The 72,089-nt window shown below is 42.1% G+C and overlaps 1 protein-coding gene and 2 long non-coding RNA genes across 5 annotated transcripts; 1 reads left to right on the top strand and 2 right to left on the bottom strand.

Moving 5' to 3' along the window:
* Positions 1–27,030: 27,030 nt before the first annotated feature.
* Positions 27,031–28,767, bottom strand: LOC110676094. Of its 2 annotated transcripts, XR_002500066.1 has the most exons (4): positions 27,998–28,767; positions 27,826–27,927; positions 27,579–27,758; positions 27,031–27,521 (listed from the first exon to the last, which is right to left on the bottom strand). It is a non-coding gene; the product is annotated as an uncharacterized LOC110676094 (long non-coding RNA). The 2 variants fall into 2 exon arrangements; XR_002500065.1 differs by having other exon boundaries at positions 27,031–27,758.
* A 7,610-nt stretch (positions 28,768–36,377) lies between these two features.
* On the bottom strand, positions 36,378–38,033 carry LOC110676093. 2 transcript variants are annotated; one of them, XR_002500064.1, is made up of 4 exons: positions 37,345–38,033; positions 37,173–37,274; positions 36,926–37,105; positions 36,378–36,868 (listed from the first exon to the last, which is right to left on the bottom strand). It is a non-coding gene; the product is annotated as an uncharacterized LOC110676093 (long non-coding RNA). The 2 variants fall into 2 exon arrangements; XR_002500063.1 differs by having other exon boundaries at positions 36,378–37,105.
* Positions 38,034–56,261: 18,228 nt separating this feature from the next.
* LOC5564263 (T-box transcription factor TBX6) lies at positions 56,262–62,593 on the top strand. The gene is made up of 5 exons (XM_001648547.2): positions 56,262–57,086; positions 58,236–58,395; positions 59,980–60,247; positions 60,381–60,518; positions 61,023–62,593. Exons 1-5 carry the CDS (start codon positions 56,999–57,001, stop codon positions 61,578–61,580), a joined length of 1,212 nt encoding a protein of 403 aa, XP_001648597.1. The 5' UTR covers positions 56,262–56,998; the 3' UTR covers positions 61,581–62,593.
* The last annotated feature ends 9,496 nt before the right edge of the window (positions 62,594–72,089 follow it).

The raw sequence follows: 72,089 nt of genomic DNA, 5'->3' as shown, positions 1-72,089 counted from the left end.
GTTACGTTATATATTGTAACACCACCGACTACCAACACCACATGGTAATGATGAGGGGTAGGGAAAACGAAAACCAACAACCTTCAGGGAAAACAACTAACACGACTGACTGCAGAGCTGGGAAAGTATATACAAAAGAGGGAAAGATCCATACAAGAGAAGAAAAAAACACCGATCCAGGGGAGAAATAATGAAGTAATTAAATTTGTTACTTCCACCCGGACCCCGTAGCACTCGGAAGGTCCGGGCGCGGAATAATGGCGCTTTGCGTTGAGCCCTTCCTGGTAGTTAGCTTGATTGAGGATGAGTGCGGGAAAAAAGGTGGGATCACAGCTTTTGGGTGCGCCATCATCATCTCCGGTTCCCGGTTCAGGGTCCGAGGCATCGTTGTGTTGGCGTCATCAGCGGGTGCTTAGAATTTTGGGAGGTCTCTTTATCGCTTCTCGCAGCAAGATATCTACACGCCACTCACAATGGTTGATTCTGCAGCAGGTTTTTCGTTGTTTGTTTTCTTTTTTTATATTGAAATAATGTTGATCATCTTTTCTATCGCTCCGTCGTTTGGGCGGTTTTTATGAAGATCACACGCAGTTCCATGTCAGATTGTCAGATGTGCTGTGAGGAAGAAAGGGTTCTATGGGATAGTATAATTGGATCAGGATCTTCTGTTCGTTGTTACGAAATATCTCGTTTCAAATTCTACTCTTCCAATGCTTGGGGGAGTTTACGTATTTTCAGCAGTGTAAGCTGATGCCGTTACTATAACGTGAGTAAATCACTTTTCCATGGTGCGTTACGGGGTAAGATCTACCAATTTGAAATCTTGAAGTCTTATTTTAAGTAGATGAAAACCGCTTTTGGTACTATATCATTTAATTCCATTAGAGTTACTTTAATGAATTGATTTACCAAAACATGAGCAGTAGACTGATGCAAATTTTGAAGTTTCTGCTCCCCTATGCTTATCACTTCAGTCGTCGCGCTGTTGTATTTTGTACAACACTGATGAAAAAACCTCGCTTTTCATTCACAACAGCAGCGTGGTGGTTCTGACGGTAACAAACCGCGCGACGACTGGAAGGTTAAACGATGTCAATTATGATAAAAATCATTCTCCCAAAATTTAAAGCGATTTGGAAAAGATTTGGTTGTGCACACGCCATTTGAAGTTTATATGGAAATTACCATGGAAAAAGCAAACCTTTTGTGTTCAGTCCTCTATCTGCTCGTAATAATAATCTATGGAAAAGTGAACATACTCTGCTCATATTAAATCGTCCCAGTTACAACTTTGCCGAAGACCACATCTTGATTGGACGTAAGGATAATTTGTTATCATTTAAAACAAAGTGTAAATCATGCTGAGATGATCATTCAATTACTTTCAGAGCAACACTGTTTTTTTGCTGTAGAACATAGTAGCCTGGATTACTTTGATCTATTCTACCCGCCAGGAGCACCACTGTTGCCTGCCGAGCAGTTGGTTAAGCATGCCAAATGCAAATGCACTTTATGATTATGAATAGCAATTTATCCTGACGTCCAATCGAAATGTGGTTTTCGGCAAAGTTGTAGCGGCAAGGATTTCACATGAGGAGAGTTTGTTCACTTTTCCATAAAATATTATGGCGACGAGATATAGGGCTGAACACAAAAGGTGAGCGCTTTCCATAGTAATCTCCATATAAGCTTCAAATGGCGTGTGCGCAGTCAAATTTCTTCCGAATCACTTCAAATTTTAGGAGGATGCTATTTACCATAATAAAAATCGTTTAAGCATAGGGGAGCCAAAATTTCAAAATTTGCATCACTCTAATGAACAGTTTGTCACTGTAAGAGTAGGCATAAACTCTAGTGCATTAACATTTAAGCCTCATACCTTTACTGCCCATAACTGCATATTTGTAACATTCGACAAAAGTAGGCATTGAGTAAATGGACTACCAAGTGTACATTTTATGGCAGTATGGGAGGGAACTAAAATTTCAAAAAATTACTAAGAACTCAAAAGTGCTTATTTTAGGCTGAAATTTTGTACAACTAGTTTCACATACTGGGTGAATAGTCAGAAGCTAATTCCAAAAGAAATTTCATTGCTACTACATTACGAGACTCATGTATAACCTCAATGTGACTGTTATGCGGTTACAATTATCAATGTGACAAAACAACTTGGTATATTTTTACAAATTTTCTAGAACAATCTCACAACTTTCAGTAAGTCAATCGAAAGTATTTATCATTTTATGACTCTCCCCGGTATTAACTCGAAATTGTCAAAAATTTCGAATGTGACAAATATGCACTTATGGGCAGTGTTGCCGAGGAACTCTTGGGGTTCTATAGACACCGGGTTGTCAGTAGCATTTAAACGTACGATTGGTTTCGTGGTTTATTGCGGCTGTAAACTACAAATATATGTATTATTAGTAAATTACCATTTCAACTTAATTACAAATCTTACAGTTTCGGTGTTTCTACACAATTACAATACATATTGTTGTACCCGACGCAACAGTAATCCATTTAACCTCACAATTTAAGTTACTTGGTAGCCACTGTAACTATTGATGTTTAAATTACTTTACAATATAATTTAATTTCACAATTCATTGTTAATAGTTTACGTTTAATTAGAAAAGGCATTAAGTAGATACACTGAAAACATCTCTTCGTATTTTATCCAAAATCCATTTCGTAAAACAAGTTTTCGTACATATAACGCTATTTTCATTCATTGTACGAATTATTTGTACTTGACAGAATTTCGCGATTCAGTGACTTTACGAAATAATCGTAAGATGTACGATATACAATTCGTAGATGTGCGTTATCGTGTTGTTCGTATTACGAATTGTTTAGTATTACGAAACTGATCGTTTAATCTACGAAATCATTCGTTGTTTTCTGCAACGAAACGTTTCGTAGACACATTTCGTAAAATACAACATGACACGACCGCAGCCGAGGGAGGTAAGAAGAAACGCGTATAAATGTTCGTTCTGAATACGAAACAAACGAATTTCGACTACGAAATGTTTAGTACATTATAACAATCATTGTTTGTTTTGATTTCGAGCTTGAATCATATTACGAAGCTTGTTGCATACATTTTACGAAACTTTTTCGTTGCAGAAAACAACGAATAATTTCGTAGTTCAAACGAACGATTTCGTAATATAAAACAATATATATTTTCAGTGTAGAGTAGAAATACCTTGGTATGGGATAACAATTAAGATAAGCTAATTTAATTCACTTTAGTTGTGAGTTCTACTGAATTCATTTCTACCTCACATTCAAAGTCTTTTTTTATTCTTCTACTCTTAATTCTCACGCTGTCAATAGTTGACAGCTGTCATTGGACGGTAGCGGTTACAGTATGCACGGAGAAATAAGACTACCCAAAAAATTAGTTCTTTTTACTCAAATTTGGGTAAACTGCATTTAGTTTGGTTGGGTTGTTTTGCCTCTCTCGCAACAGCAATGTTGTCAAAAACAGAGAGAGACGTACCGACCCAGCGTTGAAGTTCAATGGAATAAGCCAAATTTGGGTTCTTTCGAGTTTACCTAACGTTAAGTTGTTTTAACCCATCCCGAAGACTTCGAAAGCTAACGCTGGGTAGATTTTTTAGCACTGAGTTGTTTGTTTTGCCGTTGTCAAATGGAAACAGCCTAATGATAGGTATTTATCAGTTAACCCAAATTTGGGTTATCCCACGGAAGAGCCGAATTGCGTCAAAAGAAGTCAAAGTTGGGTTGATTTGCGGCTCCGTGCACTGAAACAAGCGTTGAAGTAATGAGAACCATGAACAAGTTCTTAAATTTACTATTCCAATCACGATTGAGCTATCAAGAACGCTTTTTATTTGCGTTTTGGTCCCTCTCAATCCAACCGCATCTATAGCCGAGCGGTAAGCGTTCGCGCTTGACAATCGCAAGATCCTCGGTTCGATTCTGGCTTGCTGCAAGTCTTTAACCATGATACAGTAATTTTTACTGTCGAAAGGGTACCATGGTAAAATTGAGTGCACAAGATATTTGAAATAAATGAAAATTTAGTCTGCACAAATCAAGTGGCGTTGTGTATTTAATTTAACCCTCTAATATAGTAATTTCAACTGCAACGCTGTTCTCAGTGTGTGGAGCTATGGCAGTGCCTCCAGCGGCAACAGGCAGTTTACTTATACCGTAATCCGAGGTAACATTGATCAGTTTTTGGGATATTTCTTAAATTTTTCATTTGAAATTGTAAATGTTGCAAGCTTTGTATTTTTAAAACAAGTACTGGCACCCATCGCTCGTGACTATATACTGTGCCTTTGTTTTCAAAAGATTTAAGTTTGTTTGAAAAAATGTTTGCGATGGTTTTTTGATACAGCTGATATGGGGTAACATTGATGACCCATATAAACAATTTTCGGTAATATTGAAAATGTCTTTGTTACTTAAACCATGGCCCTGATGCCGAATACGAAGACTAAACTCTTACAAATCATTTACTCTTTTAGTTATTTCAAAAATAAGAACACTTTGAACCGCGAATTACGCCTAAAGGGAGGCAATTTGTTAAAGAAATTCTACATTCTTAATAGAAGTTCGTTAAGGCGCAAGTAAAAATGAAGCAAATGTTAAAAATGAGAAAGCAGTTTTCGCCCTTGAAATCAAGTATTTGGAAAAAAGTAAAAATATACAGCCTTTTTATTTTGCAAATAAAGCAGCTGTGTGTTTTTTTTTTTCGATTTGTCGATTTTAACGAAAACTGCTTTTTTACTTTCGACATTTGCCACATTTCATATATCATATAAATATCTCATTGTGTTATAATTTGAAACATGTTAATAACATTTTTTGTTATTCATCCAATTTCCATCATTGATAACTGATTATGACATCAATTAGTTATGAACTGAGAGAGACTCGCGAAGAGGAAAAATATCAACGTCATATGCAGCCCAGATTCCGCTGTCACGAAACGTCAAATGCAGCCCATCGTTTCTATGGCTGAAAAAGTGAAAAGTATTGTATTCAAAATAAATTATTATTAAAAAACCTTAGTCAGGGGAGCAATTTTTACAAAGATGCTGATAAATCTAAACGCAAGACTAGTTATTTTTAATGTCTGCTAAGTTTGCTGACATGAAAATTCACTCAAAATGCCGTTTATGCTTTGGTGTGATGCAAACGCAATAGTTTTTTGAAGAGATGGCCATGTTAGAGCTTGAACGGTTTGCGCAAAATTGATGTACACACTGAGTGGAATAAGAAAAAACTCAGCAATCGCAGCAAAAGAAGACCATCTCCACGAGTCTCGTCTCAGGTTATGAAGACCGAATATGATAACAAACATTTGACGTCATTCACCCGTCAATAGCATCCTAGATCTGACTGCTCAAAATTCGTTGATAACTAGAGTCTTCAACATAACAAAATTAATTCATGATGTATGTCTTGTAATCACTGCTGCATTAGAAGCTTGACATTATTATGGATTTGTTGTTTGTTTTTTTTATTTACGACACTTTACACGTAAACCGTGCATTCGTGTCGGATATTTAAACAAATTCATTAATTAATTATTCTAAGCACCTAATTCACGAATCATATACATATCAAATTCATTCATTTATTTTCCTACACTTTCTCGATCTAGTGACTCTCCAGCCTAAATCAGGAGACTGTTTTCTGCCCATTTCATTGCCAGATTCTTCGTCCGCACCGAGTGTTTGCGTCCCTTCTTTCTCTTCGCTCGATGTTCTAGCCGACAGCCGCCGTTTCGTGGATGTTTCCAGTTCGCTGTCTCGTTCGCTATCGTTGTTCTCGTCGTCGTCGTCATGCGGTGTTGGTGAGTGATCGTCGTCGTTGTTCGTATGGTTAGTTCCATCTGCAACAGTAGAGCTGGACGTTTGTTCTTGATGCGTTGTTGTACTGTCCCCTTTCTCGTGACGGACTGGTTTCGATTTGTCGTCTTTCGAATAGGTGACGAGTGTATGCTGTTTGTCAATTGTTATTCGCGATGGCACCGGCTTCTCCATCCTCATGCGTACGACTCGCACACCGTTCGGAATTCCCGCAAAATACTTTCTCCGTAACTCGTTGTGGATAGAGATGACTTTACCATACTGCTGCATGTAGTCGGATATGGTGCTGTTAGACATCTGCGGTGGTAAATCGTGGATTCTAACAGTGGTGGTGGGACCATCCACGTACATTGGGATGTAGTAGAGTATCCCTTGATACTCAAGATAGTGTCGCAAATGATGCTTTTTTGCCAGGCGTGGGGGTACGCCAGCGTCACGCATTTCGATGTACAGGCAGTTGTCAAGGTTGTGCAGCTGGATGTTCCTTACATCGGTCATGTCGAGCTTGACGACATCCTTGAGGAACTCCTCCACCTGATCTGTTAAAATACGATGCGGCAGAACACTGAAATCTACAACAAGAGTGTTTTTTCGATGCGAAGACATCTTGTGTTTCGTAGCAGTGATCGTGGGGTACTAGTACAACGAGAGCTATAGAGAGCTCTATGAAAACACGTCTATCGCGCACGAAAAGCGGCTGTCAACTGGACATTATTATGGAGCTTAGATATCAGTTGCGGTAAATTTACTCGACTTTAAAAAAGGTTCATGAAGCTCTCAGTTAATAATTGTGGAAGTGCTCATTAACACACTTAGCTGGTAAGCAGGCTTTGTCCAAGTTGGGACTTAAGGCGTAACGCCAGATTGGAAAAATCTAATTATGTAGCATATTGGTACGATGCAGTGGCGATACATACCTCAGTTTCAGACGCCGCCTACATGCTAATATAGTGCTATTATACAGATAACATGCCCTATATTAGCCGTGAAATAGCACTATGAGCCCGAAAAGGCAGCCTTAAAATTCAACAAGTTCAGCTACTTGAAATTACGATGGCATTAAAATCCAAGATGGCTGCCAGATTCTTTCACTTAAATTACTACTCTTTTGCTTCACTCGATTCGAAGAAAACACCAACGATTGAAAACTTGTTTCTTGGTTGTACAAAAAATGAAGATTTCATAGATTGCACTCGCCATATACGTCAAAATCGTAGAACATGATTTAGAAAATCGATAATTTCATAGGGTAAATACCAGTGCTGGGAATGGTAATAGTAGTAGGCTTGAATTTCGCGAAAATCACGTGGCTCTTCCCAGTACAGTAGTTCAAAAACGTGAATCACATGAAGTAGCCTATGTTGGGTGAATGTATTTTCTAAATCGTTAGTGTCATTGAAGGCTCTGAATGCGGGAAATAGAACATTTTTCTACTGTAATTTTAGTTTGCCCTCAGCAACGGGTGTTTTGCAATTTTCAAGGCTTTTTGCCTATGGACCGATGCACGAGTTCATTAATTTGACGTTTGAGCGGTGCCGAATTCACTGGTTTCCATGGCCACATAAATAACACGGCACCGCTAAAACGTCAAATAGTGAACTCGTGCATTGGTCCATAGCTGAGACGAGACTCGCGGAGGCGGTCTTCTTTTACTGCGATTGCTGAGTTTTTTTCTTATTCCACTCAGTGTGTACATCAATCTTGCGCAATCCGTTCAAGCTGTCACATGACCATCTTAGCAAAAAACTATTGCGTTTGCATCACACCGAATCATAAACGGCATTTTGAGTCAAATTTCATGCCAGCAAACGTAGCAGACATTATAAATAACTAGTCTTGTGTTTAGATTTATCGGCATCTTTGGAAAAACTGCTCCACTGACTGAGGGTTTTTAAGAATAGTTTATTTTAAATACAATACTTTACTTGTTCAACCATAAAGTCGATGGGCTGCATTTGACGTTTCGTGACAGCGGAATCTGGGCTGCATATGACGTTGATATTTTTCCTCGCGAGTCTCTCTCAGGTCCATAGCAGCGATGGGCGTGAGTTTCATTGGCTTCGCTGACTGTGATTGGCTTTGTTTGGCTACTGTAGAGTGAGTTTCAGATTCAACCCTGGTGAATACCATTGCTCAATTAGTTTTTGTAGCCTACCTTACTCAGTGTTTTCCCAGCTTTTCGATGATAACGTCAGAATTCTTAACGAGCGGTGCGCTAATGGTGAAATAAACTGAGCTTCTAACAAGATTCAAAATGGCCGCCAAATTTTTTTAAGTCTCAGTTGAAAGCTCCTCTATATTCCTCTAGCCTCTAAGTTGGCTATGTGTTCAAGGGAAATATGAGACATATCACGGTGAAGAAATAGTTCAGATTTAAAAAAAAGATGGGTTTTTTCGCAAATTATTTTGTTAGCTGGCGTACGAAGGGTCCACCAATTTGAAAAAAAAACCGAAAAGACCACCCTTTAGTTTTAGCATATACTAGCGATCAGTGACGTAAAACTTGGAATTCATACATTGGGTGCCGATGGCGGCTGGGTTTCAGCGAGAATTGCTCAATAATCTCCTTCTTTCGATTGCTTATCGTTCATCATAGTTCACCACTCAGATACTGAAAACTTTTATTTAATCCTTATGAACTGCAGCACTTTTCAGGGAACTGGCGTTGTGGTAAAGTTGCGAAAATGCAGCACAACCCGCACGCCGCAACCATAGTGGAGAGTACAATGTTTACATAACAAATCAGCATGGAATGAAAATGACATTTTTCATGGATCAAGGATCAAATTATGTGTTTGTAGTAGATTGGGGTTGCTAAATCTGATGCCGTTCTCTTCTCAGAAATGTTCCAGCACGTCACAATTTCGAGCTGCAGCTTTTTAAAGTTGTGTAAAACACTGGTTTCATTCATGTTTACATGAAATTCAAAGTATGATTTATCAAACTTTTTAATGATCTAATCCTCATGCATGCAAAATAGAACATTAACTACCATTAAAGATATACAGTACTGACCCGATTTTGTCTGCCCCCGATCTTGTCTACCCCCGATTTTGTCAGCTTTTTGGCCCGATTTTGTCAGCCTATTTCAAATTTGTCAAAAATGTTATCGTCATGTTTTGCCACGTTTACATTAAAATTGATGATGATTTTTGATGTTATGCATGCATGGGCGTAGCCAGAAGGGGCAATGGTAATGTCTTTTATTAAGTGTTAAAAATCGATATTACCAATATAAGGGGGGAGGGCGTTTTAAAGAAAAATGACTACGCCCATGTCCATCGCTCTCTTAAAGTCCATCTAACCATATAACACGTCAAAATTTGAAAAACAGGAACGAAATAAAATGACCCGATTTTGTCAGGTTCCCCATTTTGTCAGCCTAAAATTCATCGTGGGGGACAAAATCGGGTCCTTACTGTATTATGGTTTAAATTTTACGATTAAATTTAGATGAAATCGAAGTTTTCAACATGCTCCTTACAACATTATTCATTCATCAAAAATACAATACTTTTGTTAACCATCAAAAACAACTTTTGAGGATCGAAAGTATAGTAAACTCTGTTGATGAGTATTGCTTAACATATGTAGTTTAAATTCTGTGACAAATCAAGCAAAATTAATTGTCATATAAGCAGGTAAATTTCCATGCAATTTGGCTGAAATCGTCTGCGGCCTGTCAATTATGCATTCTGCATTAACAGCAAATATCTAAAAAAAAGATTTGCTATGATTTTTCAAAAAAACGGCTATGGATTCAGTAACTCTAACTTAAGTAAGTAGTGAAATTTTTGTGCTGGAAACAAGCTACATTCAATCACTCGTTTCAATTGCCGTAAAGCGGGACAACTTAGATAGATTTTTCTATGAAAACTTTAATATTTATGCATGCTGTTTCAAAGAACAAGTAATGGCATTCTAGCTATCGATTGTAGTTGAAAGATTGCCAAATGATTTGTTTTGAATGGATATGTAATTTTTCATATAATCGAAAGTCGGTTTTCTGTTTTGGGGTTAGTAGCCATTATCAATAGCGTATAAATCGAACAGAATTGAATGAATTACGTAACATTTATAGGGCATTGCATACTTCTAGGCGTTCAATGTTATAAGAAAATTTTTGAAATAGATTACAAAAATGCTCCCAGTTCGTGCAAATGTTTTTCGCTAAGAGATTTGAGACCATTTTTAAAGTTCTATGGTAACTAAGCATTCAAAGATAAGTGAAAAACTATTCAAAACCACATAAAATAGTGACCGTAGAACAGATTTTTAATATTCGTATGTAAAGCCTCAAATGTTTTCTATTCAAATGAAAACAGCTTATACATGAAGTGTCATACTAATATTATTTAGTTTTGCATTCGTTTTTCTTAACCGATTAACATAAATTATGATATTTCGTTTGGTCGCACTATCGAAGTTAACCGCATCATCAAAAATACCCCGTTTTACGGTACTTCAAACAATACGAAAAATTATTCATTTTCCCTATAATTTCCACTCCTACACACCTATTCTGACCAGAGTATTCTTAAACTAGCCATTCTCATAAGAAGTCAATCTAACTGGTCATTTTAGGAATCTATATTAAACATCTGGCTGCAACTGATCCTAGTGGCCTATATTGGGCATCGAGATTTATAATGCGAAGACAAGTTCCTGCTCAGTTCTGATATTTTTCATACACCATATGGATTGAGAGCTGTTGCCGCGCCGCTTCAGAATATAGTGCAACCGGGAACTCCCTCGGTAAAATCTACTGATAGACAGAAGAATATGTCAATTTCTGACAAGGGTTCACGACGTCAAATGAGTTGGCGAAATTGAACAACATTGGTTGAAGCAATTCGATACGCAAAATTATTGAAAGCATTTGTGAAAAGTAAATTATAGTGAATTCGAAACTAGATTATCGTGTTGAGCTTAATTGAACTCCTCTAGTTCTTCACCTCTTAGGTAATAGTATGTGAATTATATAATAGAACTGATCAGAAACTTAATTGTATATTATAACCTAACAGCCACCCCATATACGCTCTCATTGAGTGCACAGCAAATTGTAACTTTAGCATATTTCCTATTGAGGCACTGAAATGTAAGTCCAGCTGAATTGTCATTTAAATAATTGAACTAATTCAATAAAATTTGCAGCTTTGAAGCTGTAGAAAGCAGCTATCAAAAATCGGTGTTTATATGTTGCCCTAGTCAGCCGCAACATTCTTCAAAGATTTCATCTGTTTGCACCGGATTGAAGGCAGTAGTTTCATCCGGAGAGAATGGATCAGTCGAATCCACACCAAAATGAGACCGCGCGGCACTGTAATTTGTGTGACAGACCGGATTCCGCAGACAATCTGGTCCAGTGCGATCGATGTGATCAGTATGCTCATTTCTCGTGCGCCGGGGTGAATGATTCCATATCTGATCCGGACCGTAGTTTTGTGTGTCAGAGCTGTACGACAAACGATGACCTTGCATCAGTACTTTCCAAGCGATCGAGTAGGAGTTCTCATAGTAGCCGTAGATCAGCGCGACTCGCTTTAAACTTGCAGCTACTGGAAGAGGAAAACCGAATCCGCATGAAACAATTGGAAGAAGCGGAAAAGTTTCGCCAGTTGAAGATCGAGGCAGAGCAAGAGATGCTTCGAAAGAAATTTGAGCTGCTACAGATGGAATTGGAAAGCGAAGACGACGACGGAGCAAGTAGGAAGAGCAGAATGAGCAAACGAATAGTTCAGAAGAATACTGAGAAGTGGGTCCAGAAAGAAGGTCAGACAGATGGAGCGAACAAAACAGCTACCACGTCGTCCAACAGTAACTCACAACAGCGTTCTGTGAGCGACAATGATCGTGCGCAAAATGCCGCTGCCGCTCCTGAACTTGTTAGCCTTGATCAAGTTCCGCCTACAACCTCAGCAAGTAGTACTCCAAAGAGTGACCTTACTACCGGTGTACCATCCGGAAGTCCAGCCGGCGTCGTGATCGGTCCTTCAGAAAGAACAACAGTGGGCAATGTGAGTGTGATTAATACGACGAGTGCTGCTACACGTAAGGCTCCTCTTTCGGAAGTCATCGTCAGCCCGCAGTTGTTCTCGAATACAACGATGATTTCGAAAGCTCCGTTCGTGGTACCGTTTTGTCTCAAATTCCGAACAGACTCATATTCCGAACACTCGGTTTTTGTATGGCGACAAGGTTGAAATGTTTCGCTGAAATATGTCATCAAATAATCAGGAAATGGTAGTCAATTGCAATTCAATTTTAACGTCTTCCAATATAATTTATACCTCTGGAGTAGTGATGATTCTCTAGTTCGAGACTAGTAGAACTAGCTCAGATGATTTTTTTTATGTAATTATTCAATTGAATACGATTTATTCGTGCTGTTCGGAATTTGAGTCAAGGTGTTCGGAATATGAGACAGAATGAACGCAGTGTTCGGCATTTGAGTCAAAATGTTGTTCCATTCTTTTACGTAAAAACAATACTAAACAAGTTTAAATAAACATTTTTATCAGTACACCAAACAGCTAACGGTTAGACTTTGCGAAGAAATTAAAATTTCCACAAATATCAGCCAATTTATGCCCTTCAGATGCTTCTGAAGTCACTGGTGGCCTTAAGTGTTCGGAATATGAGTCAAAACGGTACCAATATGTAGTACGATGATTGAATTACCACCAACATCACTTCAGCGTGGCATATATCCAAATACGACGTTACCACCTCTTTCGTCTTTAGTGCCGCCTCCGGATTTCCTTTCGATTGCAAAACATGCTCCCGCACCAACAACAAGCTTGCTACCGCCGCCAGGGCCTGATTTACCAGTCATGCCTAGTGGCCGGGACAACATGATGTCAAATAGGATGATCCAGACACGTTATGGAGAACCAATGAATTCGCTGCCAACATCAGCCCCTCACGGGTCGGGGCAGAACTATAGCGATGCGGTGTATACGACTCAAGTCCCCCAACAATCGATTCCGTCGCTAAGACAACCTACGGGCTCAGTATCGCACCATCAAGCAGTCACCATTAGTAATCCGATTCCGAACAATGCAACTGTGACTTCCAGCTTGCCACAACCATCAGTATCCGATGGATTAGCGCCGAATTATCCAGTCGTCACATTTGGACCGAATTCGATTCAACTTGCCGCGCGGCAAGTGATTCCAAGAGAGCTACCAGTATTTTCTGGTGATCCGCAAGACTGGCCTCTCTTTTTCAGCGCCTTTCGGAATTCAACTGCAGTCTGCGGATACGGCGATGCCGAAAATTTAGCTCGTTTACAACGATGCTTAAGAGGGCACGCATTAGAAGCTGTACGCAGTAGGTTGCTGATTCCAGAATCCGTACCCCATGTGATTGCCACCTTACAACGTTTATACGGTAGGCCAGAAGTAATTATCAATGCCTTGCTGAAACATCTTCGGAGCGTCCCTTCCCCCAGAACAGATGATTTGAAAACATTGATTAAATTTGGGATGGCGGTGCAAAATCTTGTCGAGCATATGATCGTAGCTGAGCAACAGCATCATCTTTCCAACCCTATGTTGCTATTCGAACTGGTGGAGCGTTTACCCTCTCACTTCAAGCTGGAATGGGCAAGCTATAAGTACGGATTGGTAGATGTGAATCTAGCAACCTTCAGTGAATTTATGTGTGTGTGTGTGTGTGTATACAATCCACCTCCCACTGACCGGCAGTGCTTTTATGGAAGAAAATTGTATGCATGTATTTATTGATACCCTTCGATATCTTTATATCTGCAGACAATTTTAGCCCAGGAGATGAAAGGTGATAGCTCTACTGAAATTCCAACGACCCATTTCAAGAATGGCAGTAAATACACACACATTCTGAGGTCATTTTCATATACAGTAAGCCCCGCATAAAAACACCCAAATATCAAATGGATATCTGAAATGTTTTTACACTTCCCGAATCGAAAATAAATTTTCGACCCTGGCACGTATTTAGTTTCATAGGGTAATAGTTGAGTAAATAATAATAAAGAATGAATTTACCAGGATGTAACGCTGTTTCTCCCGCCGCCGCACTGTGCTTACCGCAAAATACTACACACTTTCACTACACTACACACGTAACATGATCAATTCTGACCGCATCACCTGCCCCGGCAGGAGCAAGCGGCACGGTCAAAGGATCACACACTACTAAATAAGCCCGCGAATCACGCCACTCTTCTCCCCCCCAACTGCACTGCGCGCCTAACACGTTTAATCCTGCTTGACCGCTTCACCCGCCCCCGCAGGAGCAAGCGTCACGGTCAAAGGATCACACACTACTAAATAAGCCCGCGAATCACGCCACTCTTCTCCCCCCCAACTGCACTGCGAGCCTATCACGTTTAATCCTGCTTGACCGCTTCACCCGCCCCCGCAGGAGCAAGCGTCACGGTCAAAGGATCACACACTACTAAATAAGCCCGCGAATCACGCCACTCTTTTCCCCCCCAACTGCACTGCGCGCCTAACACGTTTAATCCTGCTTGACCGCTTCACCCGCCCCCGCAGGAGCAAGCGTCACGGTCAAAGGATCACACACTACTAAATAAGCCCGCGAATCACGCCACTCTTTTCCCCCCCAACTGCACTGCGCGCCTAACACGTTTAATCCTGCTTGACCGCTTCACCCGCCCCCGCAGGAGCAAGCGTCACGGTCAAAGGATCACACACTACTCAGCAACCTTCAGTGAATTTATGGCTCGATTAGTCACAATGGCGAGTGATGTTACATTGCATGTCGATACAGGTTATTCTCCTAACTCAAAACCGGAGAAATACAAACGAGAAAAAACTTCAGCGGAAAAACTATTCCTTCATCATGCTGAGGTGAACTCAAAGCATGAGAAGAAACCTCAAGTAGAGAGATCCTCACCAGAGTCGACAAGTACGCCTTTGGTGAAAACTTGCTCGTATTGTCATCGCACTGGTCATAAAATTGCAGATTGTGACGCATTCAAAGCTCTAGATTGTGATGGTCGATGGAAGGCCGTTCGAGAGAAAGGATTATGCCGGATATGTCTAGTGCCTCATAAGTCCTGGCCCTGTCGATCCAAAAGAGATTGCGGATATGAAGATTGTCGGTTGCGTCACAACGTGCTGTTGCATTCGAAGGCACCAAACAATAACCCGGTCACCGGTAACCAGAACATCGCAAGCACCAGCAACATTGCGCACCAGAATCATCACTTCCTAAAGTCAAGTACACTTTTACGTTACGTCCCGGTTACGCTTTACGGAAACGGAAGAACGGTAAGCGTGTTCGCCTTTTTAGATGACGGATCATCTTCAACCATGATGGACGTAGAGCTTGCGGAAGACCTTGGAGTAGAAGGCATAAGCGAGCCGTTAACGCTCACCTGGACGAGCGATGTATCGAGGGTCGAAGGAAAGTCACAACGCCTACAGTTGACGATCTCTGGAGCTGATAAAGATCAAAAACATCCATTGGTAGTTCGAACTGTGAATCAACTTAAACTTCCGAGCCAAACAATGGACTACGAACATATGTGTCAAATACACCCGTATCTCAAGAATTTACCGCTTGAAAGTTACTGTAATGCAATTCCACGGATCATCATAGGAGTGGACAACGTTAAGTTGATAAGTGTACTAAAAGTACGCGAAGGAGGCCAAGGGACACTTGTAGCTGCAAAAACTAGACTTGGCTGGAGCGTGTATGGAAAATACAGTAATATGGAAGCCGTCGAACACGTTAATTTCCACCAGCATCAAGTAGAATGCACCATTGATAACGATCAGCTGCATGATATGATGAAACACTTCTTCAACATAGAAGAGTCGTGCATCGCCATTAAGCCGGAGTCCGAAGAGAATCAGCGAGCAGTTCAAATTCTTGAACGAACTTCGGTTCGGGTACCTTCCGGGTTCCAAGTGGGCCTCTTGTGGAAGAAGGACGAATTTAACCTTCCTGACTCCTATCCGTTGTCACTCCGCCGACTTAAATGCCTGGAACAGCGCCTTCTGCGAAAGCCTGAGTTATATGCAAAGGTGAAGGAGCTCATTCAGAATTACATAAACAATGGATACGCTCACGTGGCATCAGATGTGGAACTGGAATCGGCAGATCCGAGACGCACATGGTACTTACCTCTAGGGGTTGTACAAAATCCCAGGAAACCAAGCAAAGTTCGCTTGATCTGGGACGCGGCGGCATCCGTGAAAGGTCTGTGCTTCAACGATCTTGTACTCAAAGGACCCGACCTTACGACATCATTGATAGCCGTGCTGATCAGATTTCGCCAAAGGAATATTGCCATTGGTGGAGATCTGAGAGAGATGTTTCATCAGATCGCCATTCGACCCGAGGACCGACAATTCCAAAGATTTTTGTGGAGAAGACATCAAAATGAATCGCCGCAAGTTTTGGTTATGGACGTAGCCATTTTTGGTGCATCTTGCTCCCCATGCATAGCACAATTCATAAAAAATAAAAATGCATCTGAGTTGTTGGATGAATATCCACGAGCAGCGCAGGCGATCATCGACAACCATTATGTCGATGATTACCTCGACAGTGTGGATACTGTTGGAGAGGCGGTCGAATTAATGGAACAAGTGAAGTACATCCACGCCAACGGTGGGTTTGAAATCAGACAGTTCGTATCGAATTCAACGGAAGTTTTACGGAACCTGGGAGTCGAAGGAAGTATGGCCGATAAAAACCTGAACTTGGAAACAGAATCATCGCGTGTGCTCGGAATGTTCTGGCTTCCATCTCGAGACGTATTCACCTTCACCACACCTTCAAACTCTGAACCTTTGCTGCTGGAAACGCATTCATCATCCCCAACAAAACGACAAGTACTCCGTGTCATTATGAGCGTCTTTGATCCGCTTGGACTAATAGCCCATTTTGTTATCCACGGAAAAATCCTGATGCAACATATTTGGCGTGCAGGAACAAATTGGGACGAAGAGATACCAGCGCATCTTCGGCACAGTTGGACAACTTGGAAGAATTACTTGCCAAATTTGAAGGAAATCCAGATTCCACGATGTCTCTTAGGTTTCTTGCGTTCTGAAAAATCGATCACATCCGAGTTGCACGTTTTCGTGGATGCTAGTCGAGAAGCTTATGCTTGTGCAATTTATCTGCGAACGATGGGAACATCTGGAGTTGAGTGCTCTCTTATTGTAGCCAAAAGTAAAGTTGCGCCGCTGAAACCTACATCAATACCGAGATTAGAACTACAGGCAGCATTAATAGGAGTAAGATTGATGGAACACGTACAGCAGAGTCTCACTATTCGCATTACCAGAAGAATTTTCTGGTCAGACTCATCAACTGTTCTGTCCTGGCTTCAAACAGATGGATTTCGATATCATCAATACGTGGCATTGCGGGTAGGAGAGATTTTGTCTTCGTCCAAAGCAAACGAGTGGAGATATGTGCCTTCGGGACTAAACGTGGCGGACGACGCCACAAAGTGGAAGACCGGACCAGACCTCAGTATAACCAGTATCTGGTTCAACGGCCCCATGTTCCTTCGTCAATCGGAGTCGTCCTGGCCAGTTCAACCTCGCGTTCAACAAACTAACGAAGAACAGATTCAACACGTGTGTCTACATCGCGAAAAAATTGGTGAATCAATCATTGACATCAGCCGTTTCTCCAATTGGAATCGACTACATCGAGCGGCGGCATACGTTTGCAGAGCCGTAGAATCATTCAAAGGTAGAAGAGCGACATCAGTCGGTGCGATGCTGACTACTAGTGAACTTGCAGCGGCAGAGAACCTATTGTGGCGCCAGGTACAGAGAGAAGTTTTCCAGATGGAGTATCATATTTTTAGTTCTCGAAATGACGAAAGTGTTGAAGTGGTGGTGGACAAATCTAGTACGCTGTATAAATTGTCCCCATTTATGGACAAGAATGGAGTCATACGTATGGGCAGTCGCATTGGAGCCGCTTCGTTCGCTCCGTATGAAGCAAAGTACCCCCTCATTTTGCCTAAACAGCATCATTTGACGTTCCTTTTGGTCGATAGCTATCACCGTCGTCTGTTACATGCAAACAATGAAACCGTTTTGAACGACATGAGACAACGGTTCTACGTTCCCGCCTTACGACGCCTCGTTAGGAGGGTGGCAGCAGAATGTCAGCAATGCAAAGTCCGCAAAGCCAGCCCTCAGGCTCCTCGGATGGCTTCACTACCCAGGGCAAGAGTCACACCTTTCGTAAAACCTTTCACTTATGTAGGTGTTGATTATTTTGGACCGATGATGGTAAAAGTGGGACGAAGCCAAGTTAAGCGATGGGTCGCATTATTTACCTGTCTTTCGATCAGGGCGGTGCATATGGAGGTTGTCCACAGTCTGTCTACCAATTCTTGCATAATGGCCTTCAGGAGGTTCGTCGCGCGACGTGGGGCTCCACTGGAAGTATACAGCGATAATGGAACTTGTTTTGTTGGAGCCAACCGACGATTGAAGAAGGAGATTCATGAGATAAATGAGAAATGTGCAGCAACGTTCACCAACGCAAGAACTAGCTGGATATTCAACCCCCCAGCCGCACCTCACATGGGCGGACTGTGGGAACGAATGGTGCGTTCCGTGAAAACCGCTATGCAGGCCATCGGCGATGGACTTCGGCACCCTAACGAAGAGACGTTCGAAACCATTGTATTGGAAGCTGAAGCGATAGTTAATTCACGTCCGCTGACGTATATTGGCTTGGACTCAGGAGATCAAGAAGCGTTAACTCCTAACCACTTTCTTCTCTATGGCGTACAAGGTGTGAATCAGCCCGCAGTCCAACCTATAGAATATCGAGCCACATTGCGAGACAGTTGGAAGTTGGCGCAGTGGATGATCGACGAATTTTGGCGGCGATGGATACGGGAATATCTACCAGTGATAACGAGACGATCCAAATGGTTTGAACAAGTTAAGCCAATACAATTGGGAGATGTAGTTCTGGTGATCGATGACTCCATGAGGAACAGCTGGATTAAAGGAAGAATTGTGGAAGTGTATCCAGGAAAAGATGGACAGGTTCGACGAGCAAAGGTGCAAACGGCGAAGGGTATCATTATTCGTCCAGCAGTGAAGCTGGCCGTCCTGGATGTCCTCAGAAGTACCAGGTCACACGAGTCGGGGAATGTTGCCGCGCCGCTTCAGAATATAGTGCAACCGGGAACTCCCTCGGTAAAATCTACTGATAGACAGAAGAATATGTCAATTTCTGACAAGGGTTCACGACGTCAAATGAGTTGGCGAAATTGAACAACATTGGTTGAAGCAATTCGATACGCAAAATTATTGAAAGCATTTGTGAAAAGTAAATTATAGTGAATTCGAAACTAGATTATCGTGTTGAGCTTAATTGAACTCCTCTAGTTCTTCACCTCTTAGGTAATAGTATGTGAATTATATAATAGAACTGATCAGAAACTTAATTGTATATTATAACCTAACAGCCACCCCATATACGCTCTCATTGAGTGCACAGCAAATTGTAACTTTAGCATATTTCCTATTGAGGCACTGAAATGTAAGTCCAGCTGAATTGTCATTTAAATAATTGAACTAATTCAATAAAATTTGCAGCTTTGAAGCTGTAGAAAGCAGCTATCAAAAATCGGTGTTTATATGTTGCCCTAGTCAGCCGCAACAAGAGCTTTTATTTCAAATATTTCTAGTACTTACAGGGCATGTCGAAACCGGTGCCTCTGCCCTATAGAAGATACTTAGAGGTAGCATGCACAAAAGGGGAACTGTAGGGATTTAAATTCTTCTGAGGGGCGATCCATTAATTACGTAAGACAATTTTCAGGGTTTTTCAACCCCCCCCCCTCTCCCATGGTAAGATTTTTTGTATGAAAATTAAAAATAAATTGTATGGCGCGTAAGAAATCCCAAACCCCCCCTCCCCCCATAAACCCTTACATAATTAATGGACAGCCCCTGAACTTGTAACCAACTCAGTTATTGGATCACCAAGTGGCTCGGTAGCTTAGTTGGTAAAGCGCTCGTCTAGCATACAAGAGTCTTGGGTTCAAATCCCAGCCGAGCACGTGGATTTTTTCATAATTTCACCCATAATTTGTCCATCTTTACCGCGCGTAATGAACAAGAGGTTTGACCAAATTTTACTCAGAAGGTGGAGCTGGCTTGTGTTAAGGTGATACATCTCAGAATATAATCATGGCCGTCACAATGTCCAACTCGTGCTCCTACGTTTTCACTTTTCTTTCAGAACCAATAAACAAAACTAAAAAAGTTGTAAACTATCAGAAACGGTCTTTTCATTTCAAGTTTTCTGCTAGTGCGCAAAACTTTAGGTAAGGTGTACCAATTCTCGCCATCCTAAGAAAAAAATATTGTATATAAATAAATCAAAATACATTTGATTACTGTCATTACGTTAAACGAAAGCTTTAAATCCATGTTCAGCAGGAAAAATACAAAAACTGATCAGAAAATTTATTTTTGTATTGAAAATCGGCGTGGCGAATACTGGACCATCTGCACCAGTATTCGTCACGTTTTGAAGTTCGGGTGTAGAATTCGCCACCTACGATGATTTCTTACAAATAAGCAAACATTTTAAGGAAAATGATTTTTTTTTAATTTTCTGAGAAAATTTTGAGGTTCTAAGAATGTTTCCGTATCATGTTAAAGAAATTTAACGATTGGGAACCATATGTGTCGTGAAACGGTGTACAACCCGAGTTGCCAAAAATTGGTGCATGGCGAACACCGGCACATCTTCCCTAATAGAAATTGCACTAATTCTTGATGCTTGCCCTGCTGAGATTTGTGTCTTCAATGACTATGTTGGATTTCAAGCTGTTTAACCAGAAGTAAAAAAATCTAAAAAATTAACTTCCCTTCAGATTCTTACTCACCCGCGCCGAAACTTAAAAAACAATCTCGATATCAAGATTTATCCTTCCTCAGTTTTTTTTTCAGTAATCAGTTTATCTTCGTATGTTTCCTGTGCATGTTTTCGACATCCGATCCAATCCAGATCGCACTCGACTGGGCGGTAACTGTTTCATCCAACGAAGCGCCGTCAAAAACCGGAAAACAGGGCGAAAATAAGACCTTCTATTAAAACATTATCCACCATTGGCACCGCAGTTAGTAACATACACTTCCATTTGGGCTGCGGTTGGTCGTTTGCCTCTCATCTCCCTGCGTTTCTTTTTTTCACCGTCGCCGTCGCTAGATTTGCCGTGGAAAATTAAAACAGTACATACAAAAAAGTGCACTACACATAATTAAACGTTTTGTGCCCAGAAACGACGGCTTTCGGTGGATTCCCGCCGCTTGCTTCTAATGAGCCCCTGAAAGTGTGCGTCCAATTTCGGGAGCTTCCGGCGTTTAAAACAAAATTAACAGTCGTTACATTCAACATGATGTTACACTCTCCGGAGTCGGTCGACCGCAGCGCGGATTTGGGGAAGGAAGATTCACTGGGGCTTGTAATTTCAAACGCATATGCCCAAATGCACGATGAGAAGAAAACGCCGTACGATTGTTGGTGGATTGCGCTGACAGCTTGAATTAATTACAGTACCCAGTTGCTGAATGTATATGCAAAGCGAGTGCATTCTTAGGGTATACGATATTAGCAATAGAAGATTGCAACGATTTTGTCTAAAATTAATAATAATTTATTCGACACTTGTTACAATGTTTCCACATTGGGCGTTCTATGTGACTCATTAGTACTATACCAGGGAGGAAGCTTCAGAATCATTTTTTTTTAAATTTTGAATCCTCTGCAGAGCTTTCTTCTTGGTATTACTACAGCTAGTCCATATTGGTACAGCATACAACATGGTTGGCCTGGTCATAAGTGGATAAAGACATTGTATATATTTGTTACATTTGGCTTGAATGCCATCAATGTGATTTTTGAAAGCTAAATTTTTATCTAGCGTGAGCCCTAGATACTTAACTTTATCTGACCAATTTATTGGAACTCCTCTCATCGTGACAACATGTCTGCTTTACAGGGTGTCGTCATACTATCCGTACGAATTAAGAGGGCATGCCTCTATGCTACTTAGCTTAAAAAATTGAGCATTCCTGTATGGTTAAATATATTGACCAATTATATTATTGAGTTATAAGTTTGACACATTTTTGATATCAAATGTCAAATGCCAACACTGTTTTTCATTTTCGCATTCGTATATCGTGTGGCAGGTACGATGATACACTATGCCCAGGGAAGTCAAGTAAATTTCCATTACGAAAAGATCCTGGACCGACCGGGAATCGAACCTAGACACCTTCAGCATGGCTTTGCTTTGTAGCCGCGGCCTCTAACCACTCGGCTAAGGAAGGCCCCATATATAGATGTATAAAAAGAATACTTGTTTTCTTCTCTTTGTTTTCAATGAGAAAATAATCTTTCCCATATTCTGCTGTTCGGATAATTTACGGACACCCTGTAGTTTCAGATTTCAATTGAAGAGCTTTTGATTTAAGTGGGAATATTATATGTTGAGTTTTAGAAGCATTAGGAGAAATCCTTCATATTTGCTAGTATGAAGCAAAAATATCCGAACTTTTTTGCAACCTGACACGCAGGCTTCGTCCTTGGGCGAAATGGCCTATGTTATCCACAAACAAAGATTTTTGACATCCCTGAGGCAACTCAGATAAGTCAAATGTGTATAATATTGGTCCTAAAATGCTGCCTTGAGGAATACCAGCTCTTACAGGAAGTCTTGTAGACTTGGATTACTGATAATTAACCTGAAGTGTGCGATTTGAGTTGTCTGTCGTTAGATTATTCTGACAATGTATGCTGGAAAATATTTTTGTTTAAAGTTTACAATCAATTCTTCATTCCAAACAGTGTCGAATGCTTTTTATTTGTCCAGAAGAGCAAGACCAGTCGAAAAAGTTACAGATTTGTTGAAACGAATCAAATTTGTTACACGTAAGAGTTGATAAATGGTCGAGTGCCCAGACAACCAGAATGTACATATAACGAAATCACCTTTGCGTTATGCGATGCTTATATGTACACAGATTCCGTATAAGATGTCGCCAAAAGACTTTATGCATACAAAAATGGAGGCGATATATGTGCATAATTTTTATGATGAAAGTTGACATACAATGCGAGTGTACAGATTTTATTACGAACTAATCTGTAATATACGACTTAGTTTATGATAACAAATTTATTTATGTTCCAACAGATTGTCAATATTTGAAATTGCTCGCTTGATAAATCTCGATTTGAGGAATATTTAACGGTGGTCTGAGCGTAACCTTTTACCCTTGAATCCAGAAAAATCATAAGTTCTGTTCATGACTCGATCTCGCAACAATACGGTTTCACCCATGCTATAAACACTTTAAAGCATGAAGAACAGCCGCTATTTATAAGTTTCTTGGAGGTACGACTGTTATGTTGATGTTTGAGGATATGGCTTTCAGTCTTAAATAAAACTCAAAAACGGATTTTTGCTTACATCCGACGAGGATGTAAGTAAAAATCCGTTTTTGAGTTTTATTTAGGACTGAAAGCCATAACCTCAAACACGCTATTTACAAGGTGGCAACATTTCAATTGAAAAAAAATAATCAGGCAAGATGTAAATGTGAAATCTATGAAGAACAGCCGATGTTTAAAAAAAGAAAGAATCGTCGATACAAGTGTCTACAACAGAATAATATCACTATAATGTATAACTCGAAAGAACAACCAATGTTTAAAAGAAGGACAAATCTCTATTGATAATGTGTCAAATAAAAAACTAATAATGATTACTCTATTCTATCAGTCGCGTTGCTTATGAAATGTAACTTCTGTTGTCTATGAATGTTACTTTCTCTTTCAATTCAATCACACAAATATTGTGCAACAAACCGTTAATTACTTTAAAAATGAACACCCTCGCAAGAAATACAATTCTTTATTTCAACAATAACCATTGAAGAGCATCTAATAAGAAAGACGAAGAAGTGAATCTGTTACATCTCGAAATTGATTGATTGGTTCGATGTTTTCAAACTTGGACGAATCTTATTTATCTGCTTTGTGAAAATGTGAATATTCCGTCCATCGTTTTTACCGGTATGGAAAACAAATCATATCGTATACCCTTAATGCAGTCATTTCTGTTGGTGGCAAACTCGGTGGCATCGATGGCGCGCGGCTGCGGCAACCATCGGAATGGGAAAAGGGCCGGGTAAGATGAATCGAACCATGCGATAGATCACGAGACGAATGCCATTTCTAATGGAGCGAAATGATTGAAATTATTTGCAATCATTTGGAAAACGATTGCGCCGCGGTTGAACGTTCCGGCTGGGAAACCTGATACGGAACGAACATCTTGAAAGAGCCGTAATTGCGTTAAATTTAGCAATTATTGCATTATGGATTACGTCCGAATCTACGAGTTCATCAAGTTGATTAGGGAAATTTTGTGTTGTCGATATGCGATTATTGCAAACTTGTTTCGTACTTCAACGTATATTAGGTAAAATCTCTGCACCGGCCAACCTGAATACCTGATCGTGACAGGTGACAAAACCAGGATTAGAACCCATCCCATTTTCGAGAACCGAACTCCCATAACTTTGCATTGTTTTCTCAAGTGGTGCTCATTAGGATTAGAGTGCAGTCTAGCCATCGGCATACCAACCGAAATAGATCCGCACATCTCCGTATAACTTCCATTAGACAGTAGTAAAACTGCATGTTGCAAGGACTTCTAGTTTTATTACCGCCCTTACCTGGCCACGTGAGAAAACAAAAGAGTCATACTTGATGGACATTCGTTGCCGGTCGGGTAGAGGTTTTTGTGATCCTGCTTGAATCGAAACAACAGGGGGAAAACCCCCATTCAGAGCTTGCTCGTAGACTTAGACACAAACAAAAGGATCGTCAAAGGAATCCTACTCGGGAAAACCCCACATTTTTGTCAATGCAGAAAACGCAGGCAGATCGGTTCGGTTCGGCTCGAAGTGGTGCGTCTGCCCTTTTTATAATCCTGTTGTTATGTTCAGTGCCTGTGATAATGAGGTTCCTTCTCCAAAGATGCTTGTTTTTGTAACTTTTATACCCAACCGACGTTTTTAGCACTTTGGAAAAAAAGTGGGCCGTTTCCGAGAACTGATGCCGGTTGGTATTCGAAAACGGAAAATGAAATGAGCGTTTTTTTAACAAAGTCCGTTGCTGTAACATAGAGCGATGTGAAACACGTAGTTACGACTGTACGAATTTCGCGGATTTGAGCGATTTTGAAAATGAATTCTGAACTTTAGCATCGATTTTGTTTCAATTATCGAAATCATACATTATTCAGAGCATCGAAATGTTGAAGACTCTTTTTTTAAACCTTGGATTTCATTGCAATAATTAGGAAGGATGGTGTAGAAGAGAATTACACAATGAAATCTCTGAAAACGGACTTCTCTCTAATGCTATACAAATGGAAATTGTGTAAAATTCCGAACAGACTCATTCCATACACTCGACTTTTGTATGGAGATTTAATTGAAATATGTCAATCAATCTCAAGGAAAGGATGGCGGCCATTTGCTACTCAAGTTTAATCTCTTTATTTAGTAGACCATAGAATTTGTGATGATTCTGTAGTTCAAGGTCGTAATAACTGGCTCTGATGAATTTCGTTGTGAAATTTGAATCAAGATGTTCGGAATATGAGACAGAATGAGCGCTGTGTTCGAAATTTAAAGCAACATATTGTTTCACACATTTAGATAAAAATAAAAGTACAATATAAGCTCTATTTGCGAATTAAAAAAAAAGAAAAAGACAATTTACACCGTCTTCAGCTCAAAGGCTGCACAGACTGAACGATCACAAACATTAGGCAATGGACAACACGAAACACCTAGTTGCTCAATGATGAATTTTTCGTTTGACGAAAAGTTTCCACTGACTGGAGCGGAAATCGAACCCACACTTCATGGTACGATACGCTTAACCGACTGACGCCGCTAACCGCACGGCCACGAAGCCTACACTAAACTAAATCGGGAGTTCGTAAATTGAATCAGTTCGTAAAACGTGTTTGTTTCGTGAAACAAGGTTTTGCCTTTTGAAGTCTGCTTGTAAGAAATGAAGTTTTATTATTTCACGAATTTATGCTTTTTCAGTATTCTGAGCATATTAATGATTTATATGGTTCTTAATCAGATTTAAATGTGTACAAGTTAAGGGTTTCCAAAAATTCCTTTGAGTTTGGGAATATGATATTACACATGTTATTACCGTTTCTAAATAAAAGAATACCCTGCAATTCTGTTTCCTGGAATATTATTATATTTCGAAGATCCGTTTGCTTCGTCAATGGGGTCAGATGGGGTTTAGTAACTTAGTGAGTGCTACAGTTTATTCCAAAACTTTCTAAAATAAATTTTTCAATCTACATACTATCATCTAGCAATCTTTTGATGGTTTTTATATGGCACATACTCTTGACTTTTCATATAAGTGAACAGAGCTTTATATGGATAAGTACCGATTGCTTTGGTCCTTCAAGGACTCAGTGGAATATAGACCTAAGGATGTACAAGTTGAAGCAGTTGTGTATCGATGGTTTTTAATACTGCCATAGACTCTTAACCCTTCATATAACTAAACGGAGTATTGCATTGATTTATGCGGATATTCTTGGCCCTCTAAAGACTACATCGAATATGAATCCCAGGATTTATAAGCGTAACTAATGGTCTAGTGATAGTTTTTGATTTTGACACAGATCCTTAACCATCACCAAAAATGAAGGGGGTATTGTTTTGACTTATACCGATGTTCCAGATCCTCCTAAGATCTTAGGACCTATATTTCAGGAAGCTTTTGGGTGACTCAGAAAGTCTTTTAAATGCAACATGGCAATACGTTAACAAAATCAAAGAAACACATAAACAAAGAAACTCTGAGCTTCTTTGCATATGTACAGATTTCTAATGTTCATAGATGCACATTATATTCCAGAATATATTAAGTTTATGGCAGGTATGATCAATAGTAAGTTAAAATATTTAATAGGCTAAACACTGTTGCAGTTTCCCGACCCGGTAGAGCAAAACTACCATAAGCGAAAAGAGAGTCAGACCACAAACACTGAGGGCTAGTGCACCACGAAAATCATAAATCAGCAAAATTCATTTTAAATGCGTATATTCAACATTTTGCCTGTCCTGGCCTCCTATTCTCGGTCCTGAGACCTCCTACGCTGTCCTGCACTAGGATTCTTAAAAGCTAATATGCATTGCTCTTAAACTCTAGGACTCACTGATTCTGCATGCTCTCACGCCACCGGATAGTCTTCCAGGGAAGCCTTGCACCGGTCCTGTTGATGCTGCACAGCTGCCGCCTTCCTAGCCAACATATCCCCCACCTTTCGATAGGCACACCCCCGATCAAAACTCCTCCGGTACAGCAAACCTCCGTATTACGCGTCTCGCCTGAATGTCGTGGCAACTCCGCTACGGAAATCCTCTTTGCTGCGCGCCTTGCTTGGCGCGACTGCTCTTCGTGTGTGGGGTGGGTGATATTGCGAACGGAATGTTCGATTTACGACGCCGCGACCCTGCGACCTGTCTCGTCCTCTAGGCACGTTGAGTGCGCAAAACTGCAAGAAAGAAAAGAGCCCTGCAGGCGACGAAACGTCAGCAAAATTCTCTGCAGATCAGCTAGCGCGAATCTTACCCTTCTAGAGGGGCTCTCTGCTCTGCGACGTGATCCGGTCTAAGTCGCTTCTGTCGGGATGGTTCTGGCGATCGAGTTGGCTTTCGGCTTGGCCGGTGATGATTCTCGACTTTCTCCTGCTCTTCACACGATTGTCTCCACCTAGCGTGTTTAATCCAGAGTCCGTGCGTGGACAGTCATCTAGATAACCGAATGATCAATTAACAGTTAGAGTAGCGAATCCAGCATCAGTTAAAGCTGGGCTCACCTATTTCCAATCGGGAATGATTTTCGGCAATGGCGGCCGACAATCCAGACGGTCTGGTTTTTCGACGAATCCCTCCTTCTTGGAAAGCACACGCGGATTTAGCTGCCAAATCAAAGATGGCGGAAATTAGTTTGGAAAAAATTTAGGCCGAAGCCATGATCACTCGGCTCACCTTCTTTTGGCCTGTTGTTCTTCCCTCTGGCCAATCGATTTCTTGCGCTGGTTTCCGGGTGTTACACCTGCTCACCGGTCGAGAATAAGATCAGCTAATCCAGTGGGCCGTCTTCGAGGGGTTTTCTAACGAACGCACTTTGTTCAATTCCGAAATGGAAATTCTCACCGCCGACTGAACGGCACACGCGGTTTGGCTTACAGATGGAAGACAATTAAACTCCACTCCTTTGCGATCGTTCACTTGTTCTGCCGGCGAGCTTTAATGGTGTGCGTGCCGTGTTGAACTTAACTTCTCCAGCATGATGATGCCGACGGATCTTTCGCTCCATTCTTTCTCTCGTGCTCTCATGTGGTGGTGGCGACGCTTCTCACTTGTCCACGGTATGATCTCCTAGTGTGGTAGCTGCCTCTGGTTGAGGTGATGGCTGTTCGAGTATGTGTACTGATACCGATTATCTCCCCAGTTTCTCCCAGCGTGATCGTGTTCACTGACTCTGCTGGCCGGTTAATGATCGTCATTGAATGATTGCAATGTACGTCGGCTGAATGTGGTGGCATAGCAAGGCTTTGCGGGGTTTCTCGAACCGAGTTTGACGGAGCAATGCAATTTAAATGTTGTGTTTTTCATCGTTTGCTTAACAACTAATTAGGCTTTCAAAGCATACTATCTAAGCAAAACAAATTAAACGTAACATAACTCTACCGTAGCGGAAGAATTTTTCATAAATCGTTGATCAAGCGATTTATGAAAAATTCCAAAAACTTCACTCCTCCTTCAGGATGATGGTCAGAGACAAGTTGGTCAACTAAGCTCTTGAGCAGACCTCAAGCTATATCGTGTGCCTAAACTCTACTAAACTTCATCATACGCAAGCCTCGGCTGCTTGCCAAATCAGATCTCCACTATCGCCTTAATTATGTAATCTTAATCTATACCAAACTTTACACCAGCTGCGCCTGGCAGATTCTTCGACCTCTCAAATCGTCTCTGACCAAAGTCCTTGTCCAGCTTCATCAAATCCTACGGCAAATCTTCATTCATGTTGGATTCTAGCCTACTGTGTTGACTAAAATAGGCTTAATTTCGCACTAAACATTAAGAAGCTATATTTACAGACTAAGGAAAAATGGTTTTGTTTTCGTTTGTGCGGATATACTGAGGAAAGAAGCATTTCCGCGACTAAATCATCATGGGCCCGAGAAATAGGGTTTTACCGCGCCCCTGGTCGCGTTACCTTTGGGATGAAGATTCCATGACGACCCCCAGATCTTTAACCCTTGGCCACGCATTCGAATTGACTGGAAACACTTGAGGGTTCGTGTGCACCGCTCCAGTCGTGGATTGGTTGGATCGCCGAGATCGTATTTCGTTTCTTCGTAGTGGTGCCACTCATAGCTCTATGTAGTGATGGTGGTCGTATTGTTGATGTGCTCGATTTGTCACGATCGGCTAACGGCATGACCACTAGGTGTGTTTTGTTGTGAGCGTTTCTCTTCCTGGTTGGCAGCATGCTGCCGACATAGCTTGATGATGGTGCTTCTCGGGATGTCGCTGCGCTTGATTCATTGTCCTGTTTTCGGTATCTAGAGCCTCCCTACTCACGACGGTTTTCAGGGTCCCAGTCTCCCTTGCCCGCTGTAGGCTGTCGATTTGCTGGGTGCTTGTAATGGTATTTGGAGCCTCCCTACTCACGATGGCTTTCAGGGTCCCAATCTCCCTCGCCCGCTGTAGGCTGATGTCTTGCTGCGTTATTCTTGTTGGTATTTGGAGCCTCCTTACTCACGATGGTTTTCAGGGTCCCAATCTCCCTCGCCCGCTGTAGGCTGATGTCTTGCTGCGTTATTCTTGTTGGTATTTGGAGCCTCCTTACTCACGATGGTTTTCAGGGTCCCAATCTCCCTTGCCCGCTGTAGGCTGTCGATTTGCTAGGTGCTTATAATGGTATTTGGAGCCTCCCTACTCACGATGGCTTTCAGGGTCCCAATCTCCCTCGCCCGCTGTAGGCTTCGCCTCGATTCCTCCTCTCTCAGTGATACCAGATGCGATTTCGCTGCGCCTGATAGTGGCCGTAAGCTTTGAGCCGCGTCGAACCGATGGTTGGTCGTCGATCTCCGACTCTCCACTCCTCCTATCCGAAAGCCAGCTGGTGCACTGCCGAGATCCCTGCTCCCCGTTTCCAAAGACACAGGGTGCGATTTCTCCCGCTTCGCGAACGGCGCGCGGTACGCTTCCTGGCGCGATGGAAGTGTTTCGGTACCACTCGTTGTTTCTCCTACCTGCTACTGTGCCAGTCCGGATTTCTGAAGGATGGGATCGCAAATTGTGTACTGTCTCTTGCGATGATCGTGATCTACAACAAAGCTGACGAAACGTCGAGGTGGAGAGGTAGTCGTATCGAATTTATTGCTCATCACACCTGACTTCCTGCCATTTTCCCGCTTGGTACGTGTTTTGGAGCGTGGTACTCATGGTTAACAGGCACTGCCTGCGGACATAGCTTTAACGTTTTGGAACCTCGCTCGGATGAACGGAAATCCTTGCTATCGGCTCACAATCGGTGTCGCTGAGGTGAGTTATATTGCAGCGGTTCGTCTCACTCAGTCTTCGTGGTTGATGCTCCCAAAACGGTGTTTTTGATCGCTACTGTTGTTGGTCTACAGGCACCGCCTGTGTACATAGCTCGTCCGGTCCGGAATCTCGCTTTTAGGAACGTAGATCCCCGTGGATGATGTCTTCAAATCGATGTAACGGAAGTGCAGAATCAGATCGATTCTCTATGCCCTCCTGGTCGCTGTAATTGTGCCCAATCATGGTGTTTTTTCAGCGTTCTGCTTCGTCGTTGACAGGCACCGCCTGTTTGCATAGCTTGAACACTTTCGCTTAGTCCGCCTTGATGTCCTTCGCGTGGAATCTTCCCTTTTTGCCGCTCAGAACATCTTCCAACACGTAGAGGTTCGTCCCGAGGATTTCCTTCACGATCGCCGGAACAAATTTCGGCTCTAGTTTGCTGTTGATCTGATCCGCCTTTGACGAGAGAACGAATGATCGTCGCCAAACCAAATCTCCTACTTTGAACGCTACTGATCTTGTGCGAAGATTGTATCGCTGCTTCGCACGCTGGTGGCTGTTCTTGATCCGCTCGATGATCAGCTTCTGGATTCGATGAATTGCTGAGAGTCTCAGGTCCTGCGCTACCTTCGGATCTTCTGGCGTGTTGAGCTCCTGCTGTGTGTAGAGGTCTGTGTGCAACAACAGGTTTCGCCCAAAGTTGGCTTCGTGCGGACTCACACCCGTTGCCTCGTGCCGAGCTGCGTTTATCGCCGCCGTGATTGCCGGTAGCTTTTCGTCCCACTCTCGATGATCGCCGTCCAGCAACGCCCGAATACAGGTTACTACGACGCGGTTGACGCGTTCGGCGTTGTTGACCTGTGGACAGTAGAAAGCTGTCTTCATGTGTTCAATCTTGTGCTTCGCCAACCAAGATTTGAAGACCATCGACTCGAATTGCTTCCCGTTGTCGGACAGTATCAGCCGTGGACGAGAAAACTTCAGACAAACTTCTTCTTCTAGGAACTCCACCATCTTCTGCGAATCCGCTGTTCGCATCGGCTTGACGACCACGTACTTGCTGACCCAGTCTACTACTACCAACAGCACCGTGTTGCCTCGTTTGGAACGTGTGAGCGGACCGACAAAGTCCACTGATATCATCTCCCATGGTGTTTTCGCCGGCTTCGGGTTTCCCATCTGTGGCATCATTCTGCTCCCCGGTGCTTTGCACGCTTTGCAGGTCGCACAGTTCCTGACATAATCACTAATCTCCTGCTGCATCTGCGGCCAGTAATAGTGGGCTTGTATCTTGTGCCAAGTTTTGTAGAAGCCTAGATGCGCCGCTGCTGGTTCGTCGTGAAATCTTCGGATCAGCTGGAATCTTTCTTCTTTCGGGATGACTTGCTTCCACTTGTGGTAGACTGCACCGACTCCGTCCTTACAGCGGCAGTTCTTGAACAGCGTGTCGTTTGCTATGCGAAAGTCCGGGAACTGGTCTCCTTCGCTTTTCACCTTCTCCAACAGCTTTCTGTACCACGGATCATGCACCTGATCTACGGTGAACACCGCTTCTGCTACCGTTCTCGAAAGAGCATCTGGAACAACGTTGATGGATCCCTTCCTGTACCGGATCTCGAAGTCGAACGCATTAAGACGCAACAGCCAACGGCTCATCAGCGCTGTCGGGTTTTTCATGGACTTCAAGTAGCTGAGCGCCGCATGATCGCAGTACACAATGAACCGGATTCCTTCCACGTATCCTCTAAACTGCTCGATCGCTCTGATCACCGCGAGACATTCCCGCTCTGTCACCGAATACCTCCTTTCCGACGACGAAAGCTTCTGCGAGAAGTAACTTATTGGGTGCTCCTCACCGCTGACCTCCTGTGTTAGCACCGCTCCTATTGCAGTGTCGCTGGCGTCGCACGCTATGGCGAATGGCTTGCTGTAGTCCGGCATTGCTAGCACTGGTGCCGAAACCAGGGCTGCTTTCAGTTTTAGGAACGCTTCTTCGGCGACCGGGCTCCATCGGAACTTCGTTTTGCCTGACGTCAGGTTCGTAAGTGGTGCCGCCAGTTGTGAGAATCCGGCGATGAAGCGTCGGTACCAATTACAGACACCGAGAAAACGCTGCACTTCTTTTCTTGTCGTTGGAGTTGGAAACTGCACGATCGCTTGGATCTTTTCATCGTCTACACGCCAGCCTTGTTCGTCAATCACGTAGCCGAGGTACTTCATGCTCTTCCTGCAAAACTTCGATTTTTCCGCCGAAATCGTGAGATTTGCTTGGCGTAGCCGGCGGGCTACTTCTTCTAGAAGTGCTATGTGTTGCTCGAAGGTCTCGGAGCAGATGATGATGTCATCGAGGTAATGAAATACCAGTGGTTCTAAGTCGGCGAACAGGTGTGTCATAAGTCGCGCCAGAGCTTGGCTAGCTGTACATAGTCCGAATGGCACCACCTTGAACTGGAAGTGGCCTCTAGATGGGACGGTGAATGCTGTTAGCGGCCTCGAACTGCAATGGAGAGGTAACTGCCAGAAGGCATCCTTGAGATCGATGGACGAGATATACTTGCTGCTTCGGAGGTTGTTGGTGATCGCCGCGATCTGGGGAATCGGGTAGCCCTCGTTCACCATGATGGAGTTGAGGTGTCTAGCGTCCAAGCAGACGCGATACTGCCCAGTCTTCTTCTTGACGGCAACCAGCGGGTTGTTCCATGGCGAGAACTGCGCCTCCTCGATCACATCCAGCGCTATCATCCGGTCAATCTCCCTATTCACCTCCTGCAGAACATATGGCGACATGGGATAGTGCCGTTGCTTCCGTGGCGGTGCGTTTCCTACGTCTATTCGATGCTCGTACAGCCTGGTTCGTCCTAGCTTGCCTTCAACCGCTTTCGGGAACTTTTGGATCGCCTGCTCTAGACGTCTCTTCTGTTCGGGACTCAGCTGCTTCATCTCTTGTTCTTCGCTGCCTTCTTCCCCTTCCTGCTGGGATTCGACTATGCAACACACCGCTTTAACTCCAAACTTTTCCCAGAAGTTCATTCCGAGAATGATGCAGTCCGGAATGGAGGGCACCAGTAGCACCGGAAGAACCTCGTTGCGGTTGTTGTAGACGATTGGAAGATAAACGAAATTGGTTATTCTATGTTTTGTGCCGTCCGCCGTTTTTATTCCGCCACAGACGGTTCCTTTCTGCAAACCGCATTCTTCTGCTAGCGTGGCCCTTGCTCCTCCTAGCAGAGAACAGTTCGCTCCGCTGTCCAGCAAGGCTGTTAACTCCTTTCCGAGCACTGAGATAACGGCGTGCGGTCGATTGTCGCTTCCGGGGTTGATGATGATGGAGTTGATGTTGTCGAATTCGGGAATGCCGGAGGGGTCTCCGAAGTTGTGCGGAGAGCTGCTCCCCTCTACTGCTGGTTCTCCGCTGGATAGTTTACCGCGTCCGTGCGGCACGTGAAGCAACTGCGCAACGAGTAGCCTTTCCGTCCACACCGGTAGCAGAAAAGGATCGCTTGCGGTTTTGGGCAGTCCATGAACCTGTGGCCTTCCTCGTCGCAGTTCCAGCAAACCATCGCTAGCCGCTGGTTGTTCGGAGCTCCTTGCTGTTCTTCATGGTGACTTTCCGGTTGCCTGATCGGTTCTGGCTGTAGGCGGTAGCTCCGCCGGTCGCTCTCGTTCGGTTCTTGCACCGTGGTTGGAATCCACTGCTGCGCTTGCCAGCCCGCTCTGCTTCGAGCCTGTTCCGGCTGCTGTTGTGGTTGCCGTTGCTGATATGGCGCCGTTTGTGGCCGCTGCTGCTGTGCTTGCGCTTCCCTTATTTGCTGCCGCCCTGTTCTCAGAACGTCCGCCTCGGTACGGTTGTACCTGTCCGTCAGCCTTGACTGCCTTTCGTCGCGTGCGGCAAAGCTTGGCCTCGTAGTTCTCCGCTCTAGGTTAAGCTTCAACGTGTTGACTTGCTCCACCAGCTCGTCAATTGTGTGTTGCCAAGGATCTTCACAATGCTCTTCACCTGGTTCCTGTTCGGAAATGCTTTCTTCCGCCTCCACCACATGGATTCTGCTGAAGCGCTGTGGCTGTTGCTGATGTTGAATCGGTGGCGGTCTGTTGGTCGATACTGGCGTAGCGAAGTTCGGTTCGAGTAGCGCACTATGCGGAATCGGAATTCTGCGTTGTCTGTTCAGGAGCATTCTCGTTTCGTCGTATCCGGTGCATACTTCCACCATTTCTTCCAATGAACGTGGTCTTGCTGCTGTGACGATCGCTGCGTAGTTTTCGTTCATATTCTTCTTCACCAGAAAGAACTTCTCGTCGTCCGGAATAGGTGGATCCACAAAGCGGAAAAGAGCCGATATATCACGATAGAATTTCGCGAAAGATTCCTCTTTTCCTTGGAATCTGAAGCTGGCCTCCAGGCGAAGAATTTGGGAGTAACCGCTGGGCAAAAACTCTCTGCGGATCTCTCGCTTGAACTGTTCCCAGGTTCGCAACAGGTTCTGCGACGTTGCTCGTGCATACCAGTCGATGGCGTCCTCTTGGAGAAGATGCTTGATGGAGCTCAAAAGTGTGGCATCGCTCATTCCTTCCGACCTCGCGAAGGTCTCTACGCGATCCAAGAATACGTTGAGTGACGTCGTGTCCTTTTCACCACGGAACTTAAACGGCCAGTTGTGCACCGCCTTTTGCATTCTCCTTTCGTCCACTCGCTCCGGCGCCGGTCGTTCTCGGCGAATCAATCGTTCCAGATCATCTCGCATACGGTAGTATTCTTCCCGCATCCGCTGTTCTCTCTCCTGCATCTCCGTTATCCTTGCTTGCAGTTCACGGGTTTCTAACGACTGGTGTTCCCGTGTCGTGGAGTTCCATGGATTGCGATCCCGGGGATGGTAGGGAGGTGGTGGTGATGTGGCATGCTGTCTAAACTCTCTTTCACCAGTGTCTTCGTTGTCTCGTGCTCGAAACGAGCTCGAAAACAGCAATCCTTGTCCTTGTCCACCCGAGAATGACGTCACAGGTGGTGGTGTGGAGTCTTGCCTCGAAGTGTCGCCCACTGGAATTGTGGCATCGGTCGTTCCTCCGACTGCTCCTTCGTTCTCGCCACCGCTTCGTCTCACTGCGCCGGTTGATGGCGCTTGACTCACAACACTCTCACTCCTTGGCACACCATTCACTACACTTGTCCCGTTGATTTTGTTCAACAGCACGTCGACATGCACGGTTAGCATGCCATGCGCTTCCCGCAAGTCACTCGGAGGGCGAATTAGCTTTAAACGGTCGCGATAGTGATGAAGACGTGTCCGGATTTGACTCAAAGCCGCATTATCAGCTGCCCGAATGGCTGCTTCGGTGCTAATATGTAGCTGATGAACCTGCGACTGGCAGAGTTCTATATTTGATTGGGAACTCATAACATGTTCCGAACTAGTGGGCTTACTATCTCTGAGGTTCTCCTCTTGGATTAGAGCCTTGAGGCGGAGAACTTTCCCTCTGTGGGTGGTCGGACCTAGGTTGACTACGTGGCGTAAAGCCAACTCGTAGGTCACTTCTTCGTCAGTCAAATGTGTATAATCCATATCTTAATATCGAATATTATGCGTAAGGGTTAAAATATCCTTGATTATCAAGGCCGGATAATCAAATGCACAAAACCAAAAAGTTCATAAAACCAAAAAATCGCTTACGGTAGCTAAATGTTGTGGATTTTACGTTGGGCGCCAGTGTTGCAGTTTCCCGACCCGGTAGAGCAAAACTACCATAAGCGAAAAGAGAGTCAGACCACAAACACTGAGGGCTAGTGCACCACGAAAATCATAAATCAGCAAAATTCATTTTAAATGCGTATATTCAACATTTTGCCTGTCCTGGCCTCCTATTCTCGGTCCTGAGACCTCCTACGCTGTCCTGCACTAGGATTCTTAAAAGCTAATATGCATTGCTCTTAAACTCTAGGACTCACTGATTCTGCATGCTCTCACGCCACCGGATAGTCTTCCAGGGAAGCCTTGCACCGGTCCTGTTGATGCTGCACAGCTGCCGCCTTCCTAGCCAACATATCCCCCACCTTTCGATAGGCACACCCCCGATCAAAACTCCTCCGGTACAGCAAACCTCCGTATTACGCGTCTCGCCTGAATGTCGTGGCAACTCCGCTACGGAAATCCTCTTTGCTGCGCGCCTTGCTTGGCGCGACTGCTCTTCGTGTGTGGGGTGGGTGATATTGCGAACGGAATGTTCGATTTACGACGCCGCGACCCTGCGACCTGTCTCGTCCTCTAGGCACGTTGAGTGCGCAAAACTGCAAGAAAGAAAAGAGCCCTGCAGGCGACGAAACGTCAGCAAAATTCTCTGCAGATCAGCTAGCGCGAATCTTACCCTTCTAGAGGGGCTCTCTGCTCTGCGACGTGATCCGGTCTAAGTCGCTTCTGTCGGGATGGTTCTGGCGATCGAGTTGGCTTTCGGCTTGGCCGGTGATGATTCTCGACTTTCTCCTGCTCTTCACACGATTGTCTCCACCTAGCGTGTTTAATCCAGAGTCCGTGCGTGGACAGTCATCTAGATAACCGAATGATCAATTAACAGTTAGAGTAGCGAATCCAGCATCAGTTAAAGCTGGGCTCACCTATTTCCAATCGGGAATGATTTTCGGCAATGGCGGCCGACAATCCAGACGGTCTGGTTTTTCGACGAATCCCTCCTTCTTGGAAAGCACACGCGGATTTAGCTGCCAAATCAAAGATGGCGGAAATTAGTTTGGAAAAAATTTAGGCCGAAGCCATGATCACTCGGCTCACCTTCTTTTGGCCTGTTGTTCTTCCCTCTGGCCAATCGATTTCTTGCGCTGGTTTCCGGGTGTTACACCTGCTCACCGGTCGAGAATAAGATCAGCTAATCCAGTGGGCCGTCTTCGAGGGGTTTTCTAACGAACGCACTTTGTTCAATTCCGAAATGGAAATTCTCACCGCCGACTGAACGGCACACGCGGTTTGGCTTACAGATGGAAGACAATTAAACTCCACTCCTTTGCGATCGTTCACTTGTTCTGCCGGCGAGCTTTAATGGTGTGCGTGCCGTGTTGAACTTAACTTCTCCAGCATGATGATGCCGACGGATCTTTCGCTCCATTCTTTCTCTCGTGCTCTCATGTGGTGGTGGCGACGCTTCTCACTTGTCCACGGTATGATCTCCTAGTGTGGTAGCTGCCTCTGGTTGAGGTGATGGCTGTTCGAGTATGTGTACTGATACCGATTATCTCCCCAGTTTCTCCCAGCGTGATCGTGTTCACTGACTCTGCTGGCCGGTTAATGATCGTCATTGAATGATTGCAATGTACGTCGGCTGAATGTGGTGGCATAGCAAGGCTTTGCGGGGTTTCTCGAACCGAGTTTGACGGAGCAATGCAATTTAAATGTTGTGTTTTTCATCGTTTGCTTAACAACTAATTAGGCTTTCAAAGCATACTATCTAAGCAAAACAAATTAAACGTAACAACACGTCTGAACTAAATTACAGATCATTAATTTGACAACAAATTAGATTATTTCTGCGAAACTTATCATTCCGATTCATGATATCCCATTTATTCCTCACAACTCAATTTACGAGCTTCGTAAAAATGTTACGTCGTCAATATCTCAAAAAGGGGGAAAACGGAGATGAGATTTGCTTAGGATCAGAAAGGTACAGGGTGTCCGCAAATTATCCGAACAGCAAAATATTGGAAAGATGACCTCGCATTGAAAACAATGAAAAATCAATGTCCATGTACCATTTATAATATATCTATATGTTAACACAAAATACAAATTTAAAAAATTTCGAAATAATTGCTTGTTACTGAGATAGGCAAATTTAAATTTTTCGGAGACGTTTTTCCTGAGGGCCGCTAGTCATACTAGAGATGTGTTATCCCTAAAACCTAAAAGAGATGAATCCAAATGTCCTATTATTATTTGAAGTAATCTACAGGTAAGTGGCTTTGAGTTAGAGTGGAAATAGAAAATTGTACGGTTCAAATCCAGTGAGTTGTATGGACATATCTCTTCCGTCATAAAGCTCAGAAAATAGCTCCCTTTACACCTCAATACATTTGGGTTGGTTGTGCAATTATTTGAAATTGGAAATGTGTCAAACTTACTTCTTAAGAATATAATAAGCCAATGTTTAAAACAATGCAAGAATATTTAATTTATTATGCTTGATTGTATAGAGCCATGTCTTCAAAGTTTGTACGGATAATTTGCGGACACCCTGTACAACTATGGTACTGTGATGGGAATCGATCCCAGTTCCTCGGCGTGAAAGGTGTGTATTCTAACCCCTACACCAGGTGCACCCCCTCATTGTGTGATCTAGCTGAACTTTCTACAGAAATCGTTTGATATCTGGCAGTAAGACGCTTAACGTTTGTCCCTGCGGGGCGGGTGATGAGGGCAGGAACAAACAAGTCGCACATCGGTCGCGTAGCAGTTAAAAATTTCAGTGATTCGTAGGTAGTGTTTGATCCTTTGATCTTGTCGCTTGCTCCTGTGGGGGCGAGCGACGAACGCTTGTAATATCGTGAATCCGGTTAGGGGTATTAATTTATAATTTTATACTTATCGTTTACCAAAACGAATCGTTTACCCAAACCTTTCCCATATCCAAACTCCCAGTGTTTACTTGTGGAAGTGCAGAGGACTCCTTGGCTTCCATAAAGCAAGTAGCACGTCAACTTTTCTCTTCCATTCCCAAATTGACCTGCATTCGGCGCCGATCCCGAGTAGTATCTGTTGGTTCCCTGTAAGTACAGCTGTTCTTGCAATAACGGAGTAGCATCTGCGGGCGGTCAATCATGCTTATGCTCTTGCTCAAATCGTTTGACATCTTGCAGTAAACTTCAATGCTTGAGGGTCAAGAAATTTCTTAAGAAGTTTCCATGTGTATCCTCCTCAGCTTCTTTAGAAATTCCTTAGTAGATTCTTCGTAATAGAAGTAAAAGGACTCTTTCAATGATCCTTCCATACAAACCTTCAGAAATACATTCAGGGACTTATCCAAAGATTCCAAAGGAAATAGCTTTATATGTTTATCCATAACTCTTCCGGAGAGGTTCTTAATAATTCTTGTAGTGCTTTAGGGGCCTTCCTTAGCCAAGTGGTTAGAATCCCCGGCTACTAAGCAAAGTCGTGCTGAAGGTTTTTGGGTTCGATTCCCGGTCGGTCCAAGATCTTTTTGTAATGGAAATTTCCTTGACTTCCCTGGGTATAGAGTATAATCGTACCAGCCACACGATATACGATTGCGAAAATGGCAACTTTGGCAAAGAAAGCTCTCAGTTAATAACTGTGTAAGTGTGCTCATAACAACACTAAGCTGAGAAGCAGGCTCTGTCCCAGTGAGGACGTAATTCCAAGAAGAAGAAGTAATTTCTCCAGTTGTTACTCCAAAAAATCCTTCAAAGATTCCTAAAGAACTCCTCCAGGAAAAATGATTTCCAAGAATTTTGTACAAATTTGTTTTGACATTTTTCTAAAATTTCCCAAAAGTTCCTATGCAGTTTTTTCGCCAATTCTTCCAACCATTTCCACTAAAAAGAATCTTTCATTAATTTCTCCGCGAATGCTTTTAAAATTTGCTCAAGAAATTCCTTCCGGATATATATTAGAATTCTTTCAACAATTTTCGAGATAAATCATTGGTAATTCTTTGGAATATTGACATTGACAGATTCCACAAGGACTTCCTAGGACATGCTGAAAGAAATCCGTGAAAATTCCTAGAAGAATTGCACGGAAAAATGCTATAGAAATACCTCTCAAAATATCTGGAAGAATCTTTACAGTTATTCTTGGAGATTTCTATAATTAATTGATTAATTAACCTCTCTACTTTCAGCATCAATTCGATACCACACACAGGTACGTAAACAGCAAAAAAAAAAAAATATTTTTTACAACTTCTGAAAAAACTTTTCTATTTTGAATTGTTTTGTCAGTTTTGAACCTGGGCCATCTGGTTCAGATGATATTCCGAAATTCCTTGAGGGACAGATGCTTAGCCATAACCCACGTTAATATCTCAAGCTACAGAATTTGTTTCATGTTCGGTTACAGTTTTTTGAGTTATAAGCATTAATATATTTAGTTCCGCTCTGGCCGTAATGAGCATCTTGAAAACTTAGAAAAAAAGTTTAATAAACATAATATTGTAATTGTCAAATTTCTTTAAAATGACTCAACCGATCTTCATGATTTTGTGAGAGGAACTTCTTATTACCTGACCTTGTTTAGCCCACAAGTATTGTTTTTTTTTTTTTGATAAATTGACTTGGCGAAAAAAGAGTTTTTTAAAGGGAAATGTCGGTCCCCTAAGGAATTTCGGAATGTCTTCAAAACCTAACAATCAATGATCCATATAGAAAAAGAAACCAGAAACAGAAGTGTTTTTTAAGAACTGGTGAAAACATGGGGTAAACAAATTCAAAAGCAAAAAAATGTCGCGATTTATTTTTCTTTTGTAGTAAAAAAAATATGCTGCCGGTAGAGGGGTTAATGGAGAAATTTTTTAAGGATCCTGAACAAAAACCTTGCAGGAATTCCTTGAGAATTACGTAAAAGAATAAATTGATGAAAACTTGAAGAAACCTGCGAAAATGCCTGAACTAATTCAAATAAAGTTCTTGGGAATATCATGAATAGTATAGAAATACCTGGCGTACTATTAACGTGAATCTCGAAGGAAATTCTTAGTTTTATGGACATTTTTGGTTGAGTCGTGGAAGGAATTTTCATTGAAACTCTTGAAGAATTAAATAAATCCTGGTTGACCTTTTTTCTGTTTAGTTTCTTCTGATTGCTTCTTAGTCACTTAAAGGTTCCTGGTCGGTATGATACATAGAGTCTCTCAAGTTCTCATTTTTTAGACACTCTGTCGTTACATAATTTTTGGACGACTTTTTTTTAATTTATTATGGTTGATAGTTTTGCTCAGCCGTATAGAACAAAAAAGTTTATTCAAAAATAAGAATTTCACGTAGATTTAGCAGTGATTGAATTTCGGTCGGCGGATTCGGCGTGAAAACTATTTTGGACTATTCATAACAACCTGCAAACAACTTTTCCGTATTTCCGGCTGTTTAAGTACATGGTCAATGACTTATTTCGGAACAATTTCGTACATATGATAGAATAATTTATTAATTTTTAATTTGTCAAACTATTTGTCTTAAATTAGTATGTCAAGACTATGTCACAGAAAATTGAAAAACTATTCAAGAAACATATTCCGCATTTGAGTCCTCTTTTTTGATCATATGTCCTCATGTCCTCCTTTGGGATGAAAACGTCCATCCTTTTCAAATTAATCCAATATTCAATTTCATATTCATTAGTTTTTTGGTTATTTATTTGTTAGAATTTCTAGCTATTGAATATTGAGTAGTCTTGAATAAGGATGAAAGATTTTTTTTACTTTTAAACCCAATGGTAAGTTTGGCGAAATAAATAAGAGGGGAATAGTTTTATTTCTACATGTTTTGCAAATAGTTTTAGAGAGTGTTTTGGAAAGCCCAAACAAGACGCTTCGTTTTCGGAAGGCCGGGAGTTTGGTTTTCGGTTTGCGTGTTGTGCTGGGCAGTGTTTTGAAAAGCCCAAACAAGACGCTTCGTTTTGAGGATCGCCGGGAGTTTGGTTTTCGGTTCGCGTGTTGTGCTGGGCAGTGTTTTGGAAAGCCCAAGCAAGACGGCTCGTTTTCGGGACGCCGGGAGTTTGGTTTTCGGTTCGCGTGTTGTGCTGGGCAGTGTTTTGAAAAGCCCAAACAAGACGCTTCGTTTTCGGGAGGCCGGGAGTTTGGTTTTCGGTTTGCGTGTTGTGCTGGGCAGTGTTTTGAAAAGCCCAAACAAGATGCTTCGTTTTCAGGAGGCCGGGAGTTTGGTTTTCGGTTCTCGTGTTGTGCTGGGCAGTGTTTTGGAAAGCCCAAGCAAGACGGTTCGTTTTCGGGACGCCGGGAGTTTGGTTTTCGGTTCGCGTGTTGTGCTGGGCAGTGTTTTGAAAAGCCCAAACAAGACGCTTCGTTTTCGGAAGGCCGGGAGTTTGGTTTTCGGTTTGCGTGTTGTGCTGGGCAGTGTTTTGAAAAGCCCAAACAAGATGCTTCGTTTTCAGGAGGCCGGGAGTTTGGTTTTCGGTTCTCGTGTTGTGCTGGGCAGTGTTTTGGAAAGCCCAAGCAAGACGGTTCGTTTTCGGGACGCCGGGAGTTTGGTTTTCGGTTCGCGTGTTGTGCTGGGCAGTGTTTTGAAAAGCCCAAACAAGACGCTTCGTTTTCGGAAGGCCGGGAGTTTGGTTTTCGGTTTGCGTGTTGTGCTGGGCAGTGTTTTGGAAAGCCCAAACAAGACGCTTCGTTTTCGGAAGGCCGGGAGTTTGGTTTTCGGTTTGCGTGTTGTGCTGGGCAGTGTTTTGAAAAGCCCAAACAAGACGCTTCGTTTTGAGGATCGCCGGGAGTTTGGTTTTCGGTTCGCGTGTTGTGCTGGGCAGTGTTTTGGAAAGCCCAAGCAAGACGGTTCGTTTTCGGGACGCCGGGAGTTTGGTTTTCGGTTCGCGTGTTGTGCTGGGCAGTGTTTTGAAAAGCCCAAACAAGACGCTTCGTTTTCGGGAGGCCGGGAGTTTGGTTTTCGGTTTGCGTGTTGTGCTGGGCAGTGTTTTGAAAAGCCCAAACAAGACGCTTCGTTTTCGGAAGGCCGGGAGTTTGGTTTTCGGTTTGCGTGTTGTGCTGGGCAGTGTTTTGAAAAGCCCAAACAAGACGCTTCGTTTTGAGGATCGCCGGGAGTTTGGTTTTCGGTTCGCGTGTTGTGCTGGGCAGTGTTTTGGAAAGCCCAAACAAGACGCTTCGTTTTCGGAAGGCCGGGAGTTTGGTTTTCGGTTTGCGTGTTGTGCTGGGCAGTGTTTTGAAAAGCCCAAACAAGACGCTTCGTTTTGAGGATCGCCGGGAGTTTGGTTTTCGGTTCTCGTGTTGTGCTGGGCAGTGTTTTGGAAAGCCCAAGCAAGACGGTTCGTTTTCGGGACGCCGGGAGTTTGGTTTTCGGTTCGCGTGTTGTGCTGGGCAGTGTTTTGAAAAGCCCAAACAAGACGCTTCGTTTTCGGGAGGCCGGGAGTTTGGTTTTCGGTTTGCGTGTTGTGCTGGGCAGTGTTTTGAAAAGCCCAAACAAGACGCTTCGTTTTCGGAAGGCCGGGAGTTTGGTTTCGGTTTGCGTGTTGTGCTGGGCAGTGTTTTGAAACCCAAACAAGACGCTTCGTTTTCGGAAGGCCGGGAGTTTGGTTTTCGGTTGCGTGTTGTGCTGGGGCAGTGTTTTGAAAAGCCCAAACCAAGACGCTTCGTTTTGCGGATGCGCCGGGAGTTTGGTTTTCGGTTCCGTGTTGTGCTGGGCGAGTGTTTTGGAAAGCCCAAAAAGACGCTTCCGTTTTTCGGGAGGCCGGGAGTTTGGTTTTCGGGTTTGGTTCGCGTGTTGTGCTGGGCAGTGTTTTGGAAAGCCCAAACAAGACGCTTCGTTTTCGGAAGGCCGGGAGTTTGGTTTTCGGTTCGCGTGTTGTGCTGGGCAGTGTTTTGAAAAGCCCAAACAAGACGCTTCGTTTTGAGGATCGCCGGGAGTTTGGTTTTCGGTTCGCGTGTTGTGCTGGGCAGTGTTTTGGAAAGCCCAAGCAAGACGGTTCGTTTTCGGGACGCCGGGAGTTTGGTTTTCGGTTCGCGTGTTGTGCTGGGCAGTGTTTTGAAAAGCCCAAACAAGACGCTTCGTTTTCGGGAGGCCGGGAGTTTGGTTTTCGGTTTGCGTGTTGTGCTGGGCAGTGTTTTGAAAAGCCCAAACAAGACGCTTCGTTTTCGGAAGGCCGGGAGTTTGGTTTTCGGTTTGCGTGTTGTGCTGGGCAGTGTTTTGAAAAGCCCAAACAAGACGCTTCGTTTTGAGGATCGCCGGGAGTTTGGTTTTCGGTTCGCGTGTTGTGCTGGGCAGTGTTTTGGAAAGCCCAAACAAGACGCTTCGTTTTCGGAAGGCCGGGAGTTTGGTTTTCGGTTTGCGTGTTGTGCTGGGCAGTGTTTTGAAAAGCCCAAACAAGACGCTTCGTTTTGAGGATCGCCGGGAGTTTGGTTTTCGGTTCTCGTGTTGTGCTGGGCAGTGTTTTGGAAAGCCCAAGCAAGACGGTTCGTTTTCGGGACGCCGGGAGTTTGGTTTTCGGTTCGCGTGTTGTGCTGGGCAGTGTTTTGAAAAGCCCAAACAAGACGCTTCGTTTTCGGGAGGCCGGGAGTTTGGTTTTCGGTTTGCGTGTTGTGCTGGGCAGTGTTTTGAAAAGCCCAAACAAGACGCTTCGTTTTCAGGATTCCGGGAGTTTGGTTTTCGGTTCTCGTGTTGTGCTGGGCAGTGTTTTGGAAAGCCCAAACAAGACGCTTCGTTTTCGGAAGGCCGGGAGTTTGGTTTTCGGTTTGCGTGTTGTGCTGGGCAGTGTTTTGAAAAGCCCAAACAAGACGCTTCGTTTTGAGGATCGCCGGGAGTTTGGTTTTCGGTTCGCGTGTTGTGCTGGGCAGTGTTTTGAAAAGCCCAAACAAGACGCTTCGTTTTCGGGAGGCCGGGAGTTTGGTTTTCGGTTTGCGTGTTGTGCTGGGCAGTGTTTTGGAAAGCCCAAACAAGACGCTTCGTTTTCGGAAGGCCGGGAGTTTGGTTTTCGGTTTGCGTGTTGTGCTGGGCAGTGTTTTGAAAAGCCCAAACAAGACGCTTCGTTTTGAGGATCGCCGGGAGTTTGGTTTTCGGTTCGCGTGTTGTGCTGGGCAGTGTTTTGGAAAGCCCAAGCAAGACGGTTCGTTTTCGGGACGCCGGGAGTTTGGTTTTCGGTTCGCGTGTTGTGCTGGGCAGTGTTTTGAAAAGCCCAAACAAGACGCTTCGTTTTCGGGAGGCCGGGAGTTTGGTTTTCGGTTTGCGTGTTGTGCTGGGCAGTGTTTTGAAAAGCCCAAACAAGACGCTTCGTTTTCGGAAGGCCGGGAGTTTGGTTTTCGGTTTGCGTGTTGTGCTGGGCAGTGTTTTGAAAAGCCCAAACAAGACGCTTCGTTTTGAGGATCGCCGGGAGTTTGGTTTTCGGTTCGCGTGTTGTGCTGGGCAGTGTTTTGGAAAGCCCAAACAAGACGCTTCGTTTTCGGAAGGCCGGGAGTTTGGTTTTCGGTTTGCGTGTTGTGCTGGGCAGTGTTTTGAAAAGCCCAAACAAGACGCTTCGTTTTGAGGATCGCCGGGAGTTTGGTTTTCGGTTCTCGTGTTGTGCTGGGCAGTGTTTTGGAAAGCCCAAGCAAGACGGTTCGTTTTCGGGACGCCGGGAGTTTGGTTTTCGGTTCGCGTGTTGTGCTGGGCAGTGTTTTGAAAAGCCCAAACAAGACGCTTCGTTTTCGGGAGGCCGGGAGTTTGGTTTTCGGTTTGCGTGTTGTGCTGGGCAGTGTTTTGAAAAGCCCAAACAAGATGCTTCGTTTTCAGGAGGCCGGGAGTTTGGTTTTCGGTTCTCGTGTTGTGCTGGGCAGTGTTTTGGAAAGCCCAAACAAGACGCTTCGTTTTCGGGAGGCCGGGAGTTTGGTTTTCGGTTTGCGTGTTGTGCTGGGCAGTGTTTTGAAAAGCCCAAACAAGACGCTTCGTTTTCAGGATTCCGGGAGTTTGGTTTTCGGTTCTCGTGTTGTGCTGGGCAGTGTTTTGGAAAGCCCAAACAAGACGCTTCGTTTTCGGAAGGCCGGGAGTTTGGTTTTCGGTTTGCGTGTTGTGCTGGGCAGTGTTTTGAAAAGCCCAAACAAGACGCTTCGTTTTGAGGATCGCCGGGAGTTTGGTTTTCGGTTCGCGTGTTGTGCTGGGCAGTGTTTTGGAAAGCCCAAGCAAGACGGCTCGTTTTCGGGACGCCGGGAGTTTGGTTTTCGGTTCGCGTGTTGTGCTGGGCAGTGTTTTGAAAAGCCCAAACAAGATGCTTCGTTTTCAGGAGGCCGGGAGTTTGGTTTTCGGTTCTCGTGTTGTGCTGGGCAGTGTTTTGGAAAGCCCAAGCAAGACGGTTCGTTTTCGGGACGCCGGGAGTTTGGTTTTCGGTTCGCGTGTTGTGCTGGGCAGTGTTTTGAAAAGCCCAAACAAGACGCTTCGTTTTCGGAAGGCCGGGAGTTTGGTTTTCGGTTTGCGTGTTGTGCTGGGCAGTGTTTTGGAAAGCCCAAACAAGACGCTTCGTTTTCGGAAGGCCGGGAGTTTGGTTTTCGGTTTGCGTGTTGTGCTGGGCAGTGTTTTGAAAAGCCCAAACAAGACGCTTCGTTTTGAGGATCGCCGGGAGTTTGGTTTTCGGTTCGCGTGTTGTGCTGGGCAGTGTTTTGGAAAGCCCAAACAAGACGCTTCGTTTTCGGAAGGCCGGGAGTTTGGTTTTCGGTTTGCGTGTTGTGCTGGGCAGTGTTTTGAAAAGCCCAAACAAGACGCTTTGTTTTGAGGATCGCCGGGAGTTTGGTTTCGGTTCTCGTGTTGTGCTGGGCAGTGTTTTGGAAAGCCCAAGCAAGACGGTTCGTTTTCGGGACGCCGGGAGTTTGGTTTTCGGTTCGCGTGTTGTGCTGGGCAGTGTTTTGAAAAAGCCCAAACAAGACGCTTCGTTTTCGGGAGGCCGGGAGTTTGGTTTTCGGTTTGCGTGTTGTGCTGGGCAGTGTTTTGAAAAGCCCAAACAAGACGCTTCGTTTTCAGGATTCCGGGAGTTTGGTTTTCGGTTCTCGTGTTGTGCTGGGCAGTGTTTTGGAAAGCCCAAACAAGACGCTTCGTTTTCGGAAGGCCGGGAGTTTGGTTTTCGGTTTGCGTGTTGTGCTGGGCAGTGTTTTGAAAAGCCCAAACAAGACGCTTCGTTTTGAGGATCGCCGGGAGTTTGGTTTTCGGTTCGCGTGTTGTGCTGGGCAGTGTTTTGAAAAGCCCAAACAAGACGCTTCGTTTTCGGGAGGCCGGGAGTTTGGTTTTCGGTTTGCGTGTTGTGCTGGGCAGTGTTTTGGAAAGCCCAAACAAGACGCTTCGTTTTCGGAAGGCCGGGAGTTTGGTTTTCGGTTTGCGTGTTGTGCTGGGCAGTGTTTTGAAAAGCCCAAACAAGACGCTTCGTTTTGAGGATCGCCGGGAGTTTGGTTTTCGGTTCGCGTGTTGTGCTGGGCAGTGTTTTGGAAAGCCCAAGCAAGACGGTTCGTTTTCGGGACGCCGGGAGTTTGGTTTTCGGTTCGCGTGTTGTGCTGGGCAGTGTTTTGAAAAGCCCAAACAAGACGCTTCGTTTTCGGGAGGCCGGGAGTTTGGTTTTCGGTTTGCGTGTTGTGCTGGGCAGTGTTTTGAAAAGCCCAAACAAGACGCTTCGTTTTCGGAAGGCCGGGAGTTTGGTTTTCGGTTTGCGTGTTGTGCTGGGCAGTGTTTTGAAAAGCCCAAACAAGACGCTTCGTTTGAGGATCGCCGGGAGTTTGGTTTTCGGTTCGCGTGTTGTGCTGGGCAGTGTTTTGGAAAGCCCAAACAAGACGCTTCGTTTTCGGAAGGCCGGGAGTTTGGTTTTCGGTTTGCGTGTTGTGCTGGGCAGTGTTTTGAAAAGCCCAAACAAGACGCTTCGTTTTGAGGATCGCCGGGAGTTTGGTTTTCGGTTCTCGTGTTGTGCTGGGCAGTGTTTTGGAAAGCCCAAGCAAGACGGTTCGTTTTCGGGACGCCGGGAGTTTGGTTTTCGGTTCGCGTGTTGTGCTGGGCAGTGTTTTGAAAAGCCCAAACAAGACGCTTCGTTTTCGGGAGGCCGGGAGTTTGGTTTTCGGTTTGCGTGTTGTGCTGGGCAGTGTTTTGAAAAGCCCAAACAAGATGCTTCGTTTTCAGGAGGCCGGGAGTTTGGTTTTCGGTTCTCGTGTTGTGCTGGGCAGTGTTTTGGAAAGCCCAAACAAGACGCTTCGTTTTCGGGAGGCCGGGAGTTTGGTTTTCGGTTTGCGTGTTGTGCTGGGCAGTGTTTTGAAAAGCCCAAACAAGACGCTTCGTTTTCAGGATTCCGGGAGTTTGGTTTTCGGTTCTCGTGTTGTGCTGGGCAGTGTTTTGGAAAGCCCAAACAAGACGCTTCGTTTTCGGAAGGCCGGGAGTTTGGTTTTCGGTTTGCGTGTTGTGCTGGGCAGTGTTTTGAAAAGCCCAAACAAGACGCTTCGTTTTGAGGATCGCCGGGAGTTTGGTTTTCGGTTCGCGTGTTGTGCTGGGCAGTGTTTTGGAAAGCCCAAGCAAGACGGCTCGTTTTCGGGACGCCGGGAGTTTGGTTTTCGGTTCGCGTGTTGTGCTGGGCAGTGTTTTGAAAAGCCCAAACAAGATGCTTCGTTTTCAGGAGGCCGGGAGTTTGGTTTTCGGTTCTCGTGTTGTGCTGGGCAGTGTTTTGGAAAGCCCAAGCAAGACGGTTCGTTTTCGGGACGCCGGGAGTTTGGTTTTCGGTTCGCGTGTTGTGCTGGGCAGTGTTTTGAAAAGCCCAAACAAGACGCTTCGTTTTCGGAAGGCCGGGAGTTTGGTTTTCGGTTTGCGTGTTGTGCTGGGCAGTGTTTTGGAAAGCCCAAACAAGACGCTTCGTTTTCGGAAGGCCGGGAGTTTGGTTTTCGGTTTGCGTGTTGTGCTGGGCAGTGTTTTGAAAAGCCCAAACAAGACGCTTCGTTTTGAGGATCGCCGGGAGTTTGGTTTTCGGTTCGCGTGTTGTGCTGGGCAGTGTTTTGGAAAGCCCAAACAAGACGCTTCGTTTTCGGAAGGCCGGGAGTTTGGTTTTCGGTTTGCGTGTTGTGCTGGGCAGTGTTTTGAAAAGCCCAAACAAGACGCTTCGTTTTGAGGATCGCCGGGAGTTTGGTTTTCGGTTCGCGTGTTGTGCTGGGCAGTGTTTTGGAAAGCCCAAGCAAGACGGTTCGTTTTCGGGGCGCCGAGAAGTTTTGCTGTTCGCGCTGTGTGAGTGCGAAAAGATATTCGTGTTCAGTCGAGGATGGATTACCAACTGGTGAGCTCGTTTCATGCTTATGATAACACATTTTTTCATGAAAGCGTTACTTTTTTGTAATATTCAATCAAACTTTGTATGGTTCGTCACTACAAGTGTCGGCATTATGCCTGTTTTTTACAATTCTAATAAACATAAAAGTTTTGACATTTCTTAAAATATTTTTTGAATCGTTTGACATTATGAATGTCGACGCTTATTTTAAAACTTCTACCTAAGACTTTTCTTATTGAGGCATAAATGTTCAATAATACTTCTATGTAATTTTCAAACAAACTATGTATGGTTCGTCACTACATGGGCCGGCATTATTCCTGTTTCATATAATTTAAGATATACGCATATATTTTTCTCTTTTCGCCAGTAATAAAAACTTTTTTTGAATGGTTCGACATTATAGATGTTGACGTTTATTTTAAATCTTCTACCAAAAACTTTTTGAGATAAAACTAAAAACTAGCTTTAAGTATAAATCGTATTTTTCCACCTTATCCATGGATCGCATCACCGACCAAAGGTGACTCCCAGATCTTTTCCTTCTCCACTAATAAACACCCTTCCCGTGGTGATTGTGGAGATGCAGAGGTATTCTCGGTCTCTAGAAGCAACAATCATTACACCCTAACTTTCCTTTCCTATCCCAACTGACTGTAAGGACTTGGCCGGCGTCGTTATTGATCAATAATATTAGATCTGCTAAAATTGCACTCCGAGAGTAAGCGGAAACTCCCATCCCTTATTCATTTGGATCGCAGTGCAATTATTACCAGTTCCGATCAATCACGGAGTAGCAACCATTGACATGTACAGTCAGTCTATGCTATGCTATGCTATGCTATGCTACATGTTTTGCAAATAGTTTTAGATACCTGATCAATATATATTTTCTACGAGCTTAGAATCGAATATAAAACAATATTTTTGGTATATTTTCTAGATAATGTGTGGTTAGTCTACAAAAGGATACCTTCATGAACTTTTTGATATCCCCTCGCTGTGCATATTCAGACAAAAGCTGTCTGGGGACCTATTAGTGGTTTGAAATGTTTGCGCCAGTGCGTGGGCAAAATTCACATCAAAATCGTATTTTGTCAAAACTTTTATGTTTTTCCTTTGAAGTGTGAATGGAAAGCTTTCGTTTGATCTAAAAAAGTTCTTAGTTCAACAACTATTTTTGTTAAATAAAAAATAGTTTCTTTTGGTAGTGCTACTGAAGTAACAATAGGTTTTCTATGGGTGGAAGGAGACTTAAATCTTAAGCAAAACTATTTATTTCGATCATTTTTTGAATAAAACCGAGCTGTGTATCAATGGTACTTAGATAAATAGCTGCTGATCTTCATGTCAAAAAAATATTTTGCAACTGTCTACTAAGGGAACACCGATCCTACAGGTAGAACAACTAAGAGGTAAAATTTCGTCAAACTTAGCATTGGGTATAAAAGTAAAAAAACATTCATCCTTATTCAAGCTAATCAATATTTAATATCCAGAGATTCTAACGAAAAATTACCAAACAAAAACTAATGAATATAAAGTTGAATATTGGATTAATTTGAAAAGGTAGGAAACTTTCATCCCAAAGGGCATGTCATGTCCTTCCAAAAGATACCACCTGGTAAGCCTACACATAACCCAATTTTATTTTTCTACAAGAGTTAAATTTCAAAATTTTGTGAAAGATATAACATAATCTTTACAAGATATATTCAGTGAAATGTTTATATTCATTTACAAACTTATAAGCTAAGTATGCTGTTCCGCCCAAAAAAGGAATTTCCCGCGCATCGATATAGGCGATTACTTTTCTTTTCAACTGCAAAAGCCTATAACCAACGATCTGTGTTCTTCTATTGGAGTGCTAAAGAATGAGAAAATTTATATGTGAAAATTCAAGTTCATTCAAGTATAAGATTTAACAGAGCTTGATCCTGCCTGTACCGTTGTGAAAAAATGGGAAAACATCGTTAAATGATAACATTTCAAATTATTTACTTTCAGCGTAAAAAGAGACAACAGTTAGGATGGAAACAAACATAGAATGATATTTTATCAGGAAAATCAGGGCATATTATTGACAAATATTAAAAATCAATCAGGACGCTTCAAATGAACCAGGACATGTCCTGCTAGTTCAGCATTGTTCGGATTGTTACTTGTTACTTTAAGTGTAAACTTTTATACGGGAACACAGCCCTACAGGGTGTCCGCAAATTATCCGTACAAACTTTGAAGACATGGCTCTATACAATCAAGCATAATAAATTCAATATTCTTGCATGGTTTTAAACATTGGCTTATTATATCCTTAAAAAGTAAGTTTGACACATTTACGATTTCAAATATTTGTAAAATCAAGCGAAATGTGTAGAGGTGTCTTAAAGGGAGCTGTTTTTCAAGCTTTATGACGGAAGAGAAATGTTCATAGAACTCACTGGATTTGAACCGTATAATTTTCTATTTCCAGTCTAACTTAAAGCCACTAAACTGTAGGTTACTTCAAATAAAAATAAAACATTTGGATTCATTTCTTGTGGATTTTATGGATAACACATCTCCAATATGAATAGCGGCCCTCAGGAAAAACGTTATCGGAAAATTTAAATTTGCCTATCTCAGTAACAAGCAATCAATTCGAAATTATTTAAAGTTGTATTTTGTTTTAACATATATATGTATTATAAAAGGTACATGGACATTTATTTTGTATTGTTTTCAATGCGAGATAATCTTTCTCATATTTTGCTGTTCGGATAATTTGCGGACACCCTGTACACTCCTAGACCATGGTGCATTAAAGGGTTAAGATTTAGCAATGTATCCTAGTCCAGACTGCTTAAAACAAAGAGAATATGATGTTTTAGTAATTATAGTAACACTTATTAATCCTTATAGCATTTTGAACATTGTCAAAAGTGTCTGGTCTCGGTTGTTCTATCTTGAAACAAGGAAAATATGTAAGTGAGGAACAACTTGTGTTTAAATCAGTGGCACGGGAAGTGGGTAGGACAGGTAGGACATGTTTAACGCACAAAAACACCTGGGTAGGACAATCAAAGAATGGTTCTACCAACGATTCAACCAAAAACAAGACCAGCCAATATAAGCCTACAAAATAAATTTGACTGTTTATCCTTTGTTCAATATACATACAAACGATCAGCTTAGGGAATTATCATAGTGATTTTATTTAGAATACTTTCAGGGCCTACTTCTAGATATTTCTCTACCAATGGTTTCAGAAATTCTTTCAGCAATTTTTCAAAGGATGCTTTGAAGAATTTCTCTTCTTGAATTCGCTCCAATAAATCCTTAATAACTCCAAAGCTGCTACCTCCAGTAATTTGCTCAGCTATTACTTTGTTTTTTTTTTATTTTTTTCAAGACTATCCTAGAATCTCATCCAGATATTTTATCACTTATACTTCAACTGAGTTCTCCAGTTGTTGCTCTAGGAGGTCTTCCAAAGATTTCTACAGAAAAAACACAAAGGTTGTTTGAAAAACAGTTTGAGTTTTTTTTTTCAAGAAACCCTGCAAGAATTTCCCCTGTTTATGTGGATGCCTTCAAGCGTTTATCCACGTTTCAATAAAGCATTACTTCTGCAGTTGTACGAAGCATTTCTTTAGGTGTTTCTCAAAAAATCCCATGCAATCTTCAAAAGTAGTTTTTAAGTTTCCCACCAGTTTATACTACAGGATTTTTTATAATAATTCCTCTGATCATTCCTACACCAATATTTATAGAGATACTTTCCAATGTTTTTCGAGAAATTTCTTTGGAATATCCTGCGGAATATTATCCCAAGATTCGATTGATATTTTTTTTCGATTATCATAGCAAATTATCTAGGGAATCTCCTAAAATTTCCTTAAGAGTCGACAGTCTAGGAATTATTTCAGAGATCCATATATACTGAGGGAGACTTTAAAACTTAGTCAAGTTTTTTTAGAGGTTACTCCAGGATATTCTTTAGAAATACTTCACGGGTTTTTTTCAGAAAAAAATCTTGGCATTTCCTTGGAGACATTCCCGGAAGAAGTCCCGAAAAAAAAATTCAAGACTTAAATGAATTAACTCCTTAGGCGTGGTAAAGATGGATAAATTATTTGTGAAACTATGAAAAAAATCCACGTATTCGGCCGGGATTCCAGAACATGATGGGATTACCGAACATCTCAATATATGTGTCAATATTTCAATACTTACTTGAGAAAATCTTAAAGAATTACTGGAGGATTTTTTGTAGGAATCTTTGGAGCATTTGTTAATAGAACGAATCTTTAAAGAAATCCCATGTTGAAATCTTATATTAATCATGAAAGACATTTAAAGAAAAAATCTGGAGTAGTTATTGGCTGAATTAGAAGACGTTTTGACTGGGAATCTTGGAGGATGTCCCAGGGAAATCAATGGATGAATCACTGGATAAAATCTAAGAGGAGTCGGGACTTTCTATGAAAATTTCTCAAGGATGGTTTCTGAAGTAATTTTTGGAGATATTCCATTTCTTTAGTTCTCCTTGGGAAAATTTGAATTCTCTTCGTTATTCACCTTTTGATTTTTTTTTATAAACAACACATTTTACAAAGAAATAGCTAAATGTAGCCAAGGTAAAAATTTTAGAGCGACGCTGCAAATAATAACCGATATATCAGCTGGTGGATTCTCGGTAAAACATTTACTGAGATCAATTTCCAAATTAAAAAAACACAATTGAAACGAAAAAAAACTTAAAAATTCGTTTGATACATGACTTGTTTGTATTACTTGTACATTAAAGTCTAATTTTGAGAATGCTTGCAAGGTTCCACGTCAGTTTCAACTTTGACATGCTATCACGAGGAAAGGGAGAGCGGTTATTCGATCATGTAGTGAAGTATGATTCGATTCCCGTTTCAGCATTGAACATTCTCAATGTCATTGTTTCTTAACTGTGCAATTGCTTGCCCGTTGTATAATGTTTTGTTTGAAGTCTGTGCAGCTTGAAGCACAAGTAAATTGTAATAATTGTCAGAACTTAAGAGCAAAACAGAAAACCGCCGTCGAAAAAAAAAACAGATTTGTTTAATCTATTTGTATCGATTATTTGATAATTTTGAAAGAAACTGCATGATTTTGGCATTGGCCCTTCTTTTTAACTGAGCTTTAATGACTAATTTCGTTTCAGAGAACGAACGGTGGCACTTGAGCCTAGGCGTATCACCATCAGCCGGACAAAAGGTTGTACTACTTTAGTTCCATCTCAACGTGGCCAGCACCAATGTCATGACATCTTTTCTTGTGTTTGTAAAGGGTCACTAATAGAATTATTGACGTTTACAAACTCCATTAGCAGCTACAATACAACTTTTAGCTTTGACTTGACATGCCCAGCGAATTGAATACATTTTCCTCTCTTGTTCTTGTTGCACCATTTTTTTTTCGTAACAACAGTTTACCACAACTCAAACAGCATGTGACAATGATTGTTCACCGCATCCGTAACGCTAGGCAATTTTTTTAACGCAATTTTCGAAAACTTTATCCGTATTTGTAAACATACGTAGACATTATCAAATAACAACTGTACAACAAATATGATTTTGTGTTTAAAATAACTTATTTATCACGAGTTGGAAAGGTTGCAAGAATGTTGCCCCATTTTCTTGAGATTGTATCCCAATCCGCAAATGTTGGGATAAACGATTGTGAGCGGGATTGCTTTGTTGTTTGTTTTACGACTGTTTTAATGACAATTTGATTCACTGGGTGCCCCAAAACTTAAAATATGTTTCCACCAAGCGCATGTCAGCTCTAAAAGGCCTGCCTATGTATCTAACTGAAATAATGTGCCATGCATATACAACCAGATATTGAGTCCGTACGTCAGAGTTTATTTGAAGTCACCACAAGATAAAAGCCTTGACGACTCTGGTTGAAATTTTCCTAATTTTCGCCAATTAAGGCCTACGCAAACAACCCTAAGCTTTGATGGAACAATAAAAAATCGTATCACTTTCTGAAAAATACAATCGTTTATTGAAGTGCATTTATAGATTCTCCCAATATTTAAGATCATAATAACATAAACGACAAAAATATAGAAAAAGTTAATGTGCAACCTAATAATAGATATTTCATTAGAAATTTATAAGACATATTTCTTATTGCTTGAAACTTGTGATGAACTTCTGGAAATTCTTTCTCACACAATAAATTATCAACTAACAAAGGGAATACATTTTTTATAGCAATAAAAAACGATTTAAACATAAATCTAAACAGTCCATAAATTCTCTACAATTTTATCACATTATTTCTGCTTTCCCATACAGATCCAATTTAAAAATCCTTCTTGTCAATCCTCTTATCTTCAATCCATTCTGGTTCTATAAACCCCAATCAAACATCTAGATTGGAACCGAATAAAATCACAGCTCACAGTATAGTGACACACGCATTAAAATCATTGGTCGCCAGACCGGTCACGAATCAAACGAGCGAAGGGACAAGCTATTTACATTTCACGCCATTTAATACAATATTAATTCGATATGCGTCGCCCTCTGTCGGCGCTTCTCCAATACTTGAACAGCGAAGCAGAGCAAGTGGACAACAATCACGCAATCCCTCCTCCGAAGCAATCTCGCCACGGACTGGTATGGGTAGCGATCGCGTTGGTGTTAGTGCGAGAGGCGGGGCTTAGCCGATTTATCAGTGTTGGTAGCTAGCAAACTGGTTGGACCAGTTGCAGCCGATCCGACGGGAAAGAAAATGAAGAAAACTGCAGCTCAGGTCGTCTTAACGGCTTCGGTATTGGATTACAAGGCGTTTTACGTCGCCCTCAATCGCAGGCGAAGCAGCGATGAAAGTGCATCCAATGGAAACGAGAACTGGTGGGTTGAGCACTATAGAGATGGATGGATGGAAGAGAGAAAGATTGATGGGAACAGGTTTTCGACGGGTGAAGACCGATGAGAGTGTGTGAGTGCGGAGATGGCGAAGCAGAGGACGAGCGAAAGAAGACGAGCAGCCGAAGAAGTTAGCACTCGAATGTTTGTTTTAGAGGAAACCAGTTGTCGAGCGAACTTGGAAGTGGGTGGACGTGTGAACCGCAGACGCGTAGATCGTGAAAATTGATTTTTTGTTCTGTTCCACAAGCGCTGATTGAGAGAATAGTCGAGCCAGTTGAAATTTCTGACGTGACGTGAGAAGGAGTGGTGGCGAAGTTGTTCAGAGGCGAAGAAAACGGCACTATGAATAGACGAGTTCTGGAAGGGTATATGAAGTTTTTCTGACGAAGTGTTTGGAAGGAAAGTTCAACGAAAACATTGCGTGACTTGTGAAGCGAAGCCCCAAAAGTGAAGGTATTGAGTGGGAAAGTGGAGAGTAGTGGCTTCGCAGAAGGATTACACTGTGGAACTTGAGTTTTAATAGCGAATTTAAACAAGTGATTATTGTGTTCAGAGCAAAAGGAAAAGACTAAGCCCGAGTAATCATGACAGAGCTAATGGATTTAAGAATGCATCACCACTTAGCACTCCAGACGGAGATCTATCGGCAGCGGATGCTACAAGGATTACCAGGTGTGTACCCATTTATCGGTTAGAAAATTTGAACGACATTAAGTAAACGAAAAACCATTGATGTCGGGTGTCAATGCTATCAATCTTCATCGCCTGACAGAACTGGGGTGAATCCCGTAAAGGATGCCACTTAGCGGCTATCAATTAAAATTCCTTGCTCAGGTTCAGAAGGCAATAGCCATATATGCCGTCGGAGGAAACCTGAACCACATTGCTAGCGTGCCTGGGTAATGTTTTAATTGGAAACTCGTTCAAATGCGAGTGGAGAGAGTATATGGTGGTAAAGGCCTTAAGCGCAACCTATCGTTACTCACAGTTCATGGAACCCATAATTAGCCATAATTTCGCGGAACTCTAGAACCATTTCTAGTAGAGTACTCCGTGCAGCTCGAATCAGATTGAGTCGAGCTCTATCGACTTGTTGAGCGAACGTCGCCGTTAAACACTGTAATTAGCACGGTTAAGCCATGCAGAGTTACAACAGTTCATGGATAGTTGAGTAATTCAATGAATCGATCTATTCGGGTTGGTATGCGGTTTCCGTGACTGGTGGGAAGGAGGAAGCCAAGTACCGTTACTGGGTCTTGGAGTGGGGAGCCGGAGTTTGTATTAACGAGCTTCTAGTTAGCTATGTGAGAGGGTGGGTCTGCTGGGTAATTCGTGGATAGCAACAACGAGAGCTTCCGTTTGGGCTTAGGTAAACTGCTCCTGGTATTCGGGAGTTCCACGACTACAGCAATGATGATGATGCGATAATCATAAATCTCATTTCCGGAATGGCGATGTTCGCTTGTTTTGTTTTGAGCTGTACTGCCCCATGATTCACGCTGTTGAGCGGTGGGATGAAGCGTGCTACTGAGAGATAATTTGGACCACCCGGAACCCACAAAGAAAACACTTTGAGTGCCGTCGGCTTTTCTTCTTATGCTGAATTCTTCTAAAGTTGATTGATGATGCTACAACAAGCGAAGCAAATCAATTTTCAACAAAGAATTAGAAGTTGATGTTTTCACAATTCTGACACTAGAATAGCTTGGGCAAACAGCACATTAAGCTGTGAAATGAGGATCATTACAGCCGGAATTCTTCCAAGGTGTTAATTGTACCACACATCTGACTAATTGTCCGTATTCTCTCCTTCATCCACAGATCCCTATCCGACGATGTTACCGGTGCCAGCACCAAGACCCCTGATGTTGCCTCCAAGGTTCCCGTTGCCTTCGGAGGTTGACATTAAGCTCCAGAACAAAGAACTCTGGAGTCAATTCCATCGTATCGGAACCGAGATGATCATCACCAAAAGCGGAAGGTACGTATCTGCGTAAATCGTTTTGTTGATCCAGATATCGGAGCTCGTGGTGCGAACAAACCCGAATTTCACACAGCTTTTAACACTTGACCGGGCTTGGCGCCAACGTTTACGATCCCGACCGTCGGGGACCTATTGGCCAGTGTAGTGTTTGCTCAGGTTCTCGGGAAGCAACCACTTCAAAAGTCCCTTCCCGGCTGACTTCTGCCGCCGCCATTGGCGCAGTCGTCGCCACTGCTAGAGAAATCATAACTCTCCGCACAGCTTCGGCTTTCCTTTCCCTGTTTTATGAGGTGCCTTTTTGTTTTAGCACAATCATAAATTGCTGCTGCCCGGTTCCTGGTGCGCGACGGTGTCTTTCTCGCACAATCCCATGAAACCAGAAGCAGACGGAGAGAACGAAATCGTACGCGCAGACTACGGCTCGTTTCTCTTGGCGCCAATTATGTTTACGGTCGTTTTGCACTTCGTCTTTCTCTCGTTTTCATTCTTCGTGCTTTCATCTATTCCCTAGAACTTGATGTTGGCGTTGAGAACTCTGTTGAAAAAAATTAAACCCAATTTTTCCGCATGCAGACCAAATTTATGACGTTTTTGTCGATTTATCTGCCTCGAGCTGTCCGGCGTCCAGGCCTGAGCTTCCACCGTAGATACACTGTATTGAGAGTAGACTCAAGTGGATCGACAAGTGTTTATCCTGTCAATGGATGAGCAGACGCCTTGATCGCTGTGATCCGTAACAGGTTTATCAGTTTTGATCACTTTGCAGTGTAGGAAGTTTTGACACCAATTTCCAAGAATATCACCTCTATCCACACAATGTTCTACCATCTACAAAAACTCCGCAAGAGACAGCTCTTCGAGACACGGGAGAAGAAGCGAGAAGTCATTATCTCAGCAGGAGCACTTGTTCCGGAGCTGAAGCGAAGAAACCGAGCCCGAAACGAAGTGTTTATTGTCTACGGCGCAACGGGTGGGCGGTGCGTATTTGGCGCCAAAGCTCGATCAGCTTAAGTCCCGCGGGACGCAGCCAATTTACACGATCTGATTTATCAATCAAGCCTCTCGCGTAGCAATCCCACGGAACTCATCTGAGAGTAATTAGGTTTCGAGAAATCTTCACAAGACGCCGTGGATCGCCGGAGCAAACTGGTTCAGAGCGAATGCCCATGCGGGCAGTGATATTTAAATTTTTACGATCACTCACTAATCATAAAAGTGCACAAAAGCTTCTAATCCACGGCAACCTCGAATCTCTTTCAATAGAGGTCCAGCAATATGGCACCCCCTCTCAGATGAAGTAAGACGAAAGATGAATAGGAAAACGAACGAATAATTTGATATCAAATAAAATTTAATTAGGCAAAACACCCGGTGCAGCGGAGAACTGTACTAGGCAACTAAGCGTGAAATCATTGGCTCAGAAATGCTAATATGGTCCTCTCTTCTCGATGAATTTCGAAGGTTCCCAAGGTCGGAAAGTGTTAAAAGCGATCCGCATTTTCACGGCTTCACGCGTCACAACACGGGCAACCACTCTAACTTTTGTTCCCTTTGTTCTCTCCTTCTTCCTCTTACTCACAGACGGATGTTTCCCTCGATGCGCCTGTCGATTAACGGCCTTGAAGCGGACGAAAACTACTGCGTGCTGATTGAGATGATCCCCATCAGCGATTGCCGCTTCAAGTTCAGTGGCTCCCAGTGGGTCCCGGCCGGTGGCGCCGAACCGCAGAGTCCCCAACGGATGTACCTGCATCCGGACAGTCCGGCCCTTGGATCGCACTGGACGTCCCAACCCGTGGTCTTCAACAAGGTCAAGCTCACCAACAACACGCTGGACAGCAACGGACATGTAAGTATTGAACTTTATGAACTGTGTTGCTATTTCAACCCTGTATACAAAAGTCATTTGTGTTCTGTATACAATGTTTTAAATCTCGTTCGCTAGCAACATCACTCATCTTTTCTCCTCTTTTTCATTCCAGATTGTCCTCACCAGTATGCACAAGTACCAGCCCCGAATCCACATCATCAAAACGTCGGATCCTTCGCAAATCCCGTGGTCACCACAGTCGGCATTTACCTTCCCGGAGACCGAATTCGTCGCCGTTACTGCTTATCAGGTATGCATCACTGCGTCATGTTTTTCCCTCTTTATCTTCTTCCAATCCGCTGTCCGCCAAGTAGACGAAGAAAAAAAACCCTTTTAATCACAGTCCGATCATGGTGCTACAGCTTTTTAGCGACTCTCCAGATCCATTAGAGAGCGAGATCTTACGCGGTAGGGGCGGCACTAATGCTTTGATTCGATTCCCAAAATCAAAACCTGTCGATCTTGAGCAAATCCCGTTCACGCTTCAACGACTTCATTTGAGGATCGACTCTCTCTCTCTCCCCCTCTCCATAACACTAACTTCATACCAGCAATCCCTCCCAGCCGACATTCCACCGCAAACCAAAATCCCAACTGCCGCCTTGGCCGATAAGCATCTTCGGCTCGTTCTTCTCTACGTCTGATCCTTTTACGTCTGCTCTTGGCTTCTTCTTCTTGCATCACCCGCAATCACCACTCGCTCAAAATTAATCTCATTGTTCTTCATCTCTCCCTCTGCCGTCATTGTTTACAGAATGATCGTATCACCAAGTTGAAGATCGACCACAACCCCTTCGCGAAGGGATTCCGAGAAACCGGTCAGTCACGCTGCAAGCGGAAAGCCGGCCTCATGAGCAGCTCCCGCTCGATCGAAGACTCCGAAGAATCCGGCGGCGAATGCGGACCCGAACCCAAGCGCCAACGAACGGACAGTGCTTCGCTGGATGACAGTGACATCTCCGTGAGTGACAGTTCCAGCAGTGGCACCAGCTCCCCAGTCAACGTTGACGATCTGCACCATCGAAGTCCTTGCCCAACGCACGAAGACTTCCTTCGAGCTCCGCATCCCTACCAGCAGATGCTGAACCCTGCCATGGCTGCTGCTGCCGGCTGGATGGATCTCATGCTACCGTACTTCCAGCAACCTCATCATCCAATTTCTCCCGCCCATCATCCTCTGCATCATCTAAAACGCGACTTCAACGTCCTGCCATCCCTTCAAGTTTCCCACAAATCCCTCGAGCGAACCGTCGAATCCACCAGCAAGAAACTCGGTTTCAGCATATCCGCGATCCTGGGCTACGACCGGTAAACCGTCCCATAGCACCCTCGCGCTCGTAAAAGGTGTTAATCACTCCACGGCACCCAGGCGCGAACCGCGAGGGGATTTAGGGGGGACGCCAACCCAAGAGACTGAGTACACCGTACGTCGAGGAAGTCACAAGAAAGCAAATCACAAAACTCAAAGCAAAATGAAAGAATAAAAAAACGGGTGTAAATTAGTTCCTCACACATTCACACCTGGATGCGATCTGGCATGCGCTTGTTGAGCCGTCGCCATATCTCCGTCGGGTGTGTTGCAGTTCGCCAGAATGGAGGCATTTAAATCCCTCCGGACGCGGTGTCGTCGGGACCGAGAGTCCCAGCGATGGCTGAGCAAACACCGCAATCCGGCGGAACAATACGCGCTCCGGACCGACCGGTATTTCGAAGGGGACACAACGTGGAAGAATAATCCCGTTCAGAAGTGGCAGTGGTTGGCCATAGCCAAGAATCGGTGCCATTGTAGCGCTCGACGACTGACTGCAGTCAGCATCTCGAGTTGGTGATGAATGTGTACTTTTCTGTTTCCATCTCTCTCTGTCTCGCTTCTGCTCTGTGAGCTCGTTTCTCTGTTTATGTAGCGTGTGCAATTACGACGAGCGAGGACAAACACAGAACATGGAAAATATGCTCGAAGATTAGAAAGGTTTTCCCAAAAAGTGTGCAAGATGAATAGTTTTTAGGATTTTTTTTCTCTCTCGTATAGAATTGCTGGCGAATACCATAATTGTTAATTATTTGTAGAAATGAGAACAAAACTGAAAGTCAAGTGAGCATTGCTTATCATAGGTAGATGTGTTTGTATATAGTTCAAAGCTGAACAAGAAAACAGAACGTATGTTTCTTTTGTAAAATCTGAAACTTAGAAAATAATCGCATTAAGCTTTATTGTAAAGAGAAAATCACCTCAAAGAAAACAGTAAGATTGTAGGATTTATTGTTCGTTATTGTAACAACCGAAGACAAAGAGACTGTAATTTAAATAAACATTTATGAATTCGATACACTGACTTTTTTATACGTAATCCTACTAGTGCAGAAAACACGATATCACATTCCCATGTGGATTTCAATAGTTTGAAAAGCAGGTGGCGGTTGTAAAGTGTGGTTCTTAACATAAAAGTGTCTTTGAAATCTCCTAGGGATGGTGTACCGGTATTCGCCATGTACCAGTTATTCGCCACCCCAGATTTCATACCGTTTTACTACATATATGGTTGTCAATTGTTTAGTGTTCGCTAAATTGCTTTGAGATGATACGGAAACATTCTTGTAAACCGCAAAATTTTCTCAAAAAATAATAGAACAAAATCATTTTCCTTAAAATTTTTGCTCCTTTGCACCTATTCTTCGCCTCCTGTTCCTGATTCGCCACCCTCCATAAGAAATCAACGTAAGTGGCGAATTCTGGAACCGGAATTGAAATCGTGGCGAATACTGGTGCAAGTGGTCCAGTATTCGCCACCACCATTTTTAATACAAAAACAAAGTTTCTGATTAGTTTTTATATTTTCCCTGCTGAGCATGGATTGAAAGCTTTCGTTTGATGTATTGACAGTAACCAAAGGTCTTTTGATTCATAAATAAACAATATTTTTCCTTAGGGTGGCCAAAACTGGTACACTTACCCTACTTCAAAAATCACGTTCGTCATCTCAGAAAGGGGAGGGGGGGGGGATATGGTGGAGATCGAATGAAGTGTGAAGACGATGGACGTTATTTTCCACCCTTTCTTCATACATCACCCGAATTGTGGAGGAAGGCCTTTTTTGGAGAAGATGATATAGACACATAAACCGCCTTTAGCCATTTATTAGTTGCACAGCCTGTAACTTGCACCATACAACGGAAACCATAATCCATTGACACAGCCGAGTAGTATTTCTTACTGAAAGACTGAAACGGGAATCGCATTCTCAGTTCATTCATGTCACCAAATAGTAAAAAATGCGCTTCAAAATGACACTATCGTAATTACTAAAAACAATCCAATAGAGGCAACTGTATCAAATAAATTACATTTAAAAGAAATATAAACATAGACAAAGATTTTGGAAACAGTGAGAAAATAAAACTAAAATAACACCTAATTTATTATTGCGCTTCTCAAAAAAAAAAAAAAAAAAAATCGAAAAAAATCGTTTGTTTTTTTATTGAAATTCCATAAAAAAACGTCAAGAAATCGAATGGCAATTGGATTTGAATACAAAGCCTAAGAAAATGAAGTTTTAGGGCAAACATGGGGAAACTAAGTGCTTCCAACCAAAGACTTTGAATGGAATATAATACATAGTATTTTCCAGTTGAATGTACATACTTTGATTTTGTCAATCTAATACAAATTAAAAAAAATATAACCCTTGAATTTGATTTTTATTTATTTATGAGAGTATTTAAAACTTAAGTTATACTTTTCCGCTATGAAATCATCTGGAAAATACAATGCACAAATTATATTTCAACTGGTCTCAGTAACTAAAAGTGCCTATTTTGTCCCATTTTGCCCTGGAAATGCCATTATTCTGGAATAACGGAACAGTTCCCAAGTAACAATTTCAGTGCTTTTTGATCTTAGATGTTATTTATGGAGGTTTTATTAGAGATGTATTCATTCCTAACAGATTTAATAAAGCATTGCAAAGTGCCAAACGTTCTTTTCGGTAAAACCCACTTTAAAATGCTTTGTAGATATCTACAAGAGCTACCGTTAAAACTTATTTGCTGGCCACATTTGTTGATAATAAATTATATTTTGAAGGAGCTGTGTAGTGTCTATTAAAACCTAAACATAAAACCTCATCTTGCTTGTCTTGTCAAGGCATGGGTAAAACTTCTAAGACTACACTAAGTCATGTTAAAGCCTTCTTAAAACTCAACTGTCTGATGCATGTTATTGGAATGCAGTCTGCGTGTGGTTATCAATATCATTATGTTGATAATGATAATCATCTAGTGAATTAAGGATTAATCAGAACGCGAACATAGAAATGACAAATATTCCTCTCGAAGAATTAACAGACTACCGTATAAAGCATATTTTTCCCATGCTTGCCTGAACTTCCCGTTCTAGTTGGACAACTATGCTGCACACAACAGCTGAGCTACACGAAAAAAGCTTTCATTTTTCAGGCACTTATCACTTACCGTTTTCGGCATCAGTACAGCCGATCAAGCACGGCGGGCTTCATTATAACAATCCATATGCATAACGGCACAAATTTAATAAAATGAATTGCATCACAATCACATTTGTTTACCTTTTTGACAGCACTAGCTTTCCTGAGTGCATTGAGTTTAAGTCAAGGCTCTTAAAAAACCTATTTGTCTTAGTGCAGAACAAATATTCTGATTTAGGAATATTTTAGAAAGTGAGGGTTTTGCGCACGGGCTCTTAAGATCAAAAGCGTTTATGAATGATTATATTGTTCAGAATAATCGCCAATTGATCTTAAACTATCCCAGACAAGACCAGCAAGATTTAACTGGATGGAAACCATTTTTATTGTCGCCGTTTCGGATTGATAATTACAATATGCGTGGGAAATTTCAATTTACGATTGAGATGAGCATGAAATCATTCTGAAAATGGCATGGAGTAAAATATTAGATAGCCAATAATGATGTCGTAACTGTGGCGCGTTGCTGTAAATCGAAAATTTTTATTTCATTCCACCAGTAAATTTTTATTGGCAGGAATTTCACGCGATTGTAAGGAAATTTTCTGCCATGCAAAAAATGATTATTTTAATTGATTATTATGAGTCGGCAGACATCATGACGGTTTCAATATCAAAAAAGGTTATGGTTTATAAACAACTTATCGGTTGATGTTTGTTCAATCATAAGCTCTTAACATTGGTTTTATTCCGTGTATTAGGATATCTTAAAAGATTTAATACCGCTAGTTGAACTCAATAAGTCTATACAATAGCTCTTATAAATGTTTTATAGCATACTACAAGGGTAGATGTATTCATACGATACAAAACTAAGAAGTTTAGAAACAGTTTTAAGGTATAGTCTTAACAACCTCCTGTAGTGTGGGCCTTTTCGGGCTTAACGGAGTTTTAACAAAGGTTCATTAAGGTTATTAAGACAAATAAGTTCTAAAATGAGTTTTAACGATATGGTGGTAACAACAGCTTGTAGTAAATGAAAAAAGTAAAAATGTTACTTGGGTTGTAACCGATTGAGACTAACTGAATTTTTATATTAGAAAGAAAATCAACAGGAGAATACTATGGAGGAAAGGCCTATTTTGCTCCGTTTAGTTGTGTAATATTTTTTTTTGATTTGCGGCTATGAATTAATTTTTTTTTTGGCCTACATTCAACCAGAAAATATTCTTATTCAAAGTCTTTGATTGGATCGACTTAATTTACTCCATTTGGCCTGAAACTCTCTTTTTGAGGCTTGTGCCAAATCCAATCACATTTTTCAGATCAGATGATATATATCTTATATATCAAAATATAAAATTTAAGGTTAAAATAGGGCAAAACGAGATTTTCTAGTCATTATAACTAAATGAAATGTGTTCCATAATAAGTTTTACCCAGGTTATTTCACATAAGTTAAATTACATTCAGTTAGCTGCAATCAGTTACAACTGTTCCTTTTTATTCCAGAGAAATAGTACTTTTAGGACAAAATGAGCAAAATAAGTACTTTCAAATGATTCTGGTAAATGAAAATGTCAGCATATTCGATTTCTTGACGTTTTTTTTATGGAATATGAGGTTGTTTGAGAACCGCAATCAGCCGCATGAAGTAGGTGTTTTCGTTTCTTTTTTTTTTTTAATTTATTATTTAAATTGGGAAATGATTTTCCGAAAAAAAAACATAAAAATTGATAGAGATATTGTATGAAATGAAATACTGATAGAATATTTTATTCTTTCCCATTTTATGAATGTTTTCATGCTCCTTTCAATCACAATTTATTGTTTCCCACGCATATTGAACTTTGCTGGTCTTGTCTAGGACGGTTTATTCCGTTAAATATATCGGAATTTGAGGCAAGCGTGCCACCTAAAGCTATTTGTTCCTAACGTTGTCCAAAGCTTATTGAAATCACACATTTAGCCTCATGCTAATAGGCGTAGGCCCCTCTAGTGCATCATTATTAATTTGTAAACTTGCCAAGTAGCCATCAGCTTTGCATTAAGCATTCAAAACATATGATATCTAAGCATCTTCTCTGAAAATTTGAGATGGCTGGTGTATACAACCCATATGGAGCGCCGTCTTGCACAGAATAAAAACGTCGGATGACGTTCTGCGTGTGATGAAAATTTCTATACATCAGATGCTAATTCGTAATTTAAAACAAATCTCAAAGCTGACCGTCTCTATGAGATGCTTTATAACATGTGGAACTTTCTACTAGTCAATTCAAATATCTGAAATTGTTATTATTTTTAATACCATGGATTACGGTAGATTTGTATAATATTGCACTAGATCAGCACTTAACAACGGTAAAATCTAGATGTAGATAAGAAAAAAAAAAAACACTCAACACGCCTCTTTGAGAGAAATAATGTCAGATTTTCCTATTTGATTATGATTTCATTGATAATGTTTTTATTTTCATGAATTTTAGTCCAAAAATTTTCGCTCATCAAATAGGTGGCACACATGGCCCAATAAGAGTAGACTTTAAATAAACTGGATTTTGTAAGTAAAACCACAATAATTTTCACATTTGAATACCGCATATAAGAAAAATCTGTTTCTGATTAACCTTTCGCCATGCTATTTAAAAATTACGAAATATTACTAAAATGCACTGAAATTTGGTGATTTATACAAAAGCCGACAAACATACGAAAAAATAGAGCAATTTTCATCACATTTTGTCTGGGTTCGAACCCCGGATCTTTTAGTAAAGGAAAATTCCTCGACTTTCCTGGGCATAGAGTAACATTGTACCTGCCACACGATATACGAATGCGAAAATGGCAACTGTGGCAAAAACAAGCTCTCAGTTAATAACTGTGGGGGTGCTACGCTGAGAAGCAGGATTTGTCCCAGACGTAAATGCCTAGAAGAAGAAGAAGGGAATCAATCTTTCAAACTCAAAGAGGAAATATTTTCTCGCTTTTATAAGAAGCAGGTGTGACCCGCACGCTATGTCTGAATCAGACGATTTTTAAAATCGAATGTACATCGGATTTTTTCTCGCTAGAGATCAGCATTTGGTCTATATTTTCATAATCGGAAGGTTTTAAAATATTCTATCGGTGAAATTTTTTCCATACATTTTGTATGGGCGGAAATGCGTCGAAAACTTGATTTTCATGGGATTTAGTATGAAAAATTACTAAAAAATTGTAAAAAATCAAAATTTCACCGATGCAATATTTTAAAACTATCCGATTATGAAAATATAACACAAATACTAAACTCTAGCGAGAAAAAATTCGATGTGCATTCGACTTTTATAATCGTCTGGTTCAGACATAGCGTGACCCGCTTTCCTCTATGGCACACTTGCCCCAAATTCCGCTAATCATTTAGCGTTTGATCTAGAGAAAGCCTGAGCAAAGTCATTTACTGCAGTGATGCATTTTAAACTGAACGCGAGCCAAAAATGAACTGAACGCGTTCTAATTTTGCACGAGAACCTAGCAAGCATTGAACTCTTGTTCAAGATTCTGCACCTGCTCAAGAACGGCCCAAGCAGGTTCACTTCAAAATGCACAATGAAGTAAAGAACCCGAAAAAACTGCACCAGCCAGACTATAATACATTCATATCACTCAACATATATCGAATTTCAAATGTTTCTCAATATCTAGCAAAACTTCCGCGGTGAAATATGTCGTGTATCTGCCATGAAAACAGTGTTCATTTCAAGTTCAATTTTCAGCTCGCTCGGGTTCAGATTTTTGAACTGCTCAATGAGCAAGCCTACTTGATCTCTCGTTCAAAAGTTTGAACTGGAGCGCAAAATGAACGCATTCAAATGCAGCACTGATTTACTGGCTGATACATTTTTGAATCAGCTTATCTGTTCTGCACTAGTAGTTTTTTGAGTCTTGGCTTAACCCGTATAGGCCTGAGTGACAGAAAAAAAAAAATTTAAAACCCTCACCGCTCAGCGAATTCTTAACGGATTCAAATGATTTTTTGTCAGTTCACTGGCCCACATATCTAGTTTTTGGAAGTGGTCAGAGAAACTCGGAAATATTCTTGTGGCCGGAGTTATTCCGGTGGATCACTGCGTCAGGTCGGGTGAGAAGGGTACTGTGCGTTTGTGCCCCTAAAGGAAGGCAAATTTCAAGTCAAAGATAATTTCCGGAATCGGCTATAACGTAGCCACTACTTGACGGAATTTTAAGAAAATTGCATCAGTGTAAACCTTTTGAGAAACGATTGAATTGGATAACTATGAGTCCTGCATTTGATTTATCCTAAAAATGGCCATTTTAGAGTTTCGGGACGCCTCAACCTTACAATAAAGTGGCCAATTTGTATCTGAACATCTGTGCTAAGCTTATGGGAACGCATTTTAGTGCACAATTATGTTTGATTCCTACTTTTCGAGAGTTGAAACGGTTTAGTATCCAACAAATCTACAGTCGGTTCTTCCGGGCATTACATCCGAAGGGCCACATCAAGTATATTTTAAACGGTGCAAAACTCTTCATTTATAATGTTGAATATCAGATCTTAATGATTTATGCAAATTAAAATGATTGTCATTGCAAATAAATAAAGGTAACTTGGCATGTCCCAAAAAATAGCCCTTTTTTACCCGACCTGACCCAGTGACTCGCCGGAATAACTCCGGCCTCAGGAATATTTCCGAGTTCCTCTGGTCACTTTCAGAAACTAGATATGTGGGCCAGTGAACTGACAAAAAATCATTTGAATCCGTTAAGAATTCGCTGAGCGGTGAGGGTTTCAGTATTTTTGCTTTCACTCAGGCCTATACGGGTTAAACTTTATGCTCTCAGGAAAGCTAGTGCTGTCGAAAAGATAAACAAAACAAAAGTTTGATTGTGTGTAGTAATTTAACAAACAACATTTATTCCATGGTGTATCTTATAATATTTGTAACGGAATTTATAAATAATGGTTATGCGTTATGAATCTTTTGTTCAGATGAAGAAAACGCGAAGAAATGGAATTGCCTGAAAAATTAAATCTCCAGAAAAATGGACATCCGGAAGAAAAACAGTTTGGTTCGCAATTTTTCCGCTAGGTGGCGCTAGTTAGCATGTAAAATTGAGCATTTCAAACTAGTACTAGCTTGAGTTTCACAAGAGATAGATAGTTCGAGTCTTCGGCAAAGTTGTTCAGAAAGTAAAGGACATCCGAATAGCAAACCGTTTGGTTCTTAATTTTGCCACTAGGTTGCACTAGTACGCATATTTAATTAAATATATGAAACAAATTCTATCTTTTGAACCAGATGAGATAGAAAGTTTGATTCTTCGGCAAAGTTGTTCGGAAAGTCAAGGGCATCTAGGAAATAGTTTGAATTATAATTTTGCCATCATGTGGCGCTGTTGATCATGTCTAAATGAGCTCTACCTCTTGATTTTACTACGGTCCAAATTAGCCATGAAAATCAACTTTTACTCTTTCTGGAGGGATGACTGTACCTAAACTTTATGAATTTGATAAGATAGAATCTCCAGAATGCTGTTGCCTTTGGCATTTGGAAGTTGAAGTGATTAGGGACGGAATCATATTAAATTAAAGTGATTTAAGTCTGACTAATTGTATATTCAAGTGTATTAGATCTGTTTCATATTCTTATGATTCTGGTATGACTTACTACATGTGCGAGTGATTCAGTCAGGACTCATATTCATCATATTCAAATGATTCATGTCAGAATCGGATGTCTTATTCTCTTTATATTCATGTCTTTCGGATTTGATTCACTCTATATTCAAGTAATTCGGGTTTGACTTGAATATGGAGTCAAAAAAAAAAAAAAAAAAGAAATGTCAAATTTACTCCATTTTCAAATGACTCAGGATTGATTCATTTCATATTCAAAAGATTCATTCGCTCCATACCCGTGTTTCACGTCAGATTCACTTTATTATTAAGAGATTCAGAATTGATTCATTTCATATTCAAGTGATTCGCTTAGCTCCATTTCCAAGTGATTTTTATCTGATTCCCTCATATTCGACTGTTTCACGTTTGATTCACTTATTGTTCCAATGTCTTCAAGTTATTCATGCTTCATTCACTTCATTTTCAAATGTTTCAAGTTTGATTCACTCGATGTACAAGTGATTCAGGTCTGATTGGTTTCATATTCAAGAGATTTAGGATTTATTTCCAGTGATTTATGTTTGATTCGCTTCATGTCCAAGTGATTCATGTCGGATTCGCTTCATATTCAAGTGATTCAAGTTTGGTTCGCTTTATATTCAAGTGCTGCAGGTCTGAATCACTTAATATTCATCTATTTCAAGTACGAATTACTTGATATCCAAGTGGTTCAGGTTTGATTCATATAGAATGTAGGTGCATATTCCACTTTTTAGGGTATGACTTCATGTTCAAGCAGGTTAGGGCTGATTCACTTCATTTTCAAGTGATTCATACTTGAATCACATTATGTACGTGTTTCAGGTTTGATTAGTTCAATATCAAAGTGATTGATGTTTGATTTTTTTAAAGTAAATTTAAGGCATTCAGGTCGCATTTACTTTATATTCAAGTGTTTCAGTTTTTTTTACAGACACCGACACGTTAATACTTCCAGTGGGCATGTTGCCCTTTGAAAGAAGCACCACACTAGACAACGGACTAGCATGCAACGCCCAGTGGCACAGTCGGAAAACATTCCTCACGAAAAGTTTTCCGCCCGGGCGGGAGTCGAACTCACACTCCATAGCACGATGTGGCTAAATGCCTGGTGATACTTACCACATGGCTACGAAGCCCACAGATTTGATAAGCTCCATATCCAAGTGACTCATGTCCAGTTCACTTCATATTCAAGTGCTTCAGGTGAGATTCACTTCATATACAAGTAATTCAGGACCGATTAACTTCTTGCTCAATTTCAGATATGATTCATGCCATGTGACACTTCATTTTTGAAGAATGCAGCACTGATTCATTATATATTCAAATGATTCAGGTAAGATTCACTTCATTTTCAAATGATTCTGTTTTGATAAGCTCGTATTTAAGTAATTTACATCTATCCATTCATTCATATTCAAGTGCTTTAGATCTAATTTGCTTCATATTCAAATGTTTCAGGGATAATTAGTACCATATCGATTCATCTGATATCAAGATTCATCTTCATATTCAAGTGAATCGTGTCTGAGTTACTTCATTTCCAATTGATTCAGGTGTCATACACCTCAGACTACAATTATTCTGCTTTGTTCCATCTCGTAATTCAATTATTAATGTTTATTTTAATTCACGTCTCAGCCCTTCAGAGCTTATTTACTCGTTTTAAAGTCGTTCATGCCTGATTCATTTCGTATTCAAGTGTTTAAGGTTT

The sequence above is a fragment of the Aedes aegypti genome, chromosome 2 (genome assembly GCF_002204515.2).
Source record: "Aedes aegypti strain LVP_AGWG chromosome 2, AaegL5.0 Primary Assembly, whole genome shotgun sequence".
NCBI lineage: Eukaryota > Metazoa > Arthropoda > Insecta > Diptera > Culicidae > Aedes > Aedes aegypti.
Note: the sequence above shows the minus strand (reverse complement) of the source record. Positions and strands in the feature narration are given on the sequence as shown.

Bases quoted from the DNA above. Each gene is read 5' to 3' on its own strand.
- LOC5564263 (XM_001648547.2), top strand. From the start codon at position 56,999: ATGACAGAGCTAATGGATTTAAGAATGCATCACCACTTAGCACTCCAG. The intron at 58,396-59,979 runs GTACGTATCTGC...TCTTACTCACAG, and splicing joins ATCATCACCAAAAGCGGAAG to ACGGATGTTTCCCTCGATGC. The intron at 60,519-61,022 runs GTATGCATCACT...CATTGTTTACAG, and splicing joins TCGCCGTTACTGCTTATCAG to AATGATCGTATCACCAAGTT.